Source organism: Pinus tabuliformis, chromosome 5_2, assembly GCF_031772625.1.
Source record: "Pinus tabuliformis cultivar Carrire ecotype Pingquan chromosome 5_2, CPIR1, whole genome shotgun sequence".
NCBI classification, from domain to species: Eukaryota; Viridiplantae; Streptophyta; class Pinopsida; order Pinales; family Pinaceae; genus Pinus; species Pinus tabuliformis.
In genome coordinates this window covers 593,646,470-593,718,558 of record NC_142306.1, presented here as the reverse complement: position 1 = coordinate 593,718,558, position 72,089 = coordinate 593,646,470, and the positions used below count along the sequence as shown (strand labels likewise).

The window sequence follows — 72,089 nt, the reverse complement described above, 5'->3', positions numbered from 1 at the left end:
GGCCGAGGTGGAGGAGGACTTGGAAGAGGTCACGGACAGCTGATATGCTACAATTGCGGGGGGCAGGGCATTATGCCTGTGATTGTATGAATCCAACGTGACCATCATGTCTATACTATACATTGTTTGATCATGAGACAGAGGATTGTCTCACACTAATAGTGAGACTGCATGATAAAGGAGCGCTACAACCTCCCCTAACTTAGAACTTTCAAATGATGAGGTCTGAGCTGTGCGAGGAAGAACCTACACGACAGTAAGGCTGTAAGGGGACTACAGGAGCTCATTGATAGATACGTTGGGACCATGCAAGGAGAGCCACGCATGGTCAGAAAAACTGGAAAACATAAGACAAGAACTAGAAGAGAAATGAGGTTAATTGCATAGATTGGAGAATACAAAATGGACCAGGTAATTGTGTACTTAGGATCAAATGCGAATGTTCTGCTGAAGCAGACATGGGAATGCATGGGGAGACCAATGGTGTAGTGGTCCCCTACTCAGCTGTGCATGGCGAACCAACAAAAGTTAATACCCCTAGGATGATTGCAGGAAATTATAGTAGACATTGAAGGAGCAAGCATGCTAGCTGATTTTGAGGTAATAGAGATTGTTGATGACAACAATCCCTACCCCACGCTCTTAGGAATTGATTGGGCCACTGACATGAATGGGGTGATAAACCTGAAGAAGAACAAGTTGATTTTTGAAAAGAAGTCTCTGCGCGCAGTGATACCTTTGGACCCTACTAAGGGATCGTGGTACACTGAGCCAGTGCGTGAATATGAAAGCGATGATCACTTAGACTACATATACAAGATAACTACACGAGAACAAGACTGGGTAAATCCCACTGCAGATGGACAAATTTCATGGGAGCGCGAGAGCTCCTGTACGTCAGATTCAGATGAGGAAATAGAGCATTGGCAGAATAGGTTACATGAGGTAAACACACTGAACTGTAATATGATGACACGATCATTGTACTACGTTTCAATGGAAATGAGGGATCTACCTACTTATGATGGGTTAGGTGAGGTAGATGTTTTCTTGGAAAAATTTGAAAAGGAGGTACCAGAGCGGTAACGTCTCAAAGCTTTGAATTGGGTGTTGTGCGCTATGCCCATGAGATGGTGGGTTATGCATAGAGAAGGCTTTGAATGCTAGCATGCATGTAGGAGGATGATGCACACATGGTTTGGGAAGCTTATAGTACGATTTGCCGATAAATACCATGGACCAGATGGTCTGTGCGCACATCTGTCCAGATGGGTACAAGCATATGCCAAATAGCCTGCGTGGATACACATGAACTTCGAATTAAGAGATACAGTTAATAAGCATGTGTTGGGGGGCCAAAGGTGTAAAAATCCCCTGAAGTTGGGACAACAGAGTGAATGGAAAATGATCACGCAAAAGGTTTTCCATGTAGAAGCATTCAGCGAAGTGTGCGAAGCATTGAAAAAGGTATGTAACATACAGCGAAGTGATTGGGACCTATGCATACCAACAGTCCTATGGGCTTATAGGACGATGCGCATGAGACTGATGGAAGAAATGCCTTCTAGGCTGGCTTGTGGAGTAACCGCTATACTCCCAATGAGGCATTGCAGGCTTGGTCTTCACATAACAGTGTTGTGCAATATGAAGGGTCGCGATGCCCTGAAAGAAGGGATCACGCAATTAAAAGCTATTGCAGAGGAGTGTAAGAGCCTTGAAGAAGAAATTCGACATGGTGATCTTAGGCTCCAAGAACTCATGAAAGAAAGGGTGTGATTAAGGGAGAAAAGTGCTCGGATAGAAGCAAAAGTCGGGAAGATTGAGGAAGAAATAAAGAAATATTTTCTCGATAAGAAAACTAGGGTGATAAAACAGGGTGCGCATGATCACGTTAATAAATTTGGGGATTATCACTGAGAGCTAATCAGTCTGATTCCTTGGATTGGACCACATATTACTAAATGGATCAACCATGGTGGCACACTACAGATGATAAAATGCGCGACACATCCAGTAATAATAAAAGGTGGATGTCTTCCAGGAAAATGGCTAGAGGACTGGTTGAAACCATTTACACGTGGCGTGGCCACTTGACTAGCCACGGGAAGTATAGTCTTAGTGCTCCAGGCAGTTGAAAGGAGGTGTGGGACTATAAACTACTCTGCCCGGGAGCTGTGCATAGGAGTAAAGTTTCACAAGGTCCGCGACCACGCAAGGGGGGTTGCGTTGCCGCATGGGTTAGCTAAAAAGTGACTGTTGGATTCACTATTCACGATGTGATGCTCGACTTGAGACAAAATGGAGCGGGTGACAAGCATTTAAGATGTGTTTTATGGGCAAGATATGGGAAAATCTACCGACAAGGGAGCATTATTGAACTGGATTTGGGGGCAACGGTCAAATTCAAATTCAAAAGGCACTATAAATTACAAAGGGCCACCCAACAAACAACACTCGGTCCTTTATGAATTGAGTTGTTGTATGCCCCGCGTATTCCAAGTCCAAACCCATACAGAGCATTGATTGAGCCCCTGATTAAGCGATTCAGAGATTTCTGGATAAGCAAGATGGCATCATATAGAGAAGCCAAAGAAATCGTAAATGACTGCCGAAGAAGCTACACAGTCCTTGATTGTGGAAGATGCCCCTGAAGGTGCCGGGATTGTGGCAGAAATCCCTAAATTTCCACGCATGCCAAGGCAGAAGAAGGATAAACGACTGATGGTTCCGGTACGGATGTCCCCATGAAACCTACTGCACACTAGATTAATGATGGAGGAAAAGGGGAAAGTAGTTAACTTGGAAATTGAGGAGGAGGAAGAAGACCTTGAAGACCTCATAATTGAAGAAGACGAAGACGAGGACATGGAGGTAGAAACTGACGCTGTGCACCCTCCAACAAAACTGCCTGAGTATATCCCCCCGTGGAAGGGGAAGGAAAAAGTGCCCAAGGACCTTGATGAGAGAAAGATCTCTCTACAGACTCCGCTCCTCCCAGACAATATCATTTTTGATGGCACGCACCTAGGACGAGTGCCAAGTTTGAAGTTTGAAGGTTGAGATCTCGCTGACCACGAGAAATTCCCTCACCAAGCAACTGCACAGCTCATGAAGCCGAAACAGAACACCGCAATAGGTGTTATAGAGTTAGAGCCGTGCAAATGGTCATGCAGAGTTGAAAAGGCAGGATTATTAAACCTTCTCTGGGTTCCGCATTACCACCGTGCCCCAGTGACAATCTTTGTCATCAGGCAGCTACTCTGCCTAGTGCATGATGGGTGTTTATGGCTGGAGGAGCCCATCCCCATCATGAAACACTTAATCCATCATGTCACCCGGCTCCCATGCAAAGGAGAGGACCCTGAAGCCATTTCGGATGGTAAGAGAAGTGATCTGGTTGTCGCAAAGGCCATGAAAAAGAAATACAGGCTGGAGAAGAAGAAAAGGAGCCACACCATATCCAGCATCAACAACAAAGCAGTTCAAGTTGTGACCTAGATACTGGCAGGTAAGCTGATGCAGAAGTGTCGCGCGGATGAGCTACTCATGTCAGTGATTTCACTAGCTGAGCAGTGCACAGAAGGGGTCCAGTTTAACTGGTACGAATTCTTATGCAAAGAGTTCCTGGAAAATTTCCGCGAGGCCTAGGAACAAGGAAAAAAACTTCCACTATGCATGGCTTCTACTACCCATAGTGCTAGTGGACGAGGAATTGCTAGAGGATAGCCAGTTCCCCATGATTGCGAGGGATATGCCGGATGTTGCAAAGTACGCTTCGCTATGGGCCACTAAGAACGCGAACCGGACCCGTGACAACAAAATATTCTGGGTGTTCATGCAGATGAACATCAGACTGGGGATTAACTGCAGATTGCAATTATTACCAACTGTCTACAATAGCCTACGGAGTTTCACAGAATTTAAAGAAGACTTCCACAACATATATATCAGATCGCACAAAGACCCAGCCAAAAAGTGGAGCGAGCTACCATTCATAGCCACAAATGATGTGATTTTTGGTGTACTGGAGATGTTGCACGACCCAAGACTTAGACTTACAAACTCAGAGCGAATATCGCATTCAAAAACCCATAATATTTTTCATCAGAACAAAAACTGCCTTCTACCCTTAGAGCCTCACTCTATTTATACATTCCCATGGTCCGTGGACCATGGCTAGGCCGACGCATTCTATATTAAATTACAATATTTTAGGGTGCACAGCCCTTTGACTTGACCCATTACAATTCGCTCTCCACGCACTTCGTGAAGCTTTTACAACACCATTACCCAAAATTGTGCACTTTAAACCCCAAAAACGTTACGCGGGGGATCCTTTGCCCAACAGGCCCCTAACACAAACATTGTGACTCACCCTCAAGTCACTCCATCAATGTGGCAAGTCACACTGCCAAGGCTTCGCAGTATGCCATCCCTGTGAGTGACACACTACAATCTATTGCTCCGTCATTGCCTCCTGCATCGCTTCTTCAAGCTCTTGCTCGATTGCCCCTACTAATTCTCTTAACTGATGATGCTCATTCTGCTCTGCTAGATTAACAAAAAACAACCCCTCATAGGATTTTAGCTCTATCTAAGATGTCAAATGCATTATCTGTTTGTGCAAGAGCAGCAAGCTTGTGATCTCTGGTTCGGTATACTCAATGTCTGCTGAAGCTTGTGTTGCATTTTTGCAAGAGAGTTGTTGCTGTCCACGAGGTCCCAATCTTCAAGTTTTGTCGTGGGCATGCAGCCCACTTCAATTCTGTCTAACCTGTCATCTTTTGTCACAAGATTCCCCATCTTACCCTTATCTTTCATAGATCGCCTACCAGACTGTAGGTTTCGCGGTGACATCTGGACCAGTCTTGCTATTTGTCTGGGATTTTCCAGTACATCTCCCACCATTGGCATTGGGCTCGGTGCGGTGTCCCTGGCTATCAACATTACGCTATCTCGAAGGTCCTGCATCTCATTTGGTACTATTGCAAACATTGGCCTTAGTCTCAAGTTCGACGGGTCCATACCTATTGGATAGCGCAATAAATTAATTCTCAAGATGCCACAATTTGTTCGGTGGATGACCAACTGTGATTTATATGCCTGTTGAAATTTAAATTCAACCATACCCCCCTTATTTGGGTCATTAATTCGAGATTTACAGTAGATCATTCCGAATCTGGCTCTGAATCCGTATCTTAATTGCCCGTCGCCCACTTCTTTTCGCCTTAACTCAGACATATTGTCATGAATAGTGACCCCAACAGTCACTTCCTTGATTCTCCACGTAGCAGCATAGCCCCTTCTGCGTGACCGTGACCCTTGTGACATACCAATGCTGCGCGCACCCTTGTTGTCGCGCAACTCCCTAACAAATTGTTTTATATTCCCGCACTCTCTTTCAACTGTCTAGAGCGGTGAGACTATGCTTCAGTCAGTTAGTCAGATAGCTGGCCCACCCATGTAGGGCTTCAGGTGACTGCCATTTACTCTTCCTGGGAAGGGCTCTCCATTAAGTTTGACTAGCTAGACCGCACCTCCGTCTGTGACCTCTTTTACCACATATGGTCCCAACCAATGCATTCTGAATTTTCCAGGAAATTTTTCGAACTTACTATCATACAGCAACACTAAATCATTTATTTTAAATGTTCGCAACTCGATGTGGTGATCGTGTCAATCTTTCTTGCGTTGTTTCTATACCTACTGATGGAACCCTGCCAAAACCTGTTCTTCCTCAAGTTCTTCCACTTGTGCGAGTCTCTCTTCCAAGGCTTCGTGGTCTGTCATGCCTGTCATTGCTACTATCCACAAACTGGGTATGATGTACTCCATTGGCATGACTACTTCCATGCCATAGACTAACCTAAAAGGTATCTGACCTATCAATTTCTTGCATGTGGTTCTGTATGCCCATAATACGGCAGGTACGTGCAAGTCCCAGTCATTTCGCTGCATGTTACATACTTTGGTTAGCACAGTCTCAAGAATCTTGTTGAATTCTTCCACTGTCCCATTAGCTTGCGGATGGTATGGCGTGTTTTGCTGATGATACACCTGTAACTCCTCAGTGAGTGCGCTAATCGTTTCATTTAGAAAATGTGTCCCGTGGTCACTCATTAGAATTTTCAGGCATCCAAACCATGTCAACACGTTATCGAACAAAAATTTCGTAGCCATGGCAGCTGTGCAGTCCTTAACCGGCTGTGTTTCTGCGCATCGAGTCAAGTACTTTGTCATAGTCATGATATAGCGCGCAACCTTCCTCCCCTGAGGTTTGATTGGCCCCATAAAGTCTATCGCCCATTTTTCGAATGGTTGTAGTGTCATCTATGGATTGAGTGGCATCTCATCCCTTCGCGAGGGTTTCCCAGTACATTGACATATGTCACAGGCCCAACATTATGCTTTCGAATCTTGATGTAGGGTTGGCCATCATAGTCTAGCGCAAAGAATCTTCTATGTTTTCGCCCATCCCACATAGCATCCTCCTGCAACCCCCCCATGTTCTTCTACGAGGATCTGTCCTTGTTCAAATTCAGGTACGTATATTCATAATATCTCGTCATTTCCCATTTTGTAGAGGTGCCCTGTGATGACAAAAAAATCCGTCGTGCATACCACCAACTCTTTCTTCTGCTGGACTGAATATCCCTGCAGGGTGGTCCCTGTGGTTAAGAAATGGATTATATCTTTGAAGTGGTCATCTGTGACACGCACTGCATAGAGCTGTGCATCAGTTAGTCCTTCCTCCAAATTTGTTGGCTCCTCGTCGTTCTCAATTCGTGATAACTGATCTAGTCTTGCATTTAAGTGTCCCAACTTTACAATGACCTCGAAGTCTTACTCTTGAAACAATAACAACCATATGCATATGCGCTCCCCCAACACAAGCTTGTTCACCAGGTATTTCAACGTGGAATGTTCAGTATACATCTCGAAGTGCCCACCGAGTAGATAGTGGCGGTATTTCTGGAGCACGTATACCATCACCAATCCTTCACGCTTAGTAGTAGAATAGTTCTTTTTGGCTTAGGACATCCGCCGACTTGTGAACGCGATCGGGTGATCCACGCCCTCCATGCCTGCATGAGTACAGCACCTAGCGCAATACATGACGCATCAACATGTACATGAAATTTGATGTCCCATTTTGGGAAGACCAAAATGGGAGCGGAGGCCATTTTTTCCTTGAGGACATCCAAACTTTTATTATAATCATCATTCCAACAATATGTAGCATCCTTTTTTAAAAACTGTTCCATCGGTGTTGTGATTTGTGCATAGCTCTTAATAAACTTCCTATAGTAACCAGTCTGCCCCAACATGGCGTGTAGTTGTTTGACACTTCGCGGTGCTTCTAGATTGAGAATAACGGCAATCTTTGTAGGGTCCACCATCAAGCCTTGTTTGTAGACCACATGGCCAAGCAGATTTCCAAAGGGGACTAGGAAGGTGCATTTCTTAAGATTCAGTTTAATCTCGTGTCATCGGCAAGTATCCAGCATCAACCGTAAGCTCGCTATATGTTTTCTAACTAATCCAAATACAGTCCAATTGTCTAGATAGACCTCCAAAAACTTGTGGATGAATTCCTTGAACGTAGCCACCACTACTCGTGAAAATATCGTTGGCGCGTTCTTCAGTCCAAAGGGCATAATAGTGTACTGAAAACACCCCCATTTGGTTATGAAGGTTGTCTTGCTCCTATCTTCTGGCATGATCTTGATGTGATGGTACCCTGAGAACCCATCTGTGAATGAGTAAGCTTCCTGTCTGCCAACATTCTCCAATACTTCATTTGTAAATGGTGTTGGGAATTGATAGTGAACATAACCATTGTTAAGCTTCCTGAGGTCCACGCAAATTCGAATTTCACCCTTCTGTTTTTTCTCCTACACAACCATAGGACTCACCCAGTCGGATTCTTCCACTGGTTCAATAATTCTTACTGCAAGCATTTTGTCCAATTCTTCATGGACCTTTTCTTTATACTTCGGATTCAAACGGTAAGGGTGCTACCTAGCTGGCTCTATGTCTGGTTTTAGAGTAATCTTCATCATCCCTAAGTCGCCAAGGATCCCCTTTAAATCTGTGATTTTGGTTGGGAACAAATCTTGATATTTGCGGAGTAACTCGATGACCTTATCCACCATAGCATCATCCCAATAGTCTCCAAGCGTCGCGTACTTCGGCTCTGCATCCATACCAATGTTTACCTCCTTTGTTTTCAGCAGCGCAGTGATGTCAGGGTCCTCAAACTTCGCGACTCCCTTCAGTTTCTGGAATATTAATATTTTGGGGGTCATCATCATCATCCTCCACTTGTATGTTATAACATTCTAGGGCATGACTTAACTAAGTTGACCATACTGGTTGAACTACTTCCCGTGGTTCCTGTGGTATTTTGAAGATGGCAGCTTTCACAGCTTGCAGTGCATCGTCAATAGTATCTAACCATGGGTCTTCAAATGATAATGTTAACAAAAATTCCTCGTGAAAAACATCCCATTCACCCGTACCATGTCGGAGTTCTATCTCGGCATACTAGTTTCTGGGTATGACATCCAGGGTATGGTAGAATAAGTGTACCCATTCAGGATGAGGTTCTTCTCCATAGGCCTTGGTCCATTTTGCGAGGTGCGTGCATGGGTCATCGCATCCATCGTATTTCTTGGCTATTTGTAGTTTCGGTTCCCCAAACCATAGCCACATTATCCTCCTGCAGCCACACTAGTTTTCAAAGTTTCCTTGATGTGTTCCCCACCAATGCACAGGTGTCACACACAGCGCCCACTTCAAGGCATCAAACCATTGGTGCTCCGATACTACGCTCTCAAACTTGTTCAAGAATTCATCCACCGTTGTCAATCCATCATATGTTGGTAGATCTCGGACCTAGGTTGTTACGCAACGCAGTGATCTAGTCATCATGTTGCAATTTAGCATTGTCACTTCGTTCAACCGATTGTGTTAGCATTCATCTTCTTCATCTAAATCCGAGGTGTAGGAACTTGCACGCTCCCACGAGATTCTTCCATCTGCAGTTAGATTTACCCAATCCTGATCCCACACAGTTATCTTGTAAATACAATCCAGCTCATCGTCACTTCCATCATTGCGTACAGGTTCGGTGTAGCGTGCACCTTCCGCCGGATCTAGCGGAACTACTATGTGAAGGGATTTTTTCTCGAATATCATCTTCCTCTTCTTCATATTGATGACTCCATTCATATCTGTCGCCCAGTCGATTCCTAACAATGCAGGGTAAGGATTGTTGTCATCAACTATTTCTATCACTTAAAAATCCATCTCGATGCTCATGCCTTCAATATCAACTGTCACTCGTTGCAATCTTCCCATGGGCATGATATTTTGTTGGTTCACCATCCGTAATTAAATAGGGACCACTACAATGTGGGCCTACCCATGCATTCCCAGGTTTTCTTAGGTAACACATTCGCGTCCGACCCCAGGTCCAGGATAACCTGATCCATTTCGTATTCACCAATCTGCGTTGTCAATCTCATCTCTCTCCCCATGCACAATGTATGCTTTCCCAACTTTCAGACTACGCATGGCTCACCCGATCCCGCGCATTGCATGATCAACTCTTGTAGTCCTTTAACTACCTTATTATCGCGCAACAACTTCATGCAGGTCTCCAAAAAGGTAGTAAGCATGGAAGGATCCATCCCCGACTCTGGTTGGTCCTTACTACCTGAAGTGGAGGCTTCCGTGAAGCTCTTCTTAGCTTCCATAAACGTCTCCTTTGCGCATTCCAAGTCAAACTCAGGTTCCTTTGCAGGAGCCTTGCGAACCCATGTACCTTCCTTAGGCTGTTTTCCCTTATCTTCCCCTGTGGTTACACCACTTCTGAGCATCATGTTCATGTTGGGATCTTCATCGCGAGGTTCATATTTCATCATCTGGATGTTCTGAGTCTAAGGAGGCTGCAGTACTTCCTTTTCACGCATCTGTGCAATCAACGTAGGACAATCTATCATTTCATTATCGAACTACTCACAATATGAACAAGACATTCTCATCGGATTAGTAAGTCACGTGCGTAGTGTCTCGATCCTCTACAATTGTATCAAATCAACTATCTGTGGCCCCTTCCCGGTGCCATTCCTCCTCGGCCCTGAATTCCTGCACGTGCCATTCCCATAGCTGGGTCAAGGCCTCGTGCTTTCATCTGCATTCTATATGCTGGGGTTCGATCCATCATTAACTCATAGATGTGACATGTACACTCATCGTCTCCCACTAAACTATAGAACTTACAAAACAATTGCTGCAGGTCCTATGTATACTTCTGCAACAGATGACAATTGTATGTTGTGTGCTTTCCTCCTATCTGACAGATCACGCACCATAACGTTGTTTTCGCACTTGGCCCTCCCTGTGCTTCTAATCTCAATGGCATTGGCCCCTCCTACCAAATAGTTCGCGAATAGGGGACAATGGTCCTTGTCGTGACCTTAACCTTTACATTTTATACACCACACTTCTTCACGCGCCTCCAGTCGCAGTGCCCTATCTTGCTTCAGACTCTACATCTCCAAGCATAGGTCCTATAGTTGCGCATGGATTTGTTGAACTCCCAACCCAGGATCTTGTATTGGAGTTTCATGCAACCTCATCGCTATCTCTAATGCTTCAGCCTGGGTTGAAAGCTTCTGTTGTGACAGCGTCGTCCTCAGGTGTGGTGTCAGGGATGCCACAAACCATGTGTGGTGCTGCACATTTGAGAGCATCATATTAGCCTCACAAATCATACCCTTCAGTCACTGATCTAGATCCCAAGGGGTCTCGCCCAGGAGCATCGCGATTTCTTTGAACCCAATGATTGACTGCATCTCTGATTTCGGCCGACTAAATTCTTTGTTCAACGCATCCTGGATCTCCGCTATTCCTACATTTGGGTGATCACTAGAGTGCTTGATATACCATGTCAACACGTGATCCTGCAGCGCACTCACCAATGTAGCCTTCTTGATGTTATCATCTGTAACCCCTTGTGCTTCCCATACTACCCTTACCATGAACCAGAACTGATCTAGGTCCTCATTTCCTACTCCTCTGAATACGGGTAACTTGATCGCGCTCACCATGCTGAACCGTGGGGGTGGTGGAGGTGGGGTGGGTGAAGATGGGGGTGATGTAGGCGAAGTGGGTGATGGCGTGGATGGGGGTGGTAATTGCGGAATGCGCTGCTTTATCAACCAGACCACACTTCTTGGGGAGAACCGAGCGAGCTCCTCCTCGCTTTCTTGCAAAGGTGAAATCAGGGACTTTTCTCTAATCCTTCCATCCCTTTGTAGATCTTTCCGCTCCATGTTGTTCCACTCATTAATGTATTCGCATAACCCGTTTTTCACATAACATCATCTTAATCCAGGTATTCAGAGATTTAATGTACCTACCTCACTGTCCCTTGAGAAAACATCGTTCTACTTTGCTATAGCTCATGGTCGTGTCTACCGCGAACTCAGTGATGAACCCCCCTATTGTCCAGTCAAGCCAATGGTCCATGGCCCGCATGATCTTATCCTCTGATGCCTCTAAACTGCGCACCAACTTTGGAGTCCACACTATTGGTTTGTCAAGCTTATATCTTCCCTGGCTATCGGGTAATCTTGCGATCCAATCATACATTTTAGAAGAGAAGGACGCGAAGAAGATCTCATGGATTTCTGTATATACGTAGCGATCCAAACACCTCTTCTAGGATATCTGCGGAGTCTTGTTTTCTTGTACCACGAATTCGTGAAGCTTCTGATCTAACCACTCTTCAATTTCCTTCTTCGTAGGGTTCCAGTGTTTTGAAATCAGACATCCCTTAGGCAGATCCTGGTCCTGACAACGGAACAATTTGTTGGCTTGTTGGGGCCTGACCCAAGTTCAGAAGTGTTTTAGCCAAACAAATCCTGAAACTACTGGCCCTTTCGGCAATAGTCCGTGGAGCACGGGCTGAAGTCTCACCTGAGGTAGTATGGGAGGGTGCTGGAACCAGGTTTCCACACCCTAGGGATGTATTGATGAGGTCGGAATGGTCGCGAACCAATCTTGCGTGCTTGCGCTGCTTCATGCAGTTGTCTGACCTTCGCGTAGCTCTGTACAGAGCGTGAAGAGGTGCTGCCTAGATCTATTACCCATGCGGTGTTATTATTATAGATCTAACTTACTTTTGTGGGCCTAATATTCCTATTTACTCATTTAACATTTATAACTAGTGCGCGCGATCAGATGCACAATATTTCAAAATCAGCTTAACTTTTATTAACTTTTGTTCCAGTACAATCCAATTCCACCGTACGCACTCAGCTGCACGGGTCTGTGCACACAGCTATGGATTCTACCAGGCCTCTGCGTACAGAGCTACAAAGCCTCTTACTACTATTACGACCCAAGACTCGGACTTACAGACTCAAAGTGAATATCGCATTCAAAAACCCATAATATTTTTCATCAGAACAAAAACTGCCTTCTACCCTTAGAGCCTCGCATGGGTAGGCCAACACATTCTATATTAAATTAAAATAGTTTAGGGCTGACTACCCTTTGACTTGACTCATTACAATTCACGCTCCATGCACTTCGCAGAGCTTTTACAACACCATTACCCAAAATTGTGGGCTTTAAGCCCCAAAACTATTACGTGGGGGATCCGCTTCCCAACAGCTGCGTGAAGATGAATATAACAGAGCGCGAAGGCCTCACAGATCAGGATAGTGTGTGAAGTAACCTGCACGAAGCTACTCATAGTTGGACTAAATCAAACCCTCAGACATCTCAAGGGTGCGGAAATCTGGTTCCAGCACCCCCCTATACTACTTCAGGTGAGACCTCAGTCCACACTCCATGGACTGTTGCTGAAAGGGCCAGTAGTACAAGGATTTGTTTGGAAAATTAACTCCGAACCTGGGTCAGGCCCCCTCAAGCCAACAACTTACCAAAATCTCCTTTAGATTTTATCTTTGGGAAGGATGTCATTATTGATGATCATAGTGACATTGATAAGGCCAAGCGATTCATTGAACACATTCAGTTGGTGCATCAAATGGTTCAAGAATAGTTTGAAAAGAGCCAAGCTAAGTACAAGACAAGGCATGATAAGCATCGTGTTGATCACAATGTCCAAGTTGGAGATGAAGTATGGACTTACATTACAGAAGAGAAGCTTAAAGGGGAAGGTAAAAAGTCGAAACCAATGAGGTATGGTCCTTTCAAGATTGTTGAAAATACTGGTAACATTGCCTTTCGTTTGGATTTGCCTCCTTATATGCAAATGTATGGAGTTTTTAATCTTGATAATTTGAGACTATATGAACCTTGTTTGATTGATGATCAAGGAGAGCATGTTCAGATTCCTTCAATAGAATATTTTCCTCGAGAATTTCTTGAAGAATTGCAACAGGACACCATCATTGACAGAAGGACAAGAACTTCAAAATGAGGGAACATTTAGGGATTTTGAGGTCTAAAATTGGCCTCCTAAGCAAAAAGTACAACCAAAATAAACTATATAAGAACCAATAGGATTCAAGAAGATGATGTCAACCATGGGGGATGATTCACCATTTTTGGAGTAAAAAGGTACAAAGATTAAAAAATAATAAAATAATAAAAACTACTTTTTCAACTCGTATTTTCAACTTATCTCCCTATGTTTTTAGTCAAATTTCAAGCGGGAGTGCTCATTGGATGCAAAATTTAATTCCTCATCCAAGGAGTACCCATGTTGCATACTTACGATGGACCTTACTACATGAAAAATGAGAAATACATGAAAAAATGTGTTGCAATCACATTTTTCATGTATTTCTCATTTTTGTGTAGTAAGGTCCAACAAAAGTATGCAACATGGGTACTTCTTAGATAAGGAATCAAATTCTGCATCCAACGAGTGTTTCCACTCAAAATTTAAGTAAAGTCATACAGAGATAAGTTGAAAATACGAGTTGAAAAAATGCTTTTGTCTTTTTTCCCTCTAAAATTTAATGATGTAATCTAATATTGTTTTATTATTTCCACTATTATTTTATAATTTCCTTAGGAGGCCCATTTTAGACCTCAAAAATCTCCTAATGTGTGGAGTACCTTCATGTTGGTCTCAAAGGAACAAAACCAAGCAAAGCTTCTAATGGGGAGGAGTGATCCAAGGTATATAAAAAATGCTCAAAATTGAAAGTGTGCCACAAAGCTCGAAACCTATACAATTGGATATATCTTGGCAACCTCAATCCAATGCAACTCGTTTCACTCAAATCCAACATCGGATGCTCCCGGAATCGCGTTCTATTAATTTTGGAAAACAACTAAAAATTGAAATTTGGGTTGCAGGGATGCCCAGTCAGCAGTCTGTACCTGACTGGGCCATGACTTGGCAAGTGACTGGGTTCTTCATCGGCCAATGGTTGGTCAACACTTGGCATCAAGCAACTGTTTGAGGCATGTTTATTTTTATTGGTTGAACATTGTTATGGTGGCCTAATGAGGGAGTGCCACGTGAGCCAACTAGTGGCTTCCATGTGGCCTCATCATGGCCAACCAAAATTTGTTTGGAGGTCGAACAACACCTTGGGAGTCGAACTCAAGACCAAGTACCAAGCAACCAATAGCTTTACCAACATGTCACTGCTATGCCGCTTGATATATAACGAATGCAAATTATATTTAAATTTAAACATTGGCATGGTTGGGGGTAGGACCGAGCCTAAGCCTCTGCCTTACTCACCGCACCCAAGAGGACCAAGGGGTGGGACTGTGGGCTAGGTCCTAGGCCCAGCCCCATGGTCACGACACCCACCACAACTTATACACCGAACCTAACCCCAGAACCGTCGACAATGAAAAGGGGGCTAGCCCCAAGCCATATGGAATTACATATGACCACCAGCGGAAGAGTAGGAGGATCGAACGGATGGTGCTTGCAACGGTGGCCAACCCCGAGCCATATGGCCTCCACATGACCTCACCAGAGCAGATGGGGTGCTCAGTGAGTAACGCAGAAGTTAAGCGCTAAGCCCATGTTATATGGAGCAATAAGACAATGTGTCAAACGGTTGGGGGCTCGGATGATGGGGCGAATAGTTAACCCTATCCTCTAGGAACGTGGCCCCCATGTGGCTTAATTTTTTGGAACTGGGGCTTAATGGTGCACTTGACGGTCCTACAAATTCGTTGCAGAATTTAGGAAAATGAAGAAACAAGCATAGCTTTCTCATTTTTGTCCAAATGAGGTGCAGAAAGAATCAAAATGTGGCTTTTGACTATTTTATTCTAGAGCCATTGGAGACATTATTTTAGCATTTTTAGCATTTTAACTTGATTTAAACACATACTTTTTAGCATAATGAAAGAGGCCCAACATTGGAAGCTAGACTAGGAGATGTAGTCCAGGAGGGGTGAACTCCTTTATCATTTGTTGTCTTTTGTATGTTGTTATGGTACTAATGTCTTCTTTATTTTCTGCAAAACTGAGATAAAAATCATCTTTTATGTGTTTAGTGAATTGATCCTCTAACCAAAGCAAATATAAATTACACTTGCAAAATTGTTTAAGAAATCTTCAAGTTTTACATTCATATCAACTAGTAGGGGTCCAATCAAGGTATTATTCAAGTAATTGCTTTTGCACTGTCATTTCCCTATTATCCCACTGTTTTGAAGATGTCATTCTATTCTAGGCAGTGACCTGGGCTCTTGGCCTGAAAAACTAGCTCAAATCTCCGGGACGCTCGCACACCATTGTGTAAAAAATTCCTTAGGCATTGGTTTGCAAGCATGTGAGAGTGTCCAAAGGTCCCTGGACATTGGCATTCTCATAGCATGAGAGCATCCAAAGTTCAAGTGGTCCAAAAGCTCAGTTGGACCCAGGGGCAGGTTGGAAGAAAGGTTGGATTGGTTCTCGATGGTCCCAATACTAATGTTGAATGTCTATATGGTATGTTTCCATCGGTTCCACTTATTTAACGTGACTTAGGATTTCGAATCATATCATAGTGGCCTATCATCGCATGTTTACCCCAGCTAGTCGGTTGCTTGGATAGATGTGGGAGGAGGGTGTTACAGAACACATGCTATTGGCCCATGGTATTCATGTGGAATATAGCTTATTTAAAGGGGTAAATTAAATTAGCCTAGATCTATCTTAACTTCGGATCCACAAAGCACCGAGAGGGATCAAATCTCTTGAGATACAAACCTATTTAAGAGTAAAAAGAGATTTGATCCCTCTCCGAGCTTGGTAGATCCGAAGTTAAGATGGATCTAAGCTAGTATTTATATTTGCGCTGATAGGTGCTCTACAACAAAATATGGTAGGGATGTTGTAATGTAATGTTTAACATTTTGACTAAGTCAAATTACATAAAAATAAAAATGACCAATGGTATTTAGAACATATGGTATTACATGGTATTCCTATGGAATATAGCTTATTTAAAGGGGGGAATTATACCAACCTAGATCCATCTAACTCTGAATCTAACTTATGGTATTAATCCATGGTATTCCTGTGGAATATAGCTTATTTAAAGGGGGGAATTAAAACAACCTATATCCATCCAACTTTGAATCCACCAAGTGTAGAGAGGAATCAAATCCCTTGAGATGCAAACGAATTAAATCTCTTGAGATGCAAACGTATGTTAGAGTTAAGATGAATTTAGGTAGGTCAAATTTCTTGAGATGCAAACATATTTTAGAGTTAGGATGGATGTAAGTTGATATTTATGTTTAGGTTGAGAAAGACTATCCAGCCCAGTATGGTAAAGATGTTGTAATGTAATTTTTGACGAAGTCAAATTACATATATAAAATAAAATAAATAATGTAATGTAAACCTTTTAACTTAATCAAAATAAATAAAAAAATAATAATAAATAATAATAAAAGACTCATGATATTGCGAACCCATGGTATTGACTCATGGTATTCATGTGTAGTGAGGTCTATTTAAAGTGAGAAATTAAACTAACCTAGATCCATCTTAACTCTGGATCTACCAAGTTTCAAAATAGATCACATCTATTGAGATGCGAACCCCTTTTAGAGTGAAAAAGATTTGATCCCTCTCCACATGAGGAATCAAATCTTTTGAGATGGAAACCTTTTTTAGAGTGAAAAGAGATTTGATCCCTCTAGATACTTGATAGATTCCAATTTAAGATGGCATTTTTACTTCATCAAAATAACATAAAAAATAAATTAAATTTTAAAAAATATAATAAAAAACATAAAATTAATAATTATAACTATAACTATGTATAATTAATAATTAAATCAGTTTAGATCCAACTTCTGATCTGCTAAGTGTATAGAGAAATTAAATCTTTATGCAAACCCCTTTTAGAGTAAAAAAACATTTGATCTTTATTAACATTTGGTAGACGCAAGTAATTGTTTTTGCACTATCATTTCCCTATTATCTTACTGTTCTGAAGATGTCATTCTATTTTGGGTAGTGACTTGGGCTTTGGGTCTGAAAAAGTGGCTCAAATCTTAGGGACTCTGGCACACCATTGTGCAAAAAAGTCCCTATACGTTGGTTTGCAGGCCTGTGAGACCATCTAGAGGTCCCTGGATGCAGGCATTCCCATAGCATGAGAGCGTCCAGAGTTCAAGTGGTCCAAAAGCTCAATGGGACCCAGGGGCAAGTTGGCAAAGGTTGTATTGGTCCTTGAGGTTCCCAATATTATTGTTGAATCTCTATATGGTGTGTTTCCATCGATTCCACTTCCTTAATGTGACTTAGGAGTTCGAATCATATCATAGTGGCCTCTCGTCGCATGTTTACCCCAACTGGTCGGTTGCTTAGGTAGATGTGGGAAGAGGATGTTATAGAACCCATGGTATTGGCCCATGGTATTCATGTGGAATATAGCTTATTTAAAGGGGTAAATTAAATTAGCCTGGATCTATCTTAACTCTGGATCTACCAAGCACCAAGAGGGATCAAATCTCTTGAAATACAAACCTATTTAAGAGTAAAAAGAGATTTTATCTCTCTCAGAGCTTAGTAGATCCAGAGTTAAGATAGATCTAAGCTAGTATTTATATTTGCGCTGAGAGGTGCTCTACAGCAAAATATGGTAGAGTTGCTGTAATGTAATGTTTAACATTTTGACTAAATCAAATTATATCAAAATAAATAAATAAATACAAATTAAATTAAATTAAATGATTAATGTAATGTAATTTTTTTTTTTTCTCAATCAGTCTACTCCTATTATTTACACAAAAAGTGTTACAGCAAGGCAGCTGCCTTGAAAATTCTTGCCATGAAGTTGGCATTTTACAAACAAATTCTTGACCTCTGTCCGTGAAAGACCTACAACAGTGCTTTTAACTTCCATAAAACTCAAAATTGACACACAGCTATCCATCGCTAAACATAAACAAAACATTAACTGACAGAGACCTGAAACATACATTAACACCGAGACTCAAAAGGGAGGCGAACTCCTTCTTCATAAGCCGCACAAAACGGAGGCACGGGCTGGTTCATTCGTCCTCTGAGGTATACGGTTCCTCAACGACCCGACACCCAAATTGAGCTGAGTCATCAGAGTCGGACGGATGGACCTCTGAGCCTGTAGGCTCTCCTCTTGCTGGCGCGCTCGGACCTGCGTTGGTTTCAGAATTCACCACAGAAAGGCCTCCTATGACCTGGCGCTGGTTAACATTCGGATTTGCCGTCCTCTGATCTGCAGGAACCCCAGGATGAGCCGCTCCCGAACCCCGGGCATTCTCACACTTTTCAATCGTAACCGAGACTATGAAGGAGGAGTTTGCCAGGGAACATGGAATGCGGAAACGGGCAGTGGGATGTGCATTATGCTCACAGTCATCGATCCTAACTCGCCCTCTTCCCCTGCCTCTGCCACTTCTGGTGGCTGGATAATTGAAGCGACCAAATTCCAACGCATCCGAGGATGGGTCCGAGGTGGGGGTGGACAGCTGATGGGTGGCGCGACCGCGGGAACTGCCTCGCCTACTCCCCATTCTGGGCCTTTCTCGCGGCATTTTGTTATACCGAGGCTTGACAGAGGAGCGAATGCACAGAGAGGGATGACAAAGAAACGAGTGCTCAGAGAGAAGCGGAGACAGAGCCCAGACAAGTCCGTGAGTCCCTGGAACCAGAGCCAAGCGAAAGACGAGGATGGAGAAAGCTCTTGAGCCGAGTGAAAGATTGACGAACAGAAACAAACTAACAGAGTGGCTCAGGGAAACGCTCAGAGCAGCGACCTTTATGGAGTCGAAGGCCTGCGACGGAACCGCGGGAGTGACAAACATATTGAGAGCCATTGCGCAAATAACCAAGAGACTGAAGGACGGTATTAATGCAGCCATTAATAGAGGTGTGCGAGACCAGCTCGCCAACCCATAACCATTACCCGTGGCGCACTTGGGCTGACACCTGCCCACTCGACGTGCCTCCAACGTACCCTTTGGCCTGTCAATCACCCGCATCCGGGAGTAATGTAATGTAATTTTAACTTTTTAAGAAAAATAAAATTAAAAATTAAAAAAATAAAATATCCCTTTAAAGTAAAATAATAATAAAAATAAAAATGGCCAATGGTATTGAAAACCTATGGTATTAACCCATGGTATTCTTGTGGCTTATTTAAAGGGGGGAATTAAACCAACCTAGATCCATGTAACTCTGAATCTACCAAGTGTAGAAAGGAATCAAATCTCTTGAGATGCAAACGTATTTTAGAGTTAAGATGAATTTAGGTTGGTCAAATTTCTTGAGATACAAACATATTTTAGAGTTAAGATGGATCTAAGTTGGTATTTATATTTAGGTTCAGAAAGGCGATCCAGCCCAGTATGGTAAAGATGTTGTAATGTAATTTTTAACACTTTCACGAAATCAAATTACATATATAAAATAAAATAAATAATGTAATGTAAACCTTTTAACTTAATCAAAATAAATAAAATAAAATAAAAATAAAAATAAAAAAGACTCATGATATTGAGAACCCATGGTATTGACTCATGGTATTCATGTGTAATATAGCCTGTTTAAAGTGAGAAATTAAACTAACCTAGATCCATCTTAACTCTGGATCTACCAATTTTAAAAATGGATCACATCTCCTGAAATGCGAACCTCTTTTAGAGTGAAAAAAGATTTGATCCATATCCACATGAGGAATCAAATCTTTTGATATGGAAACCTTTTTAAAGTAAAAAAAGATTTGATCCCTCTAAACACTTGATAGATTCCGAGTTAGAATGACATTTTGACTTCGTCAAAATAACATAAAATTAAAATTAAAATTTTAAAAGTATAAAAAAAAAAAAAAAAAAATTAATAATTATAATTATAACTATGTATAATTAATAATTAAATCAATGTATAGAGAAATTAAATCTTTATGTAAACCCCTTTCAGAGCCGAAAAAACATTTAATCTTTATTAACATATAGTAAATACAAAATTAAAATAAATCTAAATTGATATTTATATATAATCATTCCATAACCACTCTTAACAACCATAATCAACTATTAACAATCAATTATAACCATGATCAAGCAACATAAACTATAGTCAATTATATCCATCATAACTAACCCAACTATATCAATAAATATCATTAATATACGCTGCCCCATTTATACACTTAAATCAATATATGAAATGACACCAATCTACTTATATAACCAGATTTACTCTACTTATATCAATCAAATTTATTTACTAGATATACGGAATACATTTTTTCATCTCAAATATAAATTGAATTTAAAATACTTCTCAATCTTAAACATCATACAAGTCGAGTTCAAAATCGTCCAACGTATCTTAAACATTATACAAGTCGTATGTTATTACACACTTTTGTGAACTGCGATTTCACTTCTACTTTTATAATTATGTCGGAACAATTTAAACCCTACCAAAGACTTGCAAGTCAATTTCAACGAGAACGTGCCTCGTGGTCTCAACCCTAGCACAAAGAGGGGCCCAGCAAGATTTGTTCCATCACATGAATATTGGAATTGCGCCTCAAGTCTTCGGAGCCATTCCCGTGCTATTATTTTTCCATTACTAGATACGACGAGTCTTATATATTCCACGTTATTGCGTCTAAGTCATTTTTTTGTCGAAGTCTTATTCCCGTGTCATTCCTTATATATTCAAAGTCATTGCCGTGTTATTTCTCTTTCATTCCTCAGTACGTCGAGATTTTTCTTCATCTTCGCGTCAATCCGTGTTATTCCTCTTTCATTCCTTTTACGTAAAATCTCCATGTATCTTATCCAGAGCATTGAAATCACGAGTTCACTGTTCAGAATTTTACAAACGAAACTTCCGTGCTCATAAGTTCATTGTTAAGAATTTTACAATAAAAAAAGCATTCCTTCAATGTTCTTACCAAGATTTCTGAATCCTGCTCAGAGGTAATAATACGCTTTCCTTCAATTGCATTGAGTGGTAATTACATAGTCTGTTTGAGAGATTTGAAAGCGCCGTTTTAATCAATGTGTGTGGCTCACTTGATTAGAGGTAATTATTTTGCTTTGTCATGAATTAAAATTGTATGTTGATTTAAATATAAATGTAAAATTCATTTTGACATTAGAGCGAGTAAGAGAGTTAATTTGGGGAAAAAATGGTGGAGCAAATTTTGGTGGGGGCATGAAAACAATAATTATTATGTTTGAGTGTATGTTATTTCGCGTAAGTGTAAATCGCTGTAAAATCTTTGTTTTACTTGGTGAGTGAGCGGTCTCATGTAAATGTATTTTCATGTTAAGAACTCAATACTATGTTTTAGTGTGTTGCTCCAAACCTACTTTGTTATTTTTGCAAGTGAATATTATTCATTAAGTCTCTTAAATAGCTTCGTGGTGGGCGTACGCGAAATCATCTCCCTAGTGGGCGAATTCGCGAAAGTAGCTTGGCGAGAGTCATAGCTCTCTTCCTCTCCGCTAAAATTAAATTTCCTAAATTTTCGCGAAAGTAGCTTGGCGAGAGTCATAGCTCTCTTCCTCTCCGCTAAAATTAAATTTCCTAAATTTTCGCGAAAGTAGCTTGGCGAAAGTCATAGCTCTCTTCCTCTTCGCTAAAATTAAATTTCCTAAATTTTTTTAACATGGTATTAGAGCGGATTAAATATTGTTAGTGTAAAAACAAATGTTTTTACTAGCACTAAAAATTGTTTTGAAGAAAGATTGTTTTTAGCATATTTGTAGAAAGTTTTTTTTTACGCTCAGAAATGGAAACATAAGCACAAGTTTCACTAATCCTCAAATACCTCAGTTTAATGGCTGCTAAGGATAAAATGCACGATGTATGGAGAATGAAGATATTTTCAAAGGTCTTCCCGGGACCTTCAACACACTATAAGATTATCTGCAACCATCACAAAGTTACATGCATGTTCATAAACAATAACTACTATCAAAATAGGAGAAGTAGATTACCTTAAGCCTCCTTGTAGATTTGTTGGAGAGCACAATGTAGCTAGGTGGAAGTTCCTAAGCCAGCTCCAGATCAAGTCCTGCACATAGAAGAGACAAGTATAATCACAGCGTATGACTCTGATAACTAATACATGAATACATAAAAAAAACATCTAGTTACACATAACTAAACTACTCATGCTAAAAGGTATTGGACAAACAACTGAATGAATGATAGTACCAACACCACGGAGTAGATAGTACAACAACAGTTCTATATTAATGTTGGAAGAGTGATTACAACCATCTGTTGTATCAGCCTTCCCTTACCCCTCTAGCTTCTCTCTCTCTCTCCCTTCTTTCCAACTTCTTATGATTTGAGACAATGCTCAACAGTCAAGTATGCTATCCTTTCAAATGCTCTGACCCCTATCACCATAGCCCTAGCTTTGCTTATGTAGCAATTGAGTTAGCGTTGCCAAGTTCCTCCTTGAGTTCTCTAGGGAAAAAGCAATGAAGTTTCCATGCTTTTTAGCTCTTTCTCATTTGCCTCCTTCATTAGGATTAGAAATCCTCCAAATAGGTCGAATCTGGATGTTTCCTTGCTTTTCTTGAGTGATTCTAGGAACAAATATCTAAATATTTATGAGTCAATTCATTGTTTTGACCCTTAGAACTTCACTAGGATCCACTAACACTGTTCCCGAACTAGCAACTTGAGTTAGTTGGGTCACTAACGCACCCTTAGGCTTGCAGAGAAGCTTTATAAAGCAAGTTGTCAGTGCATAGCCAGCATTAGTGTGGAAACAAGGCATGTGATCTTGGTCTTTGCTTCAGCTATCATGTCTTTCCCCTCTGAGTTGATGAGGGGGTCAATTTATTGTATAACAGATGCCCCCTAGAGTATGAGATTAGAGGCTGCGATGATGGCCGAAATACTTTACTTAACTATAATTTTCCTTCAAAAAGAGAGAGAGGATTGGAGCTTCGAGTGGTACGGGAAACCTGATACAACACATATATATAAAACTACTAAAATCATGTCCTGAGTCGGGCATTCCCATGCTCAGTAGCTATGTCAGAGTGATTTTCTCCAAAGAGATATGATGATGCTGGCCGCCGATAAGCACAATGCAGATCCGGTGTCATAATAGAATCATCTTGATAAGTTGTCTCCAAAAAAAATATACACAACTTGGGAGAGGAAACACGATTGAGTGATGTAAGCCGCTACGCAAGGTCTTGATTTACGCTTCACCGAACAGCATAGATTGATGCATGTGAATATATGCGTTGATGTCGAACATGCACGAAATCATCTGATTACCAGTCAATAATGGAGACCATTAACAAACGTGAGGAAGGCCACCAATAATGGTTATGGTATCCAAGATGCACAATGCAATCTAACGAGTGTGAAAGATGTTTTTGTCGTCAAACACCCGTAGAACCGCTTAACCAGGAGCCAATAATGAGAACCCCTGATCAAACACAAGGCAACCTGTCACTAATGTCTGCAAGTACCAAAGCACTGAATGTGTTTCTGGGTTGTCTTCCTAGATAGAGTGTTGAAGTCGATAGGAAAATATATGTCGAAAGGTAGGAAATAATGTGTCATACATCAATCGACACAAAACGGGACAAGAATGATTTTGTTTTTTGAGGAATCTTTAAGCATTGGGTCTAAACAACAGAGGGTGTGATGAAAGGATATGCTTGATGGGTTGATGGAGGAAACAAAAGGTTAACCCTTGAACAATAGAAGGTATGACAATGGTTTAAACCATGCAGCACTAGACTCATGAATACCAAAGAGTGTTAGGATACAGAGATGCAAGAACATCGAGGTATATAGGCTAAAACTCATAGGATGGTAAGATTCATATTGAGAGTCCATCACAAGGGAGGTTTATCTGAGGGAGTGTCATGTTCAAGGGAACAACTACTGCCAAACCACGCTTTCTAATACTGAATGTAGTTGTATTGTCCACTTTCCCCATCTAATTAGTTTATTGAGTCCAGACGGGTAAACTCATCGATCTTTTCATGTTTTTTAGAGTCTGAAAAGGACCACAAAAAGAACAACTCTATACCCTATCTAATTAGTTTAATGAGTCTAGGCATGCAAACTCGTCGATCTTTTCATGTTTTGAGAGTCTGAAAAGGATCGTAAAAAGAACGACTCTATATCTTGTTTGTGTAATTTAATGAGTCCAGACTAGACAACTCGGTGGTCTTTTCATATTTAGAGAGTCTGAAAATATCGTACAAAACGACCTCATAGTGGTCCCTTTGTCATAGTTGTAGCCGGGTGCGACAAAAGGTTAATAGTATACCCTGATCGATTACTTTTCCATGAGTTAATCTATTGAATCCGGATAAAGAGAAACCTATGCTCAATATATGTCGACCTCATTTTGTTATGAGTACGAGGAGATGAACTAAAATCGTTTTTCGTCGTGAATTTTTAATGAGTCATGCGATGACAAACTCAATACTTTTATCAAATTTTAACAAGTCAAATGAAGAAAACTCAAGGTATATTTTTCAGTTTAGTGAGCGAGGAAAAAGAGGTAAAAGAATTATTCATTCCTCCTTCGTAGATTTAACAAGCCCGAAGGAGGGGAAAAACTTGGGGATTTTTCGATTTAAGAGCGAGAAATGCTCCCAAAAAAGAAAGTGCTCTTGTTGTTGCAGTAGATTTTTAACAAGCCCAATGACAAAAAATTGGGATTTTTCAGTTTAACGAGTGAGAAAAGTACCTAAAAGAATGCTTGGGTCATCTTTATAAATGTTTAACGAACCTAAAGACAAAACTCGGGATTTTTTTAGTTTTATGAGCGAGAAAAAAGCGCCTAAAAAGAATGCTCTAATGGTCTTTTTCAATTTAATGAGCTAGAAAAAGAGCGAAAAGAGTTGCTCAGACCATTGTCGTATATGTTTGACGAGCCCAACGATAACAAACTCGAGGATTTTTCAGTTTTTAGAGCGAGAAAACATCCCATAAAAGGAAGCACTCATATCTTCATTGAGGTAATTTAACGAGCCCGGAGAAGGAGACTCGAGGTTTTTCGGATTAACGAGCAAGAAAAATACCATAAAAAGAATGCTCGATCTTCTTCATGGTAGTTTAACGATTCTGAAGAAGGAGACTCGAGGATTTTTTGGATTAATGAGTAAGAAAAATATCGTAAAAAGAATGCTTGATACTTCTTGATCTCATTCTTGATAATAGAAGGGTCTATGCCATGCATTTCCTCATAAGACCAAGGGAAAACATCGCGGAAGTCCTTAAAAGGGTAGGTGAAGCTCATAATTTCCTTAGGATTGTGATTGGCTCTAATTTGTATGTTTTCCATGATGCCTGTTGTGACATAAATATCGATGAGTAATGCCTTTGAAATATTGCCCATGCTTCCTTCCGCCTCCAAAGTTTGGATAGTCATATAGGGTGAGGAAATGATTTCTGGTATGTCTGGTGACAGAATTTGAAGAGGTATCATGTCCGAATCAGATATCAAAACACAATGGTACGAGTCCTCCCAAGATCGTTCTTCTAAACTCATTATCTCTCTAATAGCTTTGTCCTTAGGTAGGACTTGATTGAGGGGATCGAAAGAAGGAGCGGTTATAGGAGGGGCGGTGGTACCGTGTGCATGACCAAAGTGACCAGAGACTCAGATGCAAATTGAATGGCTTGGTAGGCCAATTCAGTTAGTGACAACGGCATTTGTTCTCCGTAAGTGTCAATGTCTGAAGGAGCCGGTAGGATACATGGATCGATCTATTCATGAGGAATAGATGAAAGCATTTTGACCGTCTGTGAAACCTTGGGCAACTGAAGAGGGAAACAACCCATCAGGGAAGAAGCCTTCAGTAGACCGATACCGATACTGACATAAGAGTCAAGTACACCACCCACTAAGGGTACAGAGCTTCTAGGTAACCTTTTGGGATGAAAGTGTGGTTGTCGAAAGCTTTAAGGGAATTCGACAATGGGGATAGGGTTGGAGAACCCAAAGTGAGCCAACATGAAGTTGACATGACGCAGGTAGAAGCACCTTCATCGATGACAGTTCTATGTATACCTTTATCTTTCGAAAAAATTGCACTTAAAATGTAAGCTAGTGGGAAAGGGGAGGTTTACACTTTTCCATGTTGAAAATTGCAAGCATGGAATCCTGTGGGTTGATACCACTAATAGCTGAAAGCAAAGCTTTCCTTTGTGCTGGACATGTGTGTAATACTTCGAGCGCCGACATAGCTGACGAAGCTTGCGCCAAGTCTTCTACAATGTTGTAGTTTTGGGCAGCATGTGCAGATGTATTGTGCATTGTGCATCGAAGTGCCCCTTTGGGGGGCAAATTACAAGGTCAGCAACAGGCCGTTTGATATGCAAATCATTAGGCGGTGGTGGGTTTTGACTTTGGGAAAGTTCCTCTGCATGAGCAACAAGAGCTCCATAGGATTTAGCTCTTGTTTGTAGATCTACCGTTTCAAAGGTGTAAACGGTAGACGATCCTTCACCAGCTGAAGGATGTTACGAACCACCGTTGCCCCCTTGCAGGGGTTAGGGTTGGTTTGCAATAAGGTTTTGCTGCTGCTGAGCAGGGAAAGGATTTTTCCAGACAGCGGTGGTCTTACCAGTATCCTTTTGAGTTATGAAATATGTGCATTCCTAAAGACACGGACACAGATATTTCATGTGGTCTTCAGCACAGATTTTGCAAGGGACTCTGGCAGGTTTATCCTTTCCATCGTCAGGAGGTGCAGCAACCTTCTGTTTTGGGTTTTTCTGCTTTGTTGACTGTTCCTCAGAAGGAGCGGTCTTTTTTTTATTCTTCTTGTTCTTACCACCGGGATGTTGTGTAGACTGCATAGAGTTTATCGCAGTGGTAGGGAGAGCAGTCGATTTGGTAGTAGTGGAAGCATCGGAGTTGCGAGGGGTATTAGGGATCACGTTGTAAAGAGTGCCAGACTATGAAATATCAGATCTAAGTGTTGGGCACAACGTATATATTGGTCTTCTATGACCGCACCACCTAAGGCGACATCCTTAGCGATTTGGGGGAGCAGGGACTTGTAGAACCAATCTGCTAAGAGATAGTTTGGGAGAGGAGCTTTAACTAACCTCCGTGTACGTCTCCATTCATGTATGTGATCAGAGATGTGGGTGGCGGTATCCTGACATAATGAAGTGAGGAGTTCCGTCCCAGTCTCATAGCGAATGGGTAGCTGGAAGTGCTTTAAGAATTCCATCGCTAGAGCATCAAAGGTATTTACTGATGCGCATGGTAACTCAATGTACCACTTAGCTACATTGCCAGTGAGGGTGCGGGGAAAAGGCATAACTGGACACTATCATCCACCATGGAGTTAGAAACACTCCAAAGATGGTAGGTGGTGATATGAGTGCCCGGATCCTCCCCTTGTTTCCCATCAAACTTGGGGATGTCTGTTGGTATTTTATGCGGGATTGGTGGCCATTGTAAGTTATGATAGATGGGGTCATTTGTAAGTTTGTACAAGTCGGGGATATCCAACATTGCCAAGAAAGGCAGATTGTGTGGTGCCCCAGACTCGGACCAAGGTGATGAGATATGACTTGAGGAACCTTGCAGTCCTCCCATCGTTTGAGTCCCAATATTATACATAGGCTGCGTGGTATAGTAGTTGCCTTGGGGTATGGTGTTGTAGTGTGTATTTCCATGGAGATTTTGATACTGGGGTATATAATTTCCCCCCGGATAAGTGGTGCCCCCTTGACTCATTTGAATTTGTGAGTAGGGTGCCCCCATGGATTGGTTGGGACATCCTTGAGGATTCCCGCTCATCACATAACTAACCATTTGTCCTTGATTGACATAAGGAGTGCTCATGTCAATCAGCGACTGACCATGCATGCCTAAGAATAGAGGGGGGAACCGTTATGTTCCCTACCAGCATGTGCATATTAGGAATGCCCCCAGATACTTGAATCTGGGGGTTTGAACTGTACAATGGTGGTCAACCATATTTTTGGTGGATGGGAACTGCGTCCATATTGTTATATTGAGCGTTATAGGGAGCGTTGTATGTAGCACTTGTTGAAGGTATGCAGTTTGACACTAAGGGGTGGAACCCAGCTTCGACTGGGTTCCACTCGTAGAGGGTGTCATGTGAGTGGTTGTACCTGGGACAAATGGGATAGAGGGGTTCGCCATCAACAGTGTTGTGGTGATTGTCGACTAGGGAAGTAGTGGAGGACCAAAAGTGTCTACAAAGTTCCGCGACCCATTAGTCATCGACGGGATGGATGGAAATGTTCCACTTACAGAAATAGGGAGTACAGGTGCTGCTGGAATCAAAAGTGGGTCCAACGGATTCATGAGCAGAGGGTTAAAGTGAGGAAGAAATCCTTCTGTGAAGAAATCCTCTGGCAAACTTGAATCGTCGGTTGTCCAAACAGATTCTGTGTGAGATCTGGGAGACTGATCCCCCATTGATGGGGAATCCGGTTCACTGGAGCTCGGCGGATATTCCACAATGAGTGGAGGAAGTCCTAGTAATCGTCTAGATTGATGACAAGGGTCGGATGTAGCCATGGTGACCGTTAAATTTTATCAATAAATTTTATCGTGATATTTGTTAAAGTCTCAAATGATAACACTCGGGTGCCTAAAAAATATAAAAAATACGCTAAGTTGATCAATCAACAAATAGAGGGAAATGACCCTGTCTGATAAACATCGGTCACTGGAGATGAAACCCAGTATCTCAATAAATAACAGAGAAGTCTGGTTAGATGTACAGTTATGGTTACTCTAGAGCTTTGCCAGAACCTTAGATTGAGGGGCCAAGTACTCTCGTGAAGACGAGCACCCTCCCAAAAACTGAAGACAAAGTAGGTCTGTTTATGTTAGGTATCAGGGCAGCCCACCCCAGTCACCTTATGTAAGTCCCTAAAATTTTGGCCACTAAGGATACCTCAGATCATAGACACCACCGGTGGGGACATAGTCATAGATAGTACGTTGTGTGGGCAGGATACCTGATTCCTTGACTTAGCTCCGAAATCCCCGAAGGGATCCCCAACACACAGAATACCCAAAGGAGTTGTAAGAGAAGGTGGGTTGCCTTCACTTACAATTCGATGTTGTCTCGTATTTAGCTCCGCTTTTACTGGAGTGGTCCCAGTAGTATGAGTGCAGAAGGAATTTTCTCTCTTTTAATAACACTAGTTTGGTTTTCAATCTTGGGTTGTTTACTCACACTGCCTATCCCAAGATCCTAACCTGAACTAATGTTTGCTTGCTCAATAAAGAGTTACTAATTGATTTTAGGTAAATTTTATCTGTACTTTTTTTATTGTCTTGAGTAAGGGAGTTGATGTATGAAATGTGATGAGACTCTGACTCAAAAATCATGCACAAGACAATGCTTTAAAAAAAAATCAATTCAATAAAATCAGGTTGTATTCTACAGGTGAGAGTTTTTCACATATTCATATTCTTTCCATGCATCTTATTCATTTAACACATGCATAGCCAATGGAAATCCTTCCAATGTTTTCTTAACAACTACTTGAAACAAAAAATAGAGCAACTTTTAACCAGCTAAACAAAGGAGTGAATAAAAAATGTGGATCTTTCCTTCATAAAAAATGCTTTTAGGAAAGAAAAACAAAACTTATTTCCCAAAAATAAACTTTTAGGACACCTATTTTGCTAACAAAATGCAGTAACAGATCCTCTTTCAGTCCATGAGCAGGTTTCCTATCCCTTTTGGTTTGCAGACACAGCTGGAAATCAAGTTATTGGGAGACTAACACTTTGTAACAGTGGCCACAAAGAGTTAATAGGTCCACTAACGCTCCCTGTGAGCAAACACAGTGCTTTATAAAGCACTGTGTAGTCTGCTAACCTGTGTTAGTGTGGGAAAATAGTAAAAAATAAGGCTTCTTAGATCAGATTCAGTGATGAATACATGTAGGCAAGATGCAGCAAGGTTTTTGGTGGGTCAGAAAGGGAATGCAGAAGTATAGGGAGGTCTTAGAAGGAGGAGAAAACTGAGAACTGTAGGTAAACCAGGAACTAGATGTATAGTCCCCAGCGGAGTCGCCAATTCTGCTATAGGATAAAATGCACGGTGTATGGAGAATGAAGATACCCTCAAAGGTCTTCCTGGGACCTTCGGCAGACTGTAAGATTATCTGCAACCATCACAAAGTTACATGCATGTTCATAAACAATAACTAACTATCAAAGTAGGAGAAGTAGATTACCTCAAGCCTCCATGTAGATTTGCTGGAGAGCACAATGCAGCTAGGTGGAAGTTCCTGAGCTGGCTCCAGATCAAGTCTTGCACATAGAAGAGACAAGCATAATCACAGCATACGATTCTAATAACTAATACATGAATACATAAAAGAACATCTAGTTACACATAACTAAGCTACCCATGCTAAAAGGTATTGGACAAACAACTGAATGAATGATAGTACCAACACCACGGAGTAGATAGTAGAACAACAGTTCTATATTAATGTTGGAAGAGTGATTACAACCATCTGTTGTATCAGCCTTCCCTTACCCCTCCAGCTTCTCTCTCTCTCTCCCCCTTCTTACCAGCTTCTTATGATTTGAGACAATGCTCAACAGTCAAGTATGTTATCCTTTCAAATGCTCTGACCCCTGTCACCATAGCCCTAGCTTTGCTTATGTAGCAATTGAGTTAGGGTTTTCAAGTTCCTCCTTGAGTTCTCTAGGGAAAAAGCAATGAAGTTGCCATGCTTTTCAGCTCTTTCTCATTTTCCTCCTTCATTAGGATTAGAAATCCTCCAAATAGGTTGAATCTAGATGTTTCCTTGCTTTTCTTGAGTGATTCTAAGAACAAATATCTAGATATTTATGAGTCAATTTGTTGTTTTGACCCTTAGAACTTCACTAGGATCCACTAACATTATTCCCGAACTAGCAACTTGAGTTAGTTGGGTTACTAATGCACCCTTAGGCTTGCAGAGAATCTTTATAAAGCAGGTTGTTAGTGCATAGCCAGTGTTAGTGTGGAAACAAGGCATGTGATCTTGGTCTTTGCTTCAGTTATCATGTCTTTCCCCTCTGAGTTGATGAGGGGGTCAATTTGCTATATAACAATGGCAAAAATTATGATTATTGGGCTATTACAATGAAGGCCCTGATTTCTTCTCAAGACATTTGGGATTTGGTAAAGAATGGTTTTCAAGAACCAGCAAATGCAGCAGCATATAATGCCTTATCTCAACAAGAAATAGATTTGTTAAGGGACAAAATGAAGAAGGATTCAAAAGCCCTGTTTTATATTTTCTAAGCAGTTCATGAAAGTATTTTCCCAAGGGTTGCAGCAACAATGAAGTCCAAGCAAGCATGGGACACCCTCCACACAGCGTACCAAGGCATGGAAAAAGTCAAGACAGCAAAGCTGCAAATGTTGAGGAGAGATTTTGAAACACTTTATATGAAAGAGTTTGAGAATATAGACTCGTTTTTTACACATGTAAGTGGGCTGGTTACTCAAATTAGGGCTCATGATGAGACACTTAAGGAAATAAGAATAGCTGAGAAAGTTTTGAGAAGTTTGCCAGCAAGGTTTGAGGCCATTGTTGTGGCCATAGAAGAGACAAAGGATCTCTCATAGTTCTTAGTGGATGAGCTTAATGCATCACTGATTTCTCATGAACATAGACTGAATAGAGTAGAAAGCTCCTCATTGGAGCATGCCTTCAAGACACAAGTATCATTTGGTCAAGGTCGAGGCAGAGGAAGATCATATGCTAGAGGAAGAGGAAGAAGCCCACATAGAGGTGGAAGAAGCAGCCCTTCAAGCTCAAATGGAAGAGGCAATAATCAAAATCCAAGTCAAGGCCCAAGCCAAAATCAAGCACAAGGTCAGAGGTATGATAAATTTTGAACTAACCCCATACTTGAACACAATGTCTGCAACCAATCTACTTCTTTGCTTGCATGAGTGGCTGCCATGTATTCTGCCACTACAGATTGCATGAGTGGCTAGCTGTAGTTGAAAGTGCCACTACAGATTGTCTCTTACTCATCCAACTGACTGCACCTCCAAATAGGTTAAACACATACCCACTTGTAGATCTTCTCTGATCCAGATCTCTAGCCTAGTCTGCATCAACAAAGCCACGGATGTTCAAAACTCTATCCAATCATGGTCTTCCTTTGTAGCACAAACCATAATCACTAGTGCCATGCAAATATCCGAAAACCTGCTTCACTGTTGTCCAATGCTCCTTCCTTGGTTCTGACATAAGCCTGCTTAATACTCCCATTGAATGTGCAATGTATGGTCTAGTAAAGACCATTGCATACATCAGGCTAGTGACTGCACTTACATATGGAATACGAGACATGTCCTCTTCCTCTTCTTTTGTCTTGGGACACTGTATTTTATGCAAAACTGAGATAAAAGTCATCTTTTATGTGTTTAGTAAATTGATTCTCTACCCAAAACACATATAATTTACACTTGCAAAATTGCTTAAAAAATCTTCAAGTTTTACATTCAGATCAACTAGTAGGGGTCCAGTCAAGGTATTATTCAACTAATTGCTTTTGCACTATCATTTCCCTATTATCTTACTGTTCTAAAGATGTCATTCTATTTTGGGTAGTCACTTGGGCTTTGGGCCTGAAAAAGTGGCTCAAATCCTTGGGACGCTGGCACACCATTGTGCAAAAAAGTCCCTGGACATTGGTTTGCAAGCCTGTGAGAGCATCTGAAGGTCCCTAGACACTGGCATTCCCATAGCATGAGAGCGTCCAGAGTTAAAGTGGTCCAAAAGCTCAATCGGACCTAGGGGCAGGTTGGCAGAAAGGTTGGATTGGTCCTTGAGGGTCCTAATACTAATGTTGAATGTCTATATGGTGTGTTTCCATCGGTTTCACTTCCTTAACGTGACTTAGGAGTTCGAATCATATTATAGTGGCCTCTCGTAGCATGTTTACCTCGGCTGGTCGGTTGCTTGGTTAGATGTGGGAGGAGGGTGTTATAGAACCCATGGTATTGGCCCATGGTATTCATGTGGAATATAACTTATTTAAAGGGGTAAATTAAATTAGCCCTAATCTATCTTAACTCTGGATCTACCAAGCACCAAAAAGGATCAAATCTCTTGAAATACAAACCTATTTAAGAGTAAAAAGAGATTTGATGCCTCTCGGAACTTGGTAGATCCAGAGTTAAGATGGATCTAGGCTAGTATTTATATTTGCGCTGAGAAGTGCTCTACAACAAAATATGGTAGAGTTGTTGTAAAGTAGTGTTTAACATTTTGACTAAGTCAAATTATATCAAAATAAATAAATAAAGACAAATTAAGTTAAATTAAATAATTAATGAAATGTAATTTTAACTCTTTAAGAAAAATAAAATTAAAATATCCCTTTAAAGTAAAATAATAATAAAAATAAAAATGCTCACTGGTATTAAGAACCTATGGTATTAACCCATGGTATTCTTGTGGAATATAGTTTATTTAAAGGGGGGAATTAAACCAACCTAGACCCATCTAACTCTGAATCTACCAACTATAGAGAGGAATCAAATCTCTTGAGATGCAAACATATTCTGGAGTTAAGATGAATTTAGGTTGGTCAAATTTATTGAGATGCAAACATATTTTAAAGTTACGATGGATCTAAGTTGGTATTTATATTTAGGTTGAGAAAGGCTATCCCACCCAGTATGGTAAAGATGTTGTAATGTAAACTTTAACACTTTAATGAAATCAAATTACATATATAAAATAAAATAAATAATGTAATGTAAACCTTTTAACTTAATCAAAATAAATAAAATAAAAATAAAAAAGACTCATGATACTGAAAACCCATGGTATTGACTCATGGTATTCATGTGTAATATAGCTTATTTAAAGCAAGAAATTAAACTAACCTAGATCCATCTTAACTCTAGATCTACCAAGTTTCAAAATGGATCACATCTCTTGAAATGTGAACCCCTTTTAGAGTGAAAAAAGATTTGATCTCTCTCCACATGAGGAATCAAATCTTTTGAGATGGAAACCTTTTTTAGAGTGAAAAGAGATTTAATCCCTCTAGACACTTTATAGATTCCGAGTGACATTTTGACTTCATCAAAATAACATAAAATTTAAATTAAATTTTAAAAAATATAATAAAATTAATAAAAGAACATAAAATTAATAATTATAATTATAACTATGTATAATTAATAATTAAATCAATTTAGATCCAACCTGGATCTTCTAAGTGTATAGAGAAATTAAATCTTTATGCAAACCCCTTTAAGAAAGAAAAAACATTAAATCTTTATAAACATTGAGTAAATACAAAATTAAAATAAATCTAAATTAAATTTATATATAATCATTCCATAACCACTCTTAATAACCATAATCATAACCATGATCAAGCAACATAAACTAGAGTCAATTATATCAATCATAACTAACCGAACTATAGCCACATAAACTATAGTGAATTATATCGATCATAACGAACCCAACCATATCAATAAATATCATTAATATACATTACCTCATTTATACACTTAAATCAATACATGAAATGACACCAATCTACTTATATAATCAGATTTACTCTACTTATATCAATCAGATTTATTTACTAGATATACGGAATACTTTTCTTCATTTCAAATATGAATTGAATTTAAAATACTTCTCAATCTTAAACATTATACAAGTCGAAGTCAAAATCGTCCAACGACAAGTCGGGGTCAAAATTGTCGTAATATGTTATTACGCACTTTTGTGAACTGCAATTTCACTTCTACTTTTATAAAGTGGGTTGGGTTCAGCCAAAGACTTGCAAGTCAATTAAAACGAGAACGTGCCTCGTGGTCTCAACCCTAGCACAAAGAGGGGCCCAGCAAGATTTGTTCCATCACATGAATATTGGAATTGCGTCTTAAGTCTTCAGAGCCATTCCCGTACTATTATTATTTCTCCAATCCTGGATACGACGAGCCTTATATATTCCATGTTATTGCGTCTAAGTCTTCTTTTTCGGAGTCATATTCCCGTGTTATTCCTTACATATTCAAAGTCATTGCCGTGTTATTCCTCTTGCATTCCTCAGTACGTCGAGATTTTTCTTCATCTTCGCGTCATTCCGTGTTATTCCTCTTTCATTCCTTTAACGTAAAATTTCCATGGATCTTATCCAGAGCATTGAAATCACGAGTTCACTGTTCAGAATTTTACAAACCAAACTTCCGTGTTCATAAGTTCACTGTTAAGAATTTTACAATAAAAAACGCATTCATTCAATGTTCTTACCAAGATTTCCGAATCCTGCTCGGAGGTAACAATACGCTTTCCTTCAACTGCATTGAGTGGTAAGATTTGAAAGCGCCTTTCTAATCAATGTTTGTCGCTCACTTGATTTTGTGTTAATATCCATCTTCTATTTATTTATTTCGGAGAATCAATATATCTCCACTCAGAGAAACGATTCATGATGGTAATACCACGGCGCAGCGTCCTCCTGATAGCCTTCATCTCCCACTTCATACCACACATTCCTGCAAAATCCAATGAGGATGATCAAGATACCACTTTCATCTTCGACGGATTTAATGGAAGCCACTTGATTTTGGAAGCGGATGCTTCAGTCATCGGCTCCAAATCCGTCCTCGCCCTCACAAACCATTCGCATTTCATGCTCGGCCGTGCGCTCTATTCAATTCCCGTGAAGATGAAAAGCAACGAGACGCTTTCCTCCTTTAGCACTACCTTTGTTTTCTCCATGGTGCGTCCTCCCTCTGCCGAAGCCGGAAACGGAATAGCCTTCATCATGATGCCTCACACATGTCCCATCGGCGCTCTGCCGTCCCAGTATCTGGGCTTGCTTAACCTCACCAGTAACGGGCAGCCATACAATCACTTATTCGCAGTGGAGTTCGATACGATCACGAGTGTGGAATTCGATGACCCCAACGACAACCACGTGGGTGTAAACATCAACAGCCTCATCTCGGTGCAGACCAAGTCGGCCGGATATTGGAATGGGGAGGACAGCTTCCATGAATTGAGCCTCAAGAGTGGACAGAACATACAGGTCTGGATCGATTACAATCATTCTCAACGCCGCCTTAACGTTAGCATCATGTTGGCCGGCTCACCGAGACCGCAAAAGCCGCTGATATCTCTGAAAATCGATCTCGGCAACATTCTGCAAGAGAAAATGTTCGTTGGCTTTGCGGCGTCCACGGGGAACTTTATGGAAGATCATTACATTCTAGCGTGGAGCTTCGCCACCCAAGGCGTGGCGCCGCCACTCAGTCTATCGCGTCTCCCTTGTTTTGCTAACATGTATTCCAAACGTCCGGGCCGGGGAATCATAGCCAGCGTCACCGTGGCCACCCTGCTTCTCTTATCGCTGGCAGTTGCAGCCATGTTTTTCATAAGAGCGAAGTATGGAGAAAGGGTGGAAGAATGGGAGATGGAGTACTGGCCCCATAGACTCACTTACAAGGAATTGAGCATCGCCACTAGTGGATTCCGGGACGAAAACATTTTGGGGCAAGGGGGTTTCGGGAAAGTATATAAGGGCGTTCTCCCCAGCAGCGGCCAAGCGGTCGCAGTGAAGTGCATAACGAAAGAGCTCGCCGAGGGAATGAAGTGTTTCGTTTCAGAGATCTCGAGCATGGGTCGCCTACAGCACCGGAACCTGGTTCATCTCCGGGGTTGGTGCCGGAGGCAGAAGCAATTATTCATCATTTACGACTACATGCCCAATGGCAGCCTGGATAAACTCATCCCTGGGAATTCTACAACAGTCCTGCCGTGGCATCGGCGATACGTGATTCTGAAGGGCGTGGCCGCTGGGATTCTGTATCTGCACGAGCAATGGGAGAAGAGGGTCATCCACAGAGACATCAAGTCGAGCAACGTGCTGCTGGATTCAGAGCTCAATGGGCGGCTGGGAGACTTTGGCCTCGCTCGGCTGTATGATCACAGTGAGAATTCGCAGACTACTCATATTGTGGGAACGTTGGGGTACATAGCACCGGAGCTGATACACACGGGGAAGGCTACGCCGAGCTCTGACGTATTCAGCTTCGGGATTCTGATGTTGGAGGTGGCTTGCGGGAGGAGGCCCGTGGATCCGTTGAAGGACGCGGAGCAGATGATTTTGGTGGAGTGGGCGTGGGGACTTTACGAGGGGGGGAGGCTGCTGGAGGCATCGGATCCAAAGCTGGAGAAGGATGGATATGATGTGTGCGAGATGGAGAAGGTGCTGAAGTTGGGGTTGTTGTGTTCTCACCCAGATCCGGAGAGCAGGCTGGGCATGCGCCATATTTGCCAAATACTAGAAGGCGAAGCTCCTCTTCCTGACATCCGCAAAGCTTCTTTCAACGCGAGTCGTAATTCCAGAGGTTGCTTTAAATATATAGGCGATAAGTCTGCGGAGGAAACGTCCAGCAGAAGCCGTTCAGAAAGAATACTCAGTTACACTTTCAATAATCCTCGAGATCCTTCGAGGTCAAATTAATAGGTGTGATCACCGGTAAGCTTTTGCAGGGGTGATAGGTTCCACCCAATAATGGAAGTTTATTCGATGCCCGTATAGACCTGGTTAGTGGGATGATAGGTTCCACCCAATACTGGAAGTTTATTCGATGCCCGTATAGACCTGGTTAGTTTGGTGACGGGGATGCAAGGAGTAGGATTATCCATGACCAAATGATACGGTACTTTTATTTACTTTGTTGTAGGATCCATTTGCACATTGATATCTCTTCCCACCATATATGTAAATACATATTTCATGTGAGTGCGAGTATAAAATAATCAGCCTTTACGAGTTATACTCTTGGTTTCTTTTAATATTACCTTTTCTTTTCTGGTATCTTAATCTATCACAACCTCGGAGTTCCCCAGTACTTGTAGATGATTAAAACCATGAGATGCGTGAAAATGTAATAAAATAAACCGTGTAGAGAATTATACCTTTATATTGGAGCCATACTTGGGTGTGTACTTAATGTGGAAGTAATGGTTTTGGTTGAGAAAGAAAACAACTTCAATTACATATTTCGTTGGATGCCCCTAACTAGCCTGGTCTAAAAACCCCAAGAAGTATTAAAATCAAGAATGGGCATAACATGAACCTTATTCTTTTACCTTTTGGGTGAGCATCTCATTCCTTCATGAGCTTCTCCATTAGCTCAACAATTACCTCAACAAAAATTAGTTTATCTTGAAAAAATGCCATGTTGCATTCCCACCAATGAAAGTAAAAAAGCTAGCAAGGGAAAGAGCCTTAGCTTCTTATCTCTACATCCATCAACCATGATTGGGCACTCCAGTCCAAATCGTTACCATTCCAAATAGCCTTTGGCTTAAATTTAAGTGCTAACTAGCTCTAGGTTAGGTTAGGATAAGAACATGATATAAAAAGATGACTAAATGATTTCTCCTCCTACCTACACAAACAACATTTGTCGGTACATGACCATCCTCTCTTTATCCCATTATCCTAAGTTAGAAGCTTATTACTAAGTGCAAGTTACATAACAATTTTGGATTTTAATAAGCCATGCAACTTCCATATGTGCTCCCACCACCAATTTTGTTGACCCTGTACATTTTCCTCCACAAGAACCTTGTATCTTGGCTTGGCTATGTAGTCAGTTGAAATGGAATTTTTAGACCATACTAGGACATCTTGGTCCTATTCACTTAATTTGATGTGGTTCAACCATGGAAGGTTCACACAATTATGTCAATATTCTACAAGAGATCCTATTAAATATAAATCTTCCTCTAATTTCCAATTACATCTACCAAAATTGTGACCCCTTCATTCCGAGCATCTCACCATGAGAAAATACTTTATTCATGAAGTTGATCCACTAATTCCTTAGAAAACTTGAAATGATTTCCTACACCTACCCAAGGATCCTTCTTGATTCTTACCTTACTACTATCACCTATCTTTTGTACTTCCCGCCTTTTGATAACAAGAAAAGCCTCCAATAGAGATTTCCATACCACAAAGCCATTTTTGGTTGATTTTTGAGGGCTTCGAAACCATTCATCAAAGGAGGATCCTTCCATATACTTTTACCTCATTATACTACCCCAAAGAGAAGTATTATATCTAAGCATCTAGATATTTTTACCTACAAGAGTTGTGTTAAATCGAGTTTGGTTCTCCATTCCCCATCCTCCCAAGCATTTTGGTTGAGCCAACATCGACCACTTAACTGAGGGAATACCTCCTTGCTCCCATCCTCTATACCATAAGAAAGTGAAATCTCTTTTTCTAAATCCTTACTAGAATGCCTTTTGGAATCTTGGTTATGGATGTCAAAAAAGCATGAATGGTTTGAAGAATAAATTTTAAGAGAACCAACCTTCCTCCTCTAGAAATTCATTGATTGACCCACAAAGAGATTTGAGCCTTGACCTTCTCAACCATCCATAACCATTCCTTATAGTTGCAAGAGTTTAGCTTTAAGTGAAATCAAAGATATTTGAAATCTTCATCAATACTATGTTTGGAAAATGGTAGAGTTTCATTGAGGGGTATTAATTGATCCTCCTCTAGAAAATAAAAGTCTTACACATCAAGTTTTCCAATTTGTCTCCATCCTTGTTGCTTCACAGAATAGGTTCAGAATACATAATACCCTAAAATTCCTAAGTTGATCCTACACCAAAGTGTAGAACATCATCAATAAACAATAAACATAAATTCTAAGGGAGTGATATTTAATCCATTTATCTTGTCGTTGTTCCTAACATTGATAATCAACTTACTCAATCCTTCTCCTATTAGAACGAGCAGAGAGGGGCGAATGGGGAATCACTGCATTAGCCCTCTAGTGGCCTCGAAGAAACCAAAGGACAATCTATTTATAAGAGCAATGAAATTAGCTAATTGGGCACAACCCAATATCTAATTCACCAATGCTAGACTTATTCACATTTGGATTAGAATAAGTTTGATAAAGGTCCCTATAATCTTATCATAAGCTTTGTAAAGGTCTAGTTTCATATTCACAGAGGGAATTTCTAAAGATTTGATACAGTGAAGAGCTTCTTGGGCTATAGAAACAACATCATAGATTTAATGCTTGAATATAAAGCCAAATTGTTCCTCCAAGATGGCAGCATCAAGAATAGGCTTCAAACGATTTGTTATGATTTTGGATATCACCTTATACACCACATTGTAGCATGAAAATGACCTAAAATCATCAAAGGTTTACTATTTTTTCTTCTTTGGAATAATGTGAAGAAATGTGGAGTTTGCAGTGCCTAGAATTTTCCCTCTCTTCTTATATTCTTGAACCATTTTAAGAAGATCCGATTTTAGGAGCTTACAATAGCCTAAAATTAATTCCATAATAAACCCATCATGGCCTAGGCTCTTGCCTCTCTTCATGGATAAACGAGTATATTGAATATTCTTCTTTGATATCTCTACTTGCATAGACTCATTCATTGTTTCATTGATCACCTTTGGAAAAATCCTAAGCATAGTAAGTATCTCTTTGATGAGACATCCTATTGGGTCTTGGAATATGTAAGTGAAATTAACTCTACCTACATCATCTTTCTCTTCAAAATTATCTCTCTCCATATTTCTTAGAAATTTCTCAAATGGTGTTTCTAATCATTCAAAAGGAAGCATAGTTATGGAAAAAACTTGTGTTCTTGTCCAACTAGTCAACCATGTAGCTTTACACTTCAATCTCCACTTATCCTCTTAAATGGCTAATATCTAATGTCACTTGATTGTTAGAAGTTTTAATATCTCCACCTCCTCATCTGAAAATATACATGTTGCATTCGAGGTATCGATGGAGGAAACTTTGAGCTTAGTCTCCTTGAGGAATGCATCATATTTTTTATTAAAAATTTCATCCGAGTTATTCGTAACCTCCTTGATCATATGTAAAATTTCTTAGAACTATTGTATTTACAAAAAACCTATGTTATTTGATGGATTCTTCGAAACTAAGACAACTAGCTCCCTGTAATCTTCCTCTACTAACCAAACATGGTTGAAATTCAATGGAGAGGGGGATTTATTGTCCTTGGGGTTGAGCTCAAATTGGATGGCATATGATCTCACAAACCCCCAAGACCAACTTGAGACCTCAATTTCTATGGACCACCATGTAAAGCCTTTGAGACTAAGAACATGTCTAATCACTTTGGCACACTTTCCTCTCTCTTCCTCCTATTCCTCTAGGTAGGCATAATTTTGGGTAATTCTAGGTCCACCACATGGAGCAATTCTATAAGATGTGAGAAAAACCCTTTAAGAGCATCTTGATGTGGGTGATATCCAAAAATATCTCTTTAGAAAAGGGTGACATTTAGCACTGCCCCATATATATATATATATATATATATATATATATATATATATATATATATATATATATATATATATATATATATATATATATATATATATATATATATATATATATATATATATATCTATATTCCCCTATGAGAAATCGAGATGAAGCCATATTTTTCGTAGAAAGGTTTATTGTTGCATACAACCCATAAAAATTAACAATTTTGAAAGATGAATCATAATATATGGATTGTACCTCTATTATAATTGCTGAGTTTTTCATGACAGATGATAAAATCTTAATATTTGGACCACATTGCATGATAAGTCCCCTTGATAGATCGTTAGAACCCAATGCGAGAAAGGGCCACTATTTTAAATAAGAATAAAGAGATTCTACCACCTTTGACCCTAAGCACATTGTAAAATGTAAGAGAATGACGTCGAGAGAATAATCCTTCAACATCCTTTTAAGGACTAATACCTTAGGGCCACCTCCAACCCCATGGATATTGAATGACAACAAGATAATGGGAGACTCGAAAAGTGGGCATTCCCTACTCTAAGGGCCCTAATAATGGTGGATTTCTTGCCCACCCTTATATCCTTTTTCACTTATATCTAGGTCAGGGAAATGACTTGATAAGCCACAGATGATTCCAAATCTATTCCCTTATCAAAAGCATCAGTGTCCTTTGACTTCACACAAGAATGGAGAAAATACCTAAAGACATGGTGGAAGCTCTCCAAGTTTTTACCTTCTAAATATAAAGATTCATTGTGTGATACTACACTAATCTTACTCTTCCCCATAGAGATTCATTGACAGAGGGTCATAATACGAGGAAGGACATGCTCAGGTATCATAGATGAGGGAATCGAGAGAGGGAGCATTTTTAGCTACAAGGAGGTCAATTTAAATGCATGCATGGATAGGGGTGGGAATTAACATCACCTTCATCTAACAAAACCATAAAAATAGTCTCATTGAAGAACCCTACATTCCCATCAAAAGGAACACGAGGGATATACTTCTTACTAGTAGGAGAAGTTTGTTGTGACTCCTTAAGTTTCTCCTTTCCTTCCTTGGGCTACCTAGCAACTTGGGTTCCTTCCATCCACTATGTGACTTACCATTTAGTATTCATTCAGCTAATCAAAATTTAGCTCCATGTCCTTGAACTCCTTAGCTTTCTAGATCTTTCAAAATAGAAGTTTTAGTCTTGAAGGGAAATGAGACAAAGCAAGAGTATAACCTACTATATCAAAGTTAAAGAAGTAGAATTGAGTCTTCTAGTAATCAATTCATTGCATCCATTAGAAACATGTGAATACTAATTCCACTTCTACAAGTGGAGCTTCCTTTGTGTCAACCTCGATCTACACCTAGGCCCATATCCTATCCAACTTATAACCTCAAACTCCTCCAAGCAAAAAAACATGTGAATTTTTCAACCTGTGGTTTCCAATTTTTCTTCTTACCATAAGTTCATTAGAAAGACTATTAGAATCACATAGACTAGCATGGAGATGATAGGTTCTCTCCTAGGATCAAAATTCAATTTCCATTCCTTCATAAGGAGGCTAGTAGGGCAACAACTCCAATACCTTTGTAAAATTGTTTGGGTCCTCTATTTACTTGAAAAAAGGAATAGATCCACCCCAGAATAGGAGGTGGAATGATAGGAAACATCCTAAAACAAGAATCTAAGAGGATTTTAACCATTGTATCATACTTTCCACCCCGTAGAAAAAAATCCAAATAAAAATTTAACCTTTGTCTTCCCCACCAAATTCAGTATGGATTCTACCGATACATTCTCATCGACTACCATTTTCATAGTCCCTTTCTGGCCTTCGATACACATAGGCTTTCCATGCACTGAATTAGAAGGGACGAGATTTTCTCTATCAACAATCTGAGTGGGGATGGAATGCAACTGAATTTGTGAAGTATCATCTTCGTCCACCAACTTTCAATTAGCTATGGGTAGGAGTTATGGGTCCTTTCAACACCCGCTTATAGGTTTAATTGCATTAATGTTGCTCTATTCACAAAATCCAACAACCTACATGTATTGGAAGCCTCACTTGGATCCCACCACATCACTTGCTCCCATGCCATCATTTAGCTCTAAAACTGACCCGACTTTCCTTATATCCAATGCCCTTTGATCCTTATTTTGGTCAATAAAATCTCAATCATAGCAAAATATCCTCTTTGAATCAATTATGTCCTCACTAAATTTAGTTGCTACACCTCCATTTTATATGCCATAAATTCTAATGGAGTGTATATAGGCCTATAGGCCAATGACCCTCCTACTATGGTTAGACCTTAGGTTTGATTGGCTTAGGCTACAGAGCCATCCACATTCACCAAAACCCAAGCACTCTCCCTAAGAATAAATTTTATTATATCTATGCAACATTATTATATTGTTAAGGTTGTTTTTAAATAGAGAAGGTAAAGTTATATTCGGTAAGTGTTACAAAATAATGAAAGTTAAAAGTATTTTTTATATTATTTTAAAAAGTTAAAATTTATTTTAGCTTAATATTTTAAAATTTATAGAAACATCTAAAATCTAAGAGTGGTTTCAAGTGAAACATAAAAAAATCTAGTTGTGTTAAACCATATAGGTAAACATATAAATTATCACCTTTTAGTGAGAATTTTGTAAACTAAAACCATACTTGATGAAATTGTTAATGTTTAAATAATGTCATTGTGTCGACGTTCTTATAACCCACCAACATGCAAGGAAGTCTCTATGATGTGAAGTCCTAATTAGAATTTGCATTGTTTGGGGTAGGAACCCTATCGGAAATAAGGCCCCACTACCATTTTTCTTAAAGATTTTCCTTTAGTGCGATGGTTAGCACAAGAGAGTAATATACATGTACTTTCGAATGAAAAAGTGATTATGCCTTGTGGAATGTTCAGTTGCAAAATGTATCAAGGTTATTTCACTTTGGGGAAACGAAAATAAGCCTTTAAGAGAAGAGTAGTAGTACTAATTTAATAAAGACACACAAACATATATATGAAATCACTATTCATCAACTAGCGAAATAGTTCATATAGAAGTAATGATCATTGAAAAAAGTACAACACACCTTCATGGAAAACAATTTTTAATGCATTATAATTGTGATTCATGGAAAACAATCTTTATATTAAATCTGTTAAATTTTTATATAAATTATTGTGTTATAATTTTACGCCAATAAGTATTTTCTTTCTCAAATTGGGGTGGGAAAACATTGTTCATCCCAGCGAACCTAAACCTTTCATTTTCTTGGTTTAGTCAAATAAAAACATGGAAAAAATTGAGTGGAGGTCGTTTTGTGTACTTCATGCCACCAACCAGTTCTAGCCATTTACCCCATGACACCTTTGTAGCGCTACCTCTGTAGCGCCCCGGGACGACTGCCTGGTCTACCACTGTAGCGCCCCGAGACAACTGCCTGGTCCAACGGACTATGAAATCAAGAACTACTGGAACTTGACCAAGAAGTTGTCAAGCAAGGAATCTCAAAAAAAGATTTCCCAAAATCTTAGTAAAAGCTCGAAATCTCTTGTTCTTCTTGTTCCTGTCCAAAATCGTGTGTTCAAAGTATAGTTACCAAATTCGGCCGAATCAGGCTGAAAAATTCGAATATTTGGCAATTCGATTCGGTTCGGTTAAAAATACGATTAAATTCGATTCGATCAATGCAGAATGTAATTAGTTTCTATTTCTGACAAAACTGACGTGGATGGAGTCAGAATTATGGATGAGGGAGAGTAGGAAATGCGGACTCGACATGCCCACAATAAGTAGAGGGAACAGATGGCAAAAACATAGGATTTGCAGCTTTTTAACAGGAAGAACAGAATTTACAACATAAATAATTCTTCTACAATGTGCTTTCTAACAGGATTCACTAAAAGAGCTAATTAGATATTTAGTTTTTATGTTATTAATCAGTATTCACGTTATTTTTTATTTTTTATTTGATGGTGCTATTTTTATGAAAATGATTTTTTTTGAAAATAATATTTTTGGGTGTATTTGTTTTTCCAAAAATCAATTTATATAATATTATATATAAGTATAATATTTTTAATTGTTTCAATTTATAAATAATTGAAGGAAAATAATTTAATCCTAAAAAATATAAATTTTTTTCTTAAAATTTAAAAATATAACAAATTTATAAGTTTTATATTTTCGAATTTTTTCCGTATTGAATTTTAATCAATCGAATTTTTTCCGTACCGAATCGAATTCGTATTCGTATTCGAATTCGAATTTGGTAACTATGGTTCAAAGCCACTACAGTGAAAATAACATGGGTCGTGAGACATACAGAAATTATAAGACCAAACGCCTCTAATGGTGATGGTTGTAGTAGTTTTATACTAGGTGAAGCCTTCAAATTGTATACTGTTAAAAAAAAAAAAAAATCTCATTGCATGGCCTACTTGTGAACGATTCCATTACAAATGAACAATATGAGCGCGATTCTTTTGCAACGTCCAATAACCTTGTGTAGACTGAACAACAAACTGTAACTCTTCTATGCTAAATTTTGGGGACCACCAATCTCCTTGTTCTGATCATTTTGAAGGAGATGAAACTAATCTAGCATAGAGTTTATTGTATTTGAACGATTTATCTTCTCCAAACTGCAATCTGCTCCCTTCCCTGTCTGAGTAGTGTTCAATACACTTTGCATCGGAAGAGCTATACAGGGGACCGGTTGCATTCATGCATTGCCTGAAGAGACAAATGGGTTTTAATATATGTGTTGTGATCAAAACAATATGCAACGTGTTAACAGTTTTAGTGTGGATCAAAAAATGGAAGAATTTTACAATAGCTCACAACATGCAGATTGGATCCGTGAACTTGATTTCTTAGAGAACTCAAGTGCACAACCACCGATCTATCTACGGGATGAATCTGAAGACGAATGGGAGGAAAGGTATATAGGAAAACTTGCCTAGAGAGACCATGTACAAAAGAATGTTCAACAAACTTCTTGTGATTTGCACAAATTGCATTTATGTCTCTGTGGGTTTCATCAAAAGATTTATGGTGCATCAAAGTTCGAAAGAATGGCTATCGCGGGGTTTAAGGCGCTTTAAATTTTATTTTTTTTAACATCATAACTGAATCATTTGGGTACAATTTAAGAATTTCTTAATTATTCACGATGTTTGGCGTGAACGATTGCCTTAAAAAGGGTATGTTGGAAGTCCAACAAACCAATTTTTTCAAGTTGTTTTGTTGGGAATTATGTAGCCAAATATTTTTAATTTGACTATTTGTTGCCTAAATATAATTCAGAGAATTTTGAGATATTATAATTTAGTTATTTAAATCATTATGAATTTATAGTTTTAGTATTAATATCATTTAAAGTATGGAAATTGAAGCAAAATCATCGCTGAAAAGAAACTAGAAATAAAGAGATTTAAAGTTAAACTATAGATATTGAACAAAGTTGCTGAAAAGAATCCAGAAAGAGAGAGATCAAATGATGGTCATGGACACAATTGGTAATGACACTAAGTAGATTTCTAATAGTCTGTGGAAAGAATCTGAAATCAAGGCCAGAGGTGAAATCAAGGCCAGAGGTTAAAGCGTAGAAGAGAATAGCGTAGTCTAATGAGGCGGAGGAGTTTCCCAGACAGTTATGGAAATTTAGGTTATATTTAAAAAAAAAAAAAAAAATTGGCAAGGATTTTTGTAAATCCAAGTTATAGTTGTTAAACTTCAAAATTTTAGGTGTTTTAGACGTTTTTGATGGCGCTGAATCTATTTCCATCATCAAAAACACAATTAAACTCTGCCTTTTCAAAATTTTTTGAATTTTTTTACCCGAATTCCGGCCACTTTTGGCTGTCCAGACAATTCCTTCATGTCGTTACACAACTCCCAAGAGAATAGGTAAATACATACACCTTGAATTTATTTAGTAGTGATGGAGTCACTAGTGTTTCATAAAGTCAAAACCCTACAAGCCCAAAACCCCAAACACTGAACCAGTTTTGACAAACACCTTATACATTGAATTAACGTTTTGAAAAGAAAATTAATGGTGGTCGTGCGTTCATCTTACAAGCATTGGTGGGTTTGTCTTCGAAGAGGTACGCTGATATGCCTTGCACACCTTCGTAGTTTTTCTAACTTATTTTATGGCCCAATAATGGTATTTTCCAACGTTATTTTATGGTTAAATATGTGAAGAAATGCATTGCTATGGATGAAAATGTATACGGAATGCTTTCTCTATGCAAACTGCAGGGCTTTTACATTCAAACTCTAACCGATTTTTTAAGAAACTTTTCGATGTGAAGTTTATAATTCATTTTCTTAGTTGGTAATGTACATAACAATGGTTACAACTGATTTTTTTGTCACGCAAATTTGTAAAGGATAAAAATTATCTAACATCTATCTCCTTTATTGTATTAGCATTTTGAAGTCTTTGTTGGCAGTGATGGAAATCACATGCACATTTGAATTATAACTTATTTGCATAATTATTATATAGGGATGAGTTTTGTTGCTCATGATCATTGATTTATTTAATAAGAAAAGCTCGAGGTTATTTGAATTAGAAAGCTTGTTTTTGGTTTTTTTTATAGGAAGGAAAGTAAAGTTATATTTTCTAAATGGGGACAAATCGTGTTGACAAAAAAATTGAGCACTTATATTATGGGAATGATATAAAAATGAAACTTTATAAAACAAAACAAACAGATATGTAAGTTTTTTATTTGATAAGTTCAACCTTAAATGTTAAGGTAGCTGCTTTGCTCAAAGCTCGAGGTTATTTGAATTAGAAAGCTTATTTCTTGTTTAGGGAGGAAAGGTGAAATCAATATTTTTCTAATGGGAACAAAGCTTATGGACATAATTTGAAAAGGGCATGGTTGATATTGGGTGCACTTATATTATATTAATGGTATAAAAAAAAATCATAAAACAAGTATCTGTGAGTTTTTTACTTGATAATTTTTAAAGTTAAATTTTAAGATAACTATTTTGTCTGTCTTGGATAGAAATTTACTGTGTTCTTTGCCTGAATAGAAAAATCTATGTTATTTTATTTTTAGATTTTGTTGGTTGCAGACCTATGTTATTTTATTTTTAGATTTTGTTGGTTGCAGACCTCATTACTAAATGAGAATAATGAAAAGTATATAGTTCGTTGGGAGTAGTGGGTACAAGTTTACTTGGGAAGGAAATGAAAATAAATAAAGTGTAATTTCAAAATGTCTTAGTGTGTGTTAGAATAAGCAAGCGGGTATAAACAATTTTTATTTTGGATTTGGCTTGATAATGGAAGTTCAATATGCCATCTCAAGCATCGACACAGGAGGACTCAAAAAAATGGAGAAGACATGGTGATCTCTATGACTTGCATTGATTTGGATAATGCAATGTAATTATAATTCAACCACCAACAAAATTAGAAAAGTTGACAGATAAGAGTTGTTTATCTTTAACAAAATTTTTAAATGTGTGAAAATGGAGGATTCCACGTCAACTTGAAAAAGGATAAAAATTGATTAATTTTGTAGTAAGCAATAAATAGGGATTTTTTTTTTTTTTTTCCCTTTCTGAAATGGAATAGTTAGTGGAATTAGAAACCAAGAAAATTGTATATGCTTCATTATGAAGGGATTTTATAAACAATTTGTTTTTGAGTATATATTACAATATAATAATTTTTCAGCTTTGTTCCAGCGTTCCTTGGGGTTGGGGAATACAAAGTCGGTAGATAAATATGCTGAACTGCCTACAAATCATGAGCCTAAGTTGAAACCTTCGCAGCAACAAAGGTCAAAGACATCCTTAACAACCTTAATTGAGAAACTGGAGCATGGATTAAAGAAGCATGTGGCACCTCAATGTAAGGGCGATATTTGGGATGTCATGTTGATGAGTATTTCTTTTGTTGTTTATGTATATATATCGCAGAAGATTGTGTGTGCATATTGTATGTGGCAGTGAATGCTTAAACAGTAGAGTTGCTTTACATTTTCTCTTAACAATAACTAGAGAAATATATGTAAAATTGTTCCTTTGTATTTTTAAGCCAAATTGTTTCAAAGACTCGTCATGTGTCATAATGAACTTGACATTTTAATATTTAATATTTTATAAATATAAAAGGGAGAGACTCAGGTAGAAAGACACTCAAAGAATATATTTTTATATAAGAGAGATTATATATTTAAATTGATTTTAATATTTGAATATTTTGATTATTATATAAATTATATAATTATTATTATTATTTTTTTAATATTACCGCTGTTGATTAGCCATTTCCTGTAAATTTTGGAGAAATTTCTAGCCATTCCCAACACCCCTACCCAAGTTCTCAAAGTTCCAGAAACTCATGCAACATAGCTTGCAACATAGCTTTTCAAAATTCAAAATTTTTCAAAATTCAAAATTACAATTAGAACAAAATATTTTTGGAAATATTTAATTTAAAATATGGAAAAAGGTTTTTGATAATTGAGCCAAAGGTATTCATGCTCCTGCATCGAAGGTCAATGATTCATGCTTTAGAGTGAAATTCCAATATTAAATCGTTCAGATAAAACTGAAATTAAATTCTTTTAATATTTCTTTTCCTTGAAAATAAAGTCAATTCAATTATTTAACGCCTCTTGCTCGATTACATATATGCCTTTTTGATTGCAATATATTCTATACTCGTTACATGATACACAGATAGTCTTGTGCTTTATGCGTTAGTAATATGATGAAGAAATACCCTTTTTACTGCGCTATGTTCTATCTGCATGACACTATATACATATGTTTAGTCTTGGGCTTATTCGTGAGAAATATGACGATGAATGTACATATACGTGTTAGAACTTGAGATATGGAAGGAAAGAAGTGGAACTACCTTGATGTGCAAACTTATGCGTGTTTATATGCATTCAAATATTTTTGTTATTGTGCTTTAAGACATTGTGCGCAAAGCCTTTCTTTATATAAATATTACTTTTGGTTTTCTGTTTTACGGGGTGAGGGATGGATCTAGGCAAGGCTATTCATTCCTTATGTTCTCTTAGATGTACAGTTGAAGTGACAACTCAAATGTGAGAAGATTAAATATTAAAGCTTGTATTTATTTGCATGATGATTGATCTTCTTCTCACTTTTCAAGTTGGTAGAATTTTATCCTCCAAAATGATTACTAAGCATTGCATTACCATTTAAAATTCTCAACAAAATTTTGCAAAGAGAAATTTGAAAAATGGAATGGGTGAGTGGAATAACTCTACATGGATATTATTTACAACGACCCTTTTCGATACATTTCCTTGAATTTTTCGGATTGTGATCGTGCACCAACTCTGTTGCAAAGAAGAAGGATGGAAGGCTGCTACTTATACGTTTTGTCTATCAGATCACGTAATCACGTAATCACTTGTGGGCTTATATTCTTCTAATGCAAGTATACTTACTAGTCTCTAGACCATGATGAGAAAGAGAATTGTGTTTTTACAAATAAGAGAGTACAGGAAGTAAATTCATTAAGATGTCTCTGAATTTATTACTTACTAGCAATTGTCCCAAAAGGTACAAAGAGAGGCCGATAGGATTAGTGAAACGAAGAAAGTTTTATAGATAGTCAAGCATATATAAAGGTATGTAGTGACGAAGGCAATAACCACGTTGACCATCCTGTACCAGTACATTTGATATTAGAAGAACAAAACCAAAACCAAACCATTCATATTAATACAGTAAGTGTAGAACGCGTTCATACTTAAAGCTCAATAGGTTCAATAGATTATTGGCAGCACGGTTTTTTTCTAAATAAAAAGTAAATTACAACATTGTACATGGTAAATGAAAAGTGGAGAAATTTGTGATTTGCAAATGTTAAAACAAATCACTTACATTACTGGTTGACAGTAGAAGTAAAACATTAACATTATTAAAATTTTGAAACCGATTTTAAATTCATGTATTGTATTTTTCAAAGTATTTTGTTTTACATACTTAAGTCCTCAAATATAGTGGTTTTAGATTCCATTTTGGCAAACCCACCATTCAAAACACTATGTATTTCTCTGGCCCTCAAAGCAAGCTTTTAGCACTTATTAATCTATGCTCTGTCCAAGATACAATTCAAACTTTCATTTTCAAGCATTTTAAGAGGCAAAATAGTGCAAATATTTTAAATGTTCTATTTACTTGTCTGAATTTCTACAAATAAAATATATATCTTACATCCCCACCCCACCTTTAAGGGGTTTAAAAAGAAGAAAGAGCGCTCTCAAAAAAATTAGAAACCTTTAATATAAGGTGAATTTTTAAAAATTTACATCAAGAATTTGATTCTGGAAATTTCTGCAATCCCTACACATTCTTCCTTTAAAGGGCATTTTACAATTTGGCTTTCCAAAAATGGAAATAGTCTCAACCAAAATTTTCAGTTATACTTTAATCTGTGTCTCCAAATAACAACTCCCAATGATCGCCAGTTCACACAGAACATTGGTCACACACCAATTGCCCCCAATTGCCCCCACATAACACTGCTCATGCATCACTCATTCGCAATAGGTTAACAGGTTTCTTTGATATCCAATTCTAACAATAGTTTTAGACCATCTTTGTGTTTTGCTTCCTCACATAATCTGTGTCTCCAGATATTTTTCCTTCTACACTCCCATACTCCCATACACTCGTTTTCCTTCTACTCACACCAATCATCTTCAACTTTGATTTCAAACCAAGAAAGGGGTTCAAGGTTTCTACAATTTCAAATTCAATTAAAATGATTTCAGTTTCTTGGAATTTTCTTTGGAGCAATCTTTGCTGCCCCAAAACTGTTTATACCCTTTTCCATAAGTAGGATACATACGCAGCGACATTTTTCACTCAAACCCTGAAAAAGAACAAGCCTTCAGGGAATTTCGTCTGGATCTTTTATCATTAATGTAAACAAAGAAACACAATCTATAAATTCCCACTGTTTTCTTGAAAAAGGAATCAGAAGAATTTACATTTTAAATGGCAAATATGAATACTTTCGAAATTGTGATGAGTTTCTTCTTCCATATCTATCACATAAGTAGTTTTAGTGCCACCCCATTGTTTGCCACTCTTCGCCGCTACATCTGTAACCTGGACACTTTGCCTACTTCAATCGCCCTGCACAGTTCAGATCTCTCTTGCTACAGGATCTACGCATCAATTCTGCACTCAATGGCTCCACAATTATAGCCCCAAGCATAATTTGTCAGGGATTACCCTAGATTTGTCACGGTAACAATCTAGAAAGCAAATACTCAAAACTAATTGATTGAATATATCTCAGTCCCAGATGAAACATATAAAATTAACATTAATGGTAAAACTTAACAACATTTGAATCCTGCAAATACAGGCAGGGATTGCCTATAGTTACAGCCAAGAATAATGCCTTGTTCAGGATGATATACAATAGAAAAATTCATTATAGAATGAAACAGTTTCATTATGTCTCAAGGATCAAATATGTAGAAATTTTGCATTATGTAATGAAACGGCAGCATTTCATCTCAATGATCAAAGATCTCTTAATCAAAATAATGGTTTCCATTAAATGAATGTCATTACAAATTGCAGGAAGAATAGTTAGGAGCTCTTTAATGAAGAGCAGATCCCCATAATAATGACATGGTCCAGAGAGATATCCCACAGGTATGTACAAGTAGTTGAGAGTATAAATGAACAAAACATATGTACAGGTAGTCTAATAATCAGGACCCATGACCAAATCAAATGACTCACTAAAAGAGAGACAACTCAGAAAAAACCAACGGAAGATAAATAAAATCAACTATACAGTTAGAAGAACATATTGTATTTCCAGGAGATGAATGAAGAAGCTTTATGGGCTTTCTAAAACAGTTGTTTTTCTGCCAATAGCAGGAACTTTATAGATAGCCCATAATAGTCAACATGGGATCGGTAATGGAGAGGCCATAACTGTTTGCAAGGCCGGACAATAGACACCTACACAGTCTATGATAAAATTTCATCAGGCATAAATGTTAATATGAGAGGAATAATCAAGGGTTCCAGCTCCTTCCCATCCCATCCATTCTTCCCACTCGTCCCAATAAGCGTTATTGATTCCCATCATGCCCTCAACAGAGTAATCAGCAGAATAGCTTTGCTGCTTTGCCTTTGCTAAACTGGACATTAACGTCTGCTCATTATCACAAAAGTAACAACAATCAGAAAACCGTGGGCCTGCATAAGAGTCCCATATTACAGAATGAAAATGCATATAGATAAAGATTACTCTTAGGCAGGCAATTTACCTCATAAACCTGATTGATCTTGTGAAATTGAACCCCACGCACATCTCCTTTGCAAACATCCGGATGATACTGTAAGTAGATTATATCAACATATGAGTGCAATATTAATGTTTTCTGACATTATATATGACCAGGGATATTGCCAGACAAATTTTCTTAAAAATTCTCAAGAATGTGTGAAGTCTGACATTTTTAATTTCTATTTCAAACCTGTATCTCTTTTTCTATTTGCTTCAGAAATGGAAGATTTATTGAAAATATCTAATCTTGAAAGTAAGAGACATAGCTTCAAATGGATACTTGCAGACCTGCAACACAAGGTGACGGTAGGCTCTCTTCACATCTTTTTCAGAAGCCCCAGGGCTCAATCTCAGCGTCTCATACTGCTCTTTCATCCCAGGAAAAGCAACAGAGGCCATCACAGTTACATTCCTCCTGCCTCCCATTTGTAATAGAATACAGATTAATAGCAGTGTGCAACCCTTTGTGAGTGTCTGGAGCATCTTCCATAGTAGAGAAAACAAGGGATCTATCTTATTTGTGAAAAGCACTCACCATAATCCCCAACTTTCTGACAGAATTAAGTCTTCTTGTTTCATGACACATGTACACACTTGGCTCACAAAAGTTTGAATGATCCATAGTAATCTATATCTACCAGAAACAATTGCAACATAGCAAAATCATCCTGAACCAAAAACTATCACATGCCACGTACCAACACTAATTCTAAAGGGTTAATCCATAATAGTAATACTTTAGGTGAGATCACGTAATTACAGAAAACCATCTCTAAGCATCTTGAACCCAAATGTCTATAGGTCTCGTGTGAATTCTATGATAGGTGCAACAAAATATATAAGAGTTCAGTTTTGCAACAGTTAACGGAGGTTTTGCAATTTTTATGCAGGTAATGGAGATTTTGCAATTTTTATGCAGGTGTAAGCAAGCCTAATATGATTTCACAAAATTAGACAAGAACAACAAATCGTTTTGCTTATGACTGCTTTCAGATTAACATTTACGAATGCGGTCTCCATTGAGCTATTAAAATAATACAGTTAAGGAAGCAGCTGATGCAATTAAACCACGAGGAAATTTGATATGAAACCTTTCTCACTGATAAAGCTATAAGTCAAAAAAACTGTTCTCCAGGCACCAAAAACTTTCAGATGGCAACCAATGACACCATTTCATTTACCTTTCAAAAAGATGAACATGACCTAAACTTATCCACATTATAAGCCAGCAGCTGTAATCTACAGTAAAGAATGTCAACTGAACAAACCTGTCCTCCAAAATGAAAATGATAGCACTTCTAATTTCCAAGGAGTAAAGGCCCAAGAGCCATATCTAGACAATATGAAACTAAAATAACTGAACTCACAATACTTGGCACTCTAACATGCATCACCAAGCATGTGAAGAGCCCAGAATAAAAGAAATAGTTCATTATAAAGAAAACACCTCTACTGTCAAGAACTATCCTCATCTACTATTTTAATTGCAAATATGAATATGAAATGCATGAGACATAAAATTCCCATAAATTCCAGGGATTTGTGGTGCTGGACGTGTGTTATTTCTGAAGGAAAACCATAGTTTCTGTTTCAAAGCTGCATTGGCAGAAGGTACCAACTACTGGGCAGAGTTAAGTGCATTTTCGATACTGGAAAATTTAACAATTAAGAAAGGTACTGCTCAAATCCAGATACTGGGAGATTCAGAGCTAGTCATCAACTGGGTAAATGATAAAAAACAATATGCAGATTTTGACCCTATCAACACTAATAGAAAGAATTAAAGAGCTGAATGAAAATTTCCGAGTTTTATTTTCATCACATAAGGAATTGAATATCAAGGAAAATGAGCTTTCTAAACAAGCCCTTACTATTCAATCTGTCGTTTTCAGGCCAGAGGTGGAAGAATGTTCCCGCCGGCTTCTTGTAAGGTGATTCAACCGGACTTCGATTATTCCTTCTGTTAAAGCCCTGTTTATCCTTTAAAGCACCCCCAGCCATATCCGAATCAATGTTGGGCATCACGACGAAAAGGGGTTTGCTTGCCACTTTTGAACCCTTATTGCGCTCAGCATTAACCTCGGCAGCTCCGTTATCGCTACCATCGGCCAAGGGATCCCCTTCAAACTGATCAACATTTGTCATATTTTCACTCTGCTTGTTCATACAGATACCTTGAACATCAACCGGTGGAATCTCAGCTTGAACGTCCCTAGGGACTTGATCATTGCTCTGATTAAACCGTGACTGGGTAATTTTTCTTGTTCTGACTGTAGAAGGAGGCCTGGCTTTCGAAGTCGGCCGCATTGGCAGTACAGGAGGGATACTGTTGTCACGGGATCTATCCTCACGGCCCTTTTCGAGAGCACTAACCTGCAATTTAAACAGAACAGAGGAATTCTGAGAACCTGGGAAACAGAGAGCTGTACCTGCATTAAAATTCACATCGAGTCCTGTGTTGGTTATTTGTGGTCTCATTGCCACTGTCAATTGAAGGAGCCGCTACAAAGTTTGTAAATGCTACGAGATTGTCGTAATGGAAGCCTCCAACAGTTGGAGGAGGCGGTGAAGTTCTCGGCGCGAATAAACAGAAATCACGACAGATGCTACCAAACGGACGGAAACCCGGAAGTTCTCGGCACTGAGAATAAACAGAAGCCCGCCGAATATGCATGCCAGGTGTCAACCTGAGATTGAAAAGGACGACGAAAGTCTGTTTCAATAGGAAGGCCTTATAAGGTCATTGGAAGAACTATTACTTGTTGCAGTGTTGTTATGGACTCGCATGAAAGTGATAATGGAAATGAAAAATATGATTGTATTCACATAAATGTGATAGTGAAATTAGAAATAAATACCATTTAGATTCGTATGGTTATTAATATTATTATTCTTTTATTATTTTTATTAATTTGTTTGCCCAAATTTTTTTTTAATCTCCCTTTCCATTAAGAAACATAATAATACAGCGTGAGATGTTTGAGGGTATCCCTGGTTCCTTGTCTTTTGCTAAATTTTTTCACAGGATTGAACAAGATGTGTGTATATGATATATCCTAAGAAAGATACGCAACAATTATAGTGTGTAAGTTGATATGGAACAAAGCATTCTGCCCAAAAAAATTCTTATTCGTCCATTCTAATATGAATGAATGTCTAGTGAGCCTCTTATGTTGTACATTTGACTCTAAATGGTATGCGTACTCTTTCTTGAAAATATATTGTGGCATAGATATGCAAAGATTGATGTAAGTACTTAATTGTGTGGTCTTTCACGAGACTTTAATTGCTAGAATATTGTTTTGTTGATTTTGTTAATATATCTGGACTTTATTTGAAAACAATAAGATAATATGAACAATCTAGGAGTAGGTGGTGACCTTTTGATAAATGCATCAAAGTAGTTGATATTTTCATCCATACACGTAGAAGGTGGTAAAAAGGTGAATTTACTAGTTATGTTATTTGTTAGATGAATATGTAAAACTTGTAACTTTTCCCGATTGGATTAGGCTTGTGCTAGCTTGGCCAAGTTTAAGGAATATGAAGGTAGAGAGGTTGTGCATAAAAGTTGGAGTAAAGATCACATACATCATGAATAATAGTAGGTGTGTGAAACTTCTCATATGTGGTAGGATTTTATTGTGATTCTATATTTTTATGGTTTTTTTTATTTAACAAGTTCAAATGTGGCATTTTGACAACACCTATTTTGGAGTGTAAAAACATCATCGTTGCCATTTCAATTCATTAGTTTTTCAGCGTAAGTTTGGATGTATTTTTTTTTATGGTGATCAACGATATGATTACAAAGGCATGTATTTGTCTTGTGCACACATTTAATTTTTGTGTATTTATATGATTGAGTTTTGGGCATCTTTTGTGTTGGAGCATATTGCTATCCATTCTTTTGGGCACATGCATGGCTTTTGATATTTAGATGACATGGAAACTTGTTGTCATTTCAAGAGAATGTTTCTCTCATTTTTTAATCTAGCTCCTTCATAGGAAGATGAATGCTGCCTTGGCTCATGAGAAAGGTTTTCTTAGTGAAAGGATGTATGCTTTTTAATGTATATATGAACTTTTGGGATATGTTAGGTTGTTATTAGTTTGCGTACTGCTCATACCAACTTGTTCTAGGTTGAAATATGTTGGCTTTATATTACAAAAGTTTTTGATATAGAGTTTGGTGGTAGCATATATGGATTAGATATGCATTAATGGTTGAGAGGACCAAAAAGTTTGACTATGTTGGCAGTTATAAAAACTTGTAACAAAGACATAATTTTTTCTATTTCTAACTGGGGTTATTAACATCTCCTTGTTTCTACTCAGGGTGATGAACACTTGTGGAAAACACTCTTTTGAGAAGGCAGTCTCCCATTTTGTGTATGGTATCCATCTACCTATGTGTGGCAGGAGGGAGCTTTCCAGTGGTATAGAGACCTCACATCTTTTAAAGCTTAGGGAATTTGTAATATTTTATTCAATTTTTAACTTACATTTGGTATTATTCATACTTATAATTAATTTTAGAAGACCAAAGTATCCTTATCCTATCATTAACAAGTGTGATTAAAAATATCATATTGCATCTTATTCATGTTATCTTGTGAAACTACAATCCTACTAGCCTACTAGGTAAGAGTTGGCTAATGAAATTATGTCTTCAAAACACATGGTAAATCAACTAAAGTAAGCTTCTATGAGTAAATCAAGTGGCACCTTAGTCATATTTATGTGTCTTTGAAACACTAAAATGTATCTTGAGGACTTAGTCAAAGGTAAGTTGTCTAGTTTATACAGTTGCCCAAATTTAACATTAAGTGGGTTATGGAATAAGATATAATCATGTCGTCATTGATTAACAAATTGTTGTGCCGAGAGGCGCTATACAACCTAGTATGGGGGTGATGTTATAGTGGTATAAATGTTTGTAAAAAATTACATTTCTGCAAAATTAAAAAATAATAAAAGGTTAAAACTTAAAAGTAATATAGAGACCCATATGGGAGAGATGTTGTAGTGTTTGTAAATGAGTGTAAACATTTAATGTCAGTTCAATTAATAATAAAAAGATAAAAGTAATAAAAATAATAAAATTCAATTTGTTATATTGTAATTCTTTTTTATTAATAAAATTACTAATAAGTTTTTAGATACAAGAAAATCATAAGATATATATCACATATAAATTATTTTACTACCATTTATGGCACATGGGACTTTGAAGTAATACTTGTAGGATGATTTGTTAGATGAACATTGTGGTTGTGCATAAGATAAAGATTTTCATTGTTAATGGACTTGGAACACATTATATAACTCGGTTGTCTATCCCATGTCTAAAGTTCACATGCTAAAAATCGTATGTATTGTAGGGTATATGACACCTCTTAGTCTCTCACCTCTGGTTGAGTATGCCCTCGGTTGACCAGTGCAAGTCATTAACCTCACCACCAACAACTATGACATGGCCAGTGCAAAGATTCCAAGAACGCCCAACAAAGGTAGTCGGGAAGCAATCTCACACATAGTATCCGAAGAGTTGGCTTATCATGTGAATCCACACTCACTCCTACAATTCTCCTAGACATGCTTCTATTATACTCTTGCAAGGTGTCCAAAAAAGTGCATGAGGTCCTCCAAATGCCACCAAAACCCCAAGCCTATGAGTAAATGCAATGGCCATGTCTTTTATGAACTCCCCCCTTGAGACTTTCATATTATAAAAGCCAACAGATCCATGAAAACATTCCCTTGGCATGCTCATTCTTGATGAAATCAAAGTAATCCCATACCTCCACTTCGGTTCCAGGATATTGGATCGATGTTGCCTTATGGGGTGCACAATTCCATGTTGAAGGAGACGAAATTTCTGACCTTCACACCTCAGAAACCACTCCAATCCTTGCAATCAAAGGGGTTCATGTCATTGATTTCAATGGGAGGACTATTGGAACTATCCCCACCAATTGTCTTCTTATAAACCCAGATATTGTTAAAACACACAAGCTCCAAAAATAGGTTTCAATGCATCCTCACCTTCACTGATTTGAAAATACACAGATTCTCTAAAAGCCCCCTCAAAACAAAGACATTCTTTGAACTTGCTGCAATGTCCTGCTCTGAGAAAACTTTGTGGATTGTCGCTTGTGCTACTACTATAGCAATTAACATGGAAGATTTTCACTTTCTTGCATGCCCCCTTAGCATTGATGGGATGCAATGCATGAAAAATGTCGTTGAACAATCCGACAACATGTGGCATTGCACAAATTGCATTGGTGCCTTGAATATGACTAATGTTATGTTCTCTATCTTGAATTACATGATTACATTGGCCAGTTGGAAAATGTTGTTGCTTTTGATGATGCTGCAACTGAACTCTTGGGTGTAGTAGCAAAGGACCTTTGCCTCCTTTCAAACGAGCCAAAATATGTCGGAGACATCTCCATCAAGATCAAATGTTGTCATTTCTTTTTCACCAATTTTATTTAAATAGACATTTTTAACATCATTGAATGCCTCCACCCAACCCTTATGCATTATGATTTATGTTAAATATTTATTTCATACCATTTTAAAAAACCTAAACAAATTAAATTCTTTTTTATGTACTTTGTGCATGCAAAGAAAGGCATTGTTTTTTTTGTTTTGTTTTGTTTAATTGTTTGTTTGTTTGTTTTTTTTTTTTTTTTTTCCCGAAGGTGGCAAAACCTATCAAACTCAGGTGTCAAACCAACAGTGAGGACAGCCATCTCTGGCTGCTATCCGCGAATGTCGGTTTGACTCATCACCGTTATCAAGGAAAACCACGCCACCTGAAATAACCCGCTGGTGGTCCGTAAGGGAGCAGGCTTTCACTCCTACCAGATGCCTCTGGGTCTTGGGCCGTTAACCTGTTTCCTTACGTCCGAGGAAGACGAGCTCTTAGCCAAGCAGAAGCAGTTTTACGGCATACTCCAGGCCGAAAAGAAAGGCATTGTTATGGGACATATTAATGTAATTTTTTTTAAATTTAACTTTTTGCTACATTCTTTCTATAAAAAAATATATATAAAAATACGAATCTACGAATTTCGATTGTATTTCATTATTTGTAAACATTTAATTAATTCCATGGTTAACTGTATCCGCGCGTAGGTAGATGATAACACTTGTGTCATGGTGCATTAGGAGTGGCGTGCATTGATGGTAAAGGTTGTGTTTTCAAAATACATTGGCTTATGGATTCACGGCTTGTACGGTTGCTCCTCACATAAAATTTTACAATATAAACACAAAAAGTATGATTGTCTTTATATTTTTATATTTAAAATATTCGTTTTGGATCTGACTGTGTATATTAAAAATATAAAATAAAGATTGCATTTTAAATATTTATAAAATAAAAGATCGTGTAAGATATTTATAAAAGTACGTAAAAAGTATTAATATCGTTGTTAAAATACAATTAAAATTTTAAAATTGAGAGGCAATGTAGTTATTTTTTTTAATATTTAATATTAAAAATCGTAATAGTATTATTATCATATTTATTAATTTCCTTAATATATGTTGGTAGATATTATTTTCATAGGTTAATTAATATATAAGAAATGGAAAATGTTGCAGTTTGGCGTATACCAACCACATTAATATTAGTAAATGTGGTTGTATTAGTCACAATTAACATGTCTAGGGTGGCTTCATTAACCATAATTGACCATAGTTAATGAGGGTTAAGGAGGTTGATCAAGATTGATGAGATTGACCATGGTCAAGCTTATATTAACGTCAATGCTAATAATTTTTTTTGTCTGAGTTCCTCAAAGATTACTTTAGGCTTGACTTGTGGCTTGAGACACTAAACTCGGGGGCATCTGTGGCTTGAGACATTGAGACTCAGGGGCATCTAAGCTATCAAAATCGCTTAGAGATAGCACTTGGCCTGGGTCACACCAGCCCTTAACATGGCTAGAATTTTGTCCACATAATTTATCACGTAGTGACTTAACAATACAACCCATCACCCCCTATTCTACAACCCATCACCATCTATTCTACCCATATAAACAATATTAATACTAATATTAATAATATTAACTTCTTTATTTTAATTTTATTCGTAAATATATATCTTTAAAAAGTTAAATAATATAAAACAATTTTTACAATTCTCTTTATTATTAAATAATAATAATTTAATATAAAAATACATTTCATAATTATTTTTTTCAAAAAATATTGTATTTCTGAACTGTTATAAAAATGTAGAATATAAAAATCTATATGGTTTCACAATTTTAATAGTGTTATTATGAATTTAAGTTTATATAATTTTCAAAAGTGAATAATTTTCCAAGCCTTTTAAATTTATAATTTCTAAATATTTTTTATTTTCCAAAAATTTATTAATATTGCTTTGATTTTTAAATTTATAATTTCCAAAAGCTTATAATTTTTCAAAAACTCTTTGATATTATTTTAAAGTTTGAAAGTATAGTTTCCGAAAGTCTATAATGTTCCCAAATTTCCTTTATATTACCTTAACTTTTAAATTTATAATTTCCTAAATCTATAATGTTCCCAAATTTCCTTTATATTACCTTAACTTTTAAATTTATAATTTCCTAAATCTATAATGTTCCGAAAATGCTTTGATATCGCCCTGACTTAAAATTATAATTTCCAAAAGTCTATAATTTTTCCAAAAGTTCTTGATCTCGCCGTGACTTTTAGGTTTACAGCTTTCCTTCCAAAAATTCCTCGATATCCCTAGAAAAAACAGTCAACCTTCACCTCGGCTTGGATGTTAAAATCTATAATTTCCGGACAAATCGTTGATATTTAGATTTGAATCCTTGATGCCTACATGGTTTGGTATAGCACGACCAAAGAAACATAAAACGTTCTTGACAATTACATTTTTTATCATTGAATTCCGATGAAGCTTGACCTTGACTTGAATTTTAAAGTATAATTAAAAAAAATTCTTAGATGACAGTGAAATGGTAAAAGCTTATTCGTCACACTTTAATGATAATTGAACCTTGACTTGACTCAGATTTTAAAGCAAGGTTTCTTAAAAAATACGTCTCTATATTTATTTGGAAGCAGAACACTCCAAAACCACCCATCACGCATTCTGTACAATTGACAAACAATGAACCTTGACCTTGACCTGCATCTTAAACCTCAAATTTTCAATCCGCGGAATGCTCGGCGATGCAGGAAGAATATCTGGATGTTTCATGCTACAGTCACCGATGATTTCGCTGTAACAGGAGTCGCCCGGAGTCAATATTCCCTGCTACCTGATAGGCCTCTAAAAAGCAAATGGTCAATTGCACATTGCACCGGAGCTGATCAGTCGCATTTCATGATAGGTACATTGCACCGGAGCTGATATACACGGGGCAGGCCACTCCCAGCTCGGACGTGTTCAGCTTCGGGGTTTTGCTGTTGGAGGTGGCCTGCAGGGGAAGGAACGTGGATCCGTTAACAGAGGCCGAGAAGATGATTTTGACGGAGTGGGCGTGGGAGTTGTACACGGAAGGGAGGCTGGTGGAGGCATCGGATCCAAAGCTGGGGAAGCGATATGATGTGGTGGAGATGGATAAGGTGCTGAAATTGGGGTTGTTGAGTTGTAATCCAAAGCCAGAAAGCAGACTGGAAATGCGGCATGTTTGTCAAATACTGGAAGGCGAAGCTCCTGTTCCAGACATCCGCACGACTTCGTTAGACGTGAGTATTATGGGTCGTTAACCGATAACCGCATGATATACACTATAAGTTTTCACCGTGAAGTAAGGGCTTTGTAGGCCTGAAATTTTGGAAGGCGCGAGTGCTTTGACCTTTGGGCGGCTAATGGTTGAACGCCCGTTAAATAGAATAAAATATGTAAGGTTAGATTACATGGGTAGAAGCATTGATTTTTTTTATCTTTTTCCGTAATAAAGGCATGAAAATAGGTACACGTGTATTTTTGTAGGTATCATAATTTAAACTAATTTATGAAACCAAATAAATAAAATAAAACCCCGAATATTTCTGAAATTTGACGTCATTATAATGTTATTCGGAAAATAAAATATTTCTAATTTGGTGTCGTTATAATGCTAATTTGAAAGTTGCTGTAGGGAATAGGTGCGATTCCATATCAAGAGGTATGGAAGTTTTCATGCCACCAACACAAGTACAAGCCATAAATACGTCGCGTTACAAGTTATGTTGAGTAGGTGCGGTTAACCCGTGAACACATTGCGATATATGTGATTCGACCTAACTTAGTGTGATTCGATGGGAATGTAAAAGTACACATTGTTTTTAATTTATTGGAGGATGGGATTTAATTTTACTTAATATTTTAGAATATTTTTAATAGTATTTATGTTAAATAGGTGCGGTCCACTAATTAACACATTGTTTTATATGTTATACGAAGTATGTGTGAGTTCATAGGACTCTAACAAAAGTATAGATTTTTTAAATTTTAATTTAATGGAGAATAAGATTTAATTTTTATAGAATTTTTTTATTAGTATTAGCAAATCAAAAGTTAAAATTTATCATGTATTTTTTTCTTTTTTAATATAATTATTTAATTAAAAAAAATATTATATAAATATGAATTAGCGGTTTTTAGGTACGTGGTATTAATAAGTTACGGTATTGGCAGAGTATTGTAATAAAGATTATTTAGATATTAAGAATTTTCATGATAAAATAAGGTTAAATCTTCATAATTAAGAATCTTGTTATATGTTTTAGTTTTTTTTATAATAATAATGATAAAGTTATAGTTTCATTAATTTTTAAGATTTTTTTAATCCTTTGCATTATGAGGTAAGTGTTTTAATACATATTTATGTTTTTTAGCCATTTAATTTATATGATTGTGCTAATGTTACTTACACAAGTATGAATCCATAAACACATTGCATTGCAAGTTACATTATCAAAAATAATTCTTCATAAGTATGAACCCATAAACACATTGCATTGCAAGTTACATTATCGAAAATTTTTCTTCATAAGTATGAACCCATAAACACATTGCATTGCAAGTTACATTATCGAAAATTTTTCATCATTAAATTTTTGGAGGGATTTGGTTTTAACTTTTGCTTAAAACTTTTATGGTAGTGAAGAGCATGTATGCTTTAGGGAACATTTAAGAGTATCTTTAAGTAAGCTCTTTTCCAAATGAGTTGATTGCATGGAATTTCAGATAAGTGTTGTGTATTTTCATGTGATCATTATTCAATTACTCTTTGAACTTTTGTTGTTAAATTAGATATAAAAAATGTATATTTTATTTTGTATAAAATTTGGAATTTAAGATATATTTTAGCATGGATATATATTATTTCTATTGTACAATAGTTTTTTGGGAATAAATTAGTATGTGAAGTGGAGAAATTAATTGTTTATTAAAGCACAAAGAATTGCATAAATTTTAGTAGATAGTAATTACTAATAAATTCACACATTTATATTTAAATTTTAAAATAATAAATAATCATAAATAATCTTGTTACTTAAGTAAATATAGTAAATTTTGATAATAATCTATTAAAAAATCATATATATATAATTAATTACTTACCTTCCTAAATATTCTCATACAAAAAAGAGTAAAGGAATTCTAGCCAAGAACTTTAGAGCTCCGCGCAGAGAGCACACTTTATATTCGATTGAATTTATTAACAGCAACCATCCTAATCCTATTTAATGTTTAATGCAAGTTTTCTTAAATTTGTTGTCAATCTTGTTAAATTTATTAATAGCAATAATCCTATTTAATGTTTAATGCAAGTTTTCTTAAATTTATTGTGAAGCTTGTTAAATTTATTTTATATGTGTTAAACAATTTTTATCAAGTAAACACATTAAATTTCACCAATGATTGATAATATCATAAGGGGTTTTATGAATTTTAGAATTTGAGTGTTTCGAAAAGTTAAATTTTAAATAGAATTTGAATGTTTCTAAAAGTTAGATTTTAAATATTGTCGATGGCTTAAAAGTCCATCACATGTTAAATTTTGCTGATGGCTAAAAAGTCTTTTGTGGATTCAACAAATTTGACCAAATTCTAAAAATTACATTTCAAACCTTGTTGATGGTTGATCATTGGGGTTTAGTGAATGGTTTTTTAAGTTATAAGACAAATTTCACCAATGACCAATGAACCCATTGGTGGTCAGTATAAAGGTTGGGGTATTTATCCATTGAAAATAAAAAATAAATAATAAAGGTTGAGGTATTTACCCATTGATCAAAGAAAAGGTTGAGGTATTTACCTATGGACTTGTTGATGGTGATTGTTGGGGGTTTAGTGAATGATTTTTTAAGTTGCATAACAAATTTCACCAACGACCAATGAACCCATTGGTGGTTAGTGTAAAGGTTGAGGTATTTACCCATTGAAAACCAACAAAAAAAAGGTTGAGTTGTTTACCCATTGATCAAAGAAAAGGTTGAGGTATTTACCTATTGACAACCAACAAAAAGTTTGGGGTATTTACTTGATTTATATTCGATGACAATTTAGAAGTTTGAGCCCATCAAGAACAAGTAAATATGTGGGGCTACACTATGGACAAATGGTAAATTTTCCTAATGGTTAATTAAGCTTTTGACACTTTGGAATTTAACATGTAGATTATGCCCGTAGGTGACGTTAGGAAAAATACTGAGGGGAGGTGGGGGGAGGGGGGCAGGTGTGATTCAGTATTTTTAATTCACTTTAACTTCCACTTTCACATTCAAAATTTTGTACGCTACTATTATTCATGCAACCCGTGTGTGTACACAACTTTAGTGAATGAAAACCACATATGTTCGAATTACTTAATTTTTCAGAACTTCCATCATATGTTTAACTTAATCATTGCATTATTAGTTAATTAGTCATCAAGTATGCTAGAAATAATAGAGAAATCACAACACATAAGCAACACATCAACACATATGAACACCAAGAATTTTAAGTGGAAACCCAATGTGGGAGAAAAGGACTGTTGTTGTTGTCTTTTCTTTCTTTCTTATTATATAAAGAAAATCTTACTAGCATGCAAGCACCCATCTGTAGGAGACTACAACCTCCACTAGTTCTCTAACACTTTATAGAAGGGAAATACAACTCCTTGATCTTGTTTATCAGCTCCTACCTGAAGGGAGAACCTATCCCCTGAACAAGTCTACCAACTACCATTGGAAGGAAGCTCTGATTCCCTTACTGAAGGCTCCAAACCTCAACACCCATTATGGACTATGTTTCATAATATTTCATACTGGATCCACCTGTCTCAAACAAACATCAAAACCTATATGCCACCTTTCATCATATTTTCAAATTGGACCCACACTCAACATTATGCTTAATACCAAACTAAATACTGAATCACAAAATCTGAAATAAAATCACTGAATCACCACTAAAAATGAATCACCAATAAGTTGAATCAGTGATGAAAGTAAATCACTGAATATTGAACCAATCCCAAGTTACCAATGAACCAATCATTGGTTAACCAAACTATTAAGCACACTGTTAGATACCAAACATCCTTGATGAGCAACAACAAAAATAACATAATTAATCAACAGTCAAAGTCAAGTAGCATTGCAAACCTTAATAAAATTAACTTTGAATATATACGCAACTGTCATAAGGATCTGTGTATATATGCCCCTCTTGTGAATAAAAATTACATATAGATATCAACTCACAAAATATTGAGTAACTGAATCTTTGAGAGCAAAATCATTAAATAATGTATATCAAATGAATTACTAAAGTATATTAATCACTGAACTAGATCAAGCCAGTATAATAACATGCCAAGTAACCTCCTCAAAAATACTTTCATGCCATACCAAGTCAAGTCACCACTCAATAAATGACCACCAACACATTCAAATATCAAATATTCTGATTAAGACAACATTGGCAGACAACAACAAATAATCAAATCAATCTACATCCAAACATCTGTAAACGACCTAAACCAAGCAACAATCCAAAGGAAAATTATCTCAAAATATATACATGACTATTGTGAAGCATATCCACATATGTACGTGACTATCCAGAAGCAAACCCGTGGATAGATCTTAAATTACTAAATCAACTTCTTCGTTGCAAATCATAACACGTGAAAGACCTAGATCCCTGTGCACATACTGTCAACATCACATATTACTGCAAAATTACATCATACCATCATTATAACCACAAATCTAACATTGTTATCTATACAGACATATCCATTAGTCTTCAATATACTTTCAAATCTATCATATCTGAGCCTTCTCCTTGCTCCCTGGTGCACACTTATTTCAGATAGGATTACACATGAATCATCTATTTCGTTTCACCCTTAACTCCTTGATCTCCATCTCCTTATATAACTTTTTCCATTTCCAATACCACATTATAATCCTTTGGTAATGTTGATGGTATTCACTTGAAAGGATCAAATAGACATTGTCGTCATAATAGTATGGGCAATTACAATGGTAATGGCCCTTGGTATCCAATTTTCCATGGTTCAAGTTATGTATGCAACTTTTGTTCATAGAGGCTATGTATGTATGTGAATATTCTTCACAGGAGTCACATATACTTTTCAAACATCACATTTTTCATGCCTCCTATGACCGAGTTGCCAATTCTATTCCATATCCTCTGTAATATCTATAACAATATTCTTGTTATCTGCATTAGTTTTGTAACCATCATAGTATAACCAAGTTAACATGAAGAACATCTTTGTAAAAAGTGTTTCCATCAAGGGAAACACATTAGCCATAATGTCAACAATATCATCCATTGGACTTGATGGCAACCACTTTTGGTGTTTGGAAACTACCCGCAAACACCAAGTCTTCTCTCCCGCTTTGTCATTAAGGTAAAATGGCACAACCAGTATGAATGGAGTACTTTCCCTTATAGCATTCGCCACTGTAAGTATGATATGCTAATATAAATCATGAAATCTACATACTGACCATGCTCCCCATGAGCATATACTGGACCTTATAAAGATATACAATAAAAGTATAGGGCTTTATTACTCAAATACATGGCTATCCATAAAAAAATATGAACATTCCTATCACCAATGACTCTATTGTCCCATGATTAAATCAATCACCCAACGTAATGGGGTTACACATTTGACCCAATAGCCCATACATGACTAAATTTTACAATCATTACAACATGGGTATTTTCATGAACTTTACATCAAGAGACATACATGACATCTATAATCATAAACAATAATCTCAACAATGCAGTATCCTTTGTAGAAAAACCATGATATTCATTAACAACCACCATGCACCATATATGCATCTATAATAAGCAACATACATGTCATAATGACAACAACATGAACATCCTCTTCAGCAAGGAGCAATGTAAGATAAGAAAATGTAGCATCAATCTCTATAATATCATCAACACGTGACCAAATATGCAATGCTTCCAAGAATCACTAAGAAACTATAGCAAAAGCATAAGATTATGCAATTGAGCTCTATCAACAACTCATCCCCTTGACCTCATGTCATCAAGGTCAACATTCTCTCTCCACATATAGGAGGAGCCACAATCCTCAAGTATAAACGATATATCAATCTCTTATATCACAACACCATAGGTAGCATATACATGCATCAACAACATATGTACAAACAATGAGAACTTCTAGCGCCATAAGTCATCAAGTAGAATAGAACTGATCAACAACATAACCGACATCTTCAGTGAACATAGCATACATATATTCCTTATCACGTGAATTAACAACTTCACCAAATGCAACTCAAGCAATCCAAGTCTCCATGACATATAGACAAAAACATGTATTTTCAATAGCGAGCAATGAAATAATATCGATGAAAATAGTAATAACCATGAACTCATCATAGCTAGCACCATGCAATAAGGAGTGCTCAAGAAACCATAATGCTAACAATGAACCATTAGAGGCATAAAAGATACTCCCCCTGAACATGTGCCAACTCTTCACCATCGATTATGATCATATTATATCCATCCCAACAAATGTACCAAGGGAAATTTTCAACACCAACACCAATATAAGATTTTCCAACATTTTATAAATCCATTATGAACCAACACCATTCCTAAGTAGTATGGGCTTCATTAACAAAATGTAATAAACCAATGTCAGAACCAAAATACTAATGATGAACTAATGGATGTATATGAGAAGCTCCCACTGAATTTGTGCCACTTATTAATCACCACATATAAGCATACATGACATTATAAGTAAAAAAATGTGTGCATATGCGATTGTCATTGATAAGAAACAAGTACAGAATATGAAATGATGATTTTGCATGACCATAACTCCCCCTGACCATATGATATATGTTTCTCATTACAGTCACTTCATCAAATGCAACATTAGTAACATAAACATCACCAAAATACTAACATATCAACATAAGAATTCATCATTAAGTTACACATGCATAGCTCCCCCTGAGATCATACACCATTGGTCATGTGGACTTGATAGCCATTATATGCTCTCCATGAGGCTATGTACCTCATATTTACTTATGCAGTCACTATTATACTTCAATAGGGATTCTCTTCTTTTACTCTGAATCTGGAGAAGAAGAGCTAGACCTCTTATTTCTCACTGGATACTTCTTTAGCACATATAAATTATCCAAATTTCTGAATCCTTTTGCTATAGTTTTCCCGGTGTCTTCTTTTATAATTTTACATCTAGTTGATGTAAATATAATTACATTCCCTTTATTGGCTATTTGACTTACACTTAGAATGTTATCCTTCAACCCATTAACTAATTATACATTAACTACTTCTATATTTTTTATATCAACATCAACATTATCCTTACCTAATACTTTTGCAGATGTGCCATTTCCAAGAATAATCTTACCACTCTTGCTTTTGAGAAAGATGATTTTCCCTTATTTCCAAACATGTGATGAGGGAATCAGTTGTATATGTACCATTTATCTTCTTCTTCAAACAATCATAGATAAATGCCACACCTTACTTGTTCTTCTTATTTCTACTTAGCATGAGGAGTGCTAGGGGATCCAACAATGTTCTTAACTTTCTACGTGATTTGTTGTCTAAATGAATTCATTGCCTTGTTCCCACATTCCTTTTCTACATGCCAAAACTTGTTACAAGTATAACATATTACATGACTAGAAAAGGGATCATAGGAATGATAATATTTCTATTCCATATTCCTCCTATAGAAACCAATAGATTTGTGACTATTAGTGTACTATATTATAGTACTCAAAAACAAGTTTAGTCTTTTAAATTTATTTTGGTAAATGTGTAAAGGTTTTTCTATGATCTGTTAGAGATCAAGTTATTTGTATTTGTAAAGAATATAAGATTTCATTATTGATGTAATTATGTTAGAGTGTGTGAGTAATAATGCCAAGATATTCATTCCCTAAAGATTGAGTTAAGTGAGTCTAGGGTCGATGTCTCATACAAAATCATTAGTGAGGTCATAGTGAGTCCTGTCTTCTCATCATTAGGACACAGAAGTGGTGTCAGTTCAGTTAGTTAAGTTTTTAACACAGATTGTGCTATGACATCACCTCTAGTACAACAGTTATGAAAACATGTTGCACTTTTTCCTTTGCTTTGTTTTCATGATTAGAGTTTCAAATTACAATCATTTCCCTTGAAGGCGGGTTTGGCTCATCTTGGAAGTTAAAAAATTTATTCTAGCATCCAATAAATAGGAGATGCATTTATTGTTCCATCGAAAGCATTCTGGACATCACTTGGATTTCGCTGCACTAAGTCTAGAAGGGAGGTTTTGCACTTTCACATAGTCGTTGCGCTTCTTCAAGCCAAGCAATTATATCCAC

General features: G+C 37.6%; 2 protein-coding genes and 2 pseudogenes across 2 annotated transcripts; 3 read left to right on the top strand and 1 right to left on the bottom strand.

Moving 5' to 3' along the window:
- The first annotated feature begins 35,942 nt into the window (after positions 1-35,942).
- LOC149160391 (L-type lectin-domain containing receptor kinase IV.2 pseudogene) lies at positions 35,943-38,046 on the top strand (annotated as a pseudogene).
- A 6,718-nt stretch (positions 38,047-44,764) lies between these two features.
- On the top strand, positions 44,765-46,947 carry LOC149160390 (uncharacterized; annotated as a pseudogene).
- A 7,045-nt stretch (positions 46,948-53,992) lies between these two features.
- On the bottom strand, positions 53,993-55,351 carry LOC149160389 (uncharacterized). Its single transcript, XM_089434143.1, has 2 exons — positions 54,468-55,351; positions 53,993-54,228 (listed from the first exon to the last, which is right to left on the bottom strand). Exons 1-2 carry the CDS (start codon positions 54,660-54,662, stop codon positions 54,073-54,075), a joined length of 351 nt encoding a protein of 116 aa, XP_089290269.1. The 5' UTR covers positions 54,663-55,351; the 3' UTR covers positions 53,993-54,072.
- Positions 55,352-63,382: 8,031 nt separating this feature from the next.
- LOC149160388 (L-type lectin-domain containing receptor kinase IV.4-like) lies at positions 63,383-63,932 on the top strand. The gene is made up of 2 exons (XM_089434607.1): positions 63,383-63,444; positions 63,554-63,932. Exons 1-2 carry the CDS (start codon positions 63,383-63,385, stop codon positions 63,930-63,932), a joined length of 441 nt encoding a protein of 146 aa, XP_089290733.1.
- The last annotated feature ends 8,157 nt before the right edge of the window (positions 63,933-72,089 follow it).

Coding starts and splice junctions, on each gene's coding strand:
- LOC149160388 (XM_089434607.1), top strand. CDS start 63,383: ATGCTCGGCGATGCAGGAAGAATATCTGGATGTTTCATGCTACAGTCA. Junction 63,445..63,553: donor CAGTCACCGATGATTTCGCT/GTAACAGGAGTC, acceptor ATTTCATGATAG/GTACATTGCACCGGAGCTGA.
- LOC149160389 (XM_089434143.1), bottom strand. CDS start 54,662: ATGCTCCAGACACTCACAAAGGGTTGCACACTGCTATTAATCTGTATT. Junction 54,229..54,467: donor ACCGTCACCTTGTGTTGCAG/GTCTGCAAGTAT, acceptor ATCTACTTACAG/TATCATCCGGATGTTTGCAA.